This window comes from Adiantum capillus-veneris, chromosome 15 (genome assembly GCF_014529385.1).
Source record: "Adiantum capillus-veneris isolate H3 chromosome 15, ASM1452938v2, whole genome shotgun sequence".
NCBI lineage: Eukaryota > Viridiplantae > Streptophyta > Polypodiopsida > Polypodiales > Pteridaceae > Adiantum > Adiantum capillus-veneris.
The window spans coordinates 77,317,588-77,389,676 of NC_140945.1; the positions used below are offsets into that span (position 1 = coordinate 77,317,588).

Here is a 72,089-nt window from a genome sequence, read left to right on the forward strand (position 1 = left end):
GTGAGGAGTCCAAACCTATTTTCATTGCCCAAGACCTTATTGAGATTGAAGAGGCTGTACTTAAACAGTTTCTCAAATATTTCAAGGATATATTTGCTTAGACATATCATAATATGAAGGGCGTTCCACCTTTCGTGGTGCAACACACAAATCCCATGATTATCGTTGCTAAACCTGTCTAGCAACGACCCTACCCACGGAATCCTAAGTATGCAAATGTGGATTCATATACCCTATTGAGGACTCCGAATGGGTCTCCGATAGTCATTGTGCCAAAAAAGAATGGGAAACTTAGAGTGTGTGTGGACCTCAAGAAGGTTAATGCGGCCACTAGGAGAGATCATATCCCTTGCCATATTCAAAACATGTGCTTGAAAGAGTTGCAGGAAAGGAAGCTTATAGCTTTTTAGATGGATACTCTCGTTATAATCAAATCAAAATTGCACTAGAGGACCAAGCTCAAATTGCTTTTACAACCAAATTTGGAGTGTTTGCATTTCGTGTTATGGCCTTTGGCTTAATAAATGTCCCTGCTACATTCCATAAACACTACGTTCAAAGGATATTTAAGGGAGCTTTGTGAAGATTTCCTAGACGACCTTTGTGTTTATTCCTCTTGGGAGAAGCATCTATTATGTTTACAAAAAGTGTTTGAAAGGTGTAGATTATATCACATCCATTGAACCCTTTTAAATGCCAATTTTGGGTTAAGCATGGAGTCATTTCAGGGCATATAGTGTCCAAGAATGGGTTTTTCACAAACAAAAGCAAAATTAAAGCCATTCCCAATTTGCCACCATTTACAAACTATAAGGGAGTTCAAAGATGCATGATTCATGTTGGTTATTATCGGCGGTTTACTTTAAACTTCGTCGAGATAGCTCATCCATTATAGTAGCTTCTTATCGAGTTTCACTAGACCGAGGAATGTGATGAATCGCCTCTACAATACCCAATCAATATGAATAGCTCCTATGGGAAAATACTATATAATGCATTATTGGAATTATGAGCTCAACATAATTTGTTATCCTATGGAGTGTGGTGTCAGCTAGTAAAACCACACTTATCCACAAGTACCATCCAAGTCAAAGGTTTCAATAAGAAGAAGACCACTATTTTTGGAATCCTACACACTCCTGTTATATATGACAACGAGACTATGGTTCCAAGCTTTTTGGTCATGCCTATTGACAGTATGGAGGGTAACATAAACCTAGGGCGCATGTGTATGTCTACAATTAAAGATAATATTGATTGGGGAACCGAGAGTATCACAACACATAAACCAACTCTCATTCCTACCCCTCAAGCAGCAGTCCCCGAGTTATTGCCTCTCAAGGAATCACAAAACAAAACATTGTAGATCCAAGAGGTTAAAGCATCCATACATGTAGCACAAACCTCTAAACTTCAACTTCCATGTCTAAAATGGAGAATTTGGCACCCATGAATCAACGTGTTTTGACAAGGGGAACATACAAATGGGTCCCTAAATCTTCTTTAATGACCACTAGTTCCAATCTTCAATCTTTTTCAAAATAGTAGCCTCGCAACAGATGTTTCACTCGTCCCAAGAAATGCAAGGGTAATTTGTGTTGGATCCTAGAAGGCTACTATGACGGAAATGATAAAATATGGGTACCTAAACCTAGATTGTGTTCTTTCTTGTCACCTACAGATCCATGTGAGCCAAATTCGGTAACTCCAAAGTCGATTGTAGACCATGGGAAGGGAAAGATCACCAAATATTGCACACATGTTGCAGAGCTAGTTTGGGTACCGTAGCAAGAACAATTTGTTCCACCTAGCTCAGGAATAGGAAACTCAAATGAAGCTTCTAGCTCTTCATGTAGTTCATCCATCAAAACACAAGCTTCTACACAACCTCCACCTACCACTGTAAATATTCACAAAAACAAAAAAGAATCAATGCCTCCCATTGTAAATTCATCACCTAAAGCAACATTTTAAGTGAAATCGTGGGAGAGTACCTTACCATCCTTTCAACTTGATCAAGCACCTCGGGTGGTGAAAAACTACTGACCAAAGTCCTTACCCATTACAACTTGGAACAATTGGTTTCAAAGGGTGACAACATCTTTTCAAAAAGTATGATCTACCCACGGAAGGGGAGAGTGCTTACTAACATCCATCATTCGCTTTCTTCCCTCTTAACCTTCCTCCTTGACCTCTTAACTTCCGAATCTTAGGGAATGTGTATATATATATATATATATATATATATATATATAGCCTTATACTACAAACCAAAGCAAAAAAAAGGGGTGAAAAAATTAAAAGAGAAAGAGCCACCAAACAGCAAGATTGAAACCTACAAAATATGGTCCATAAACCAAAACTCACAATGACACATCATGCATAGTGACACAACCCTTACATTATTTGCAAACTAACCAAAATCTATCTATTGGCTAGTTCACTAGAGTCATCCATCCCTACTTTGGATGAAAGGTATCCTCTTTACCTTTCTCAAGTGTTTCACATGATCTACCTTGTACTTACCTCCGAATGGGGCCTGGTAACTAGTCTAGCATGTGAGAAAAATTTTGAGGAGTTAGAATGGCTGATACGTTTATTGACCATGATCCCTATGCGATAGAAGATATTGTCTCCTTGGCACATGCTTACCCCTTTGCACAAAATGACTATCCACAGATGGTAGAATTCTTGATTAGCTTACATGCATGAGAATATAAAGAAGAACCAATAGATGACACCGCGGAAGGCTATGGTCTCACCGGGGATGACTATATCTATCTTTATCATGAGGATAGAGGCCTAGCCTTAGGATTACCAACCAACCTATACAATATCCTATTTCCTTGACCCTATAGGGTGGTGAAAATAGATAGGTTAGGGTTCTTTATTGTGTTTTGGTTCTGATCAATAAGCGTTGGTGCCTCTTCCCACTGATGCGCCTCCTAGAGGTATTTCCTATTGTTTGTTAGTGTGTACATGAACGTATTGCAGTAGCTCAGCTTTCAAATATCATACAATCCTTGTCAGGTCCACTCATCAAATCGAGCATGATGGCTAGCACAAACAGGTGTTTCTTGTCCATTCTCATTGCCGATTGTCTTTTCTAACATTCATGTTTGTCCGCCTTAATCATGATTGATAGCAAAGTATTTCACACAATTGCTTAGTATTAGACATTGGATTCAATATAAATTTACTTCATAGTCCCTTGTCTAGGTTTATTAATCAAGAATTCTAGCTAAGTTAGTTGGACCAAGGTAGAGCATTAGAGAACTTATATTAATACCATAGGAGATGCCTTCGTAATTCTCAGTGGTTACTTTAGGCTTTTAATCCAATATTATGAAGCATTGTGTATAGTGTGTCAGTGCTTTTTAGTGAGCTTAACCCCTCTTGATCTTTAGCTTAAGTATTATAAAGGAAGTTTGACTATTGTGACGAGCCTAGGGAGGGTGACAGTGTCAAAATGACCCCCCAAAGGTACACAATTGAAAAACGCCAAGGCTTGAAGGTCTTGATGGTTCTTGCTGAGAAGGTGACTCGGAAGATTGTGATCAATGTGACTCAGAGACTAAATCGGTGCCAGAAATTCATTCTGAGCTTGAAAGGGGATCTGACTTGCATATTAGCTCAAGTCAAAAAAAAAAAACCCTTGAGGCCAAGTACCACATCATATGACAATGTATCCTGGGGTGAAGAGGACACAAATGAGGACATATCCAATGATTCCACGCCAGTAGCAACCCAAAATCAAAAATTAGACAAGAGGAGTAAGAGATATAAGAGGCGACGATATGGAGCAAATGTACATACTAGGATTAAAAAAAGAAATCCACCGCAGAATGGCTTAGTTATGTGGGGGCATGTGATGCTCATTAAAATTTGGTAGATAATTGGGGCAAATACCTTCAGAGTGTCATGTGGTGATAGTCCACAACACTTTGACGTTACAGAGAAGCCAAAGTTAAGCCATACTATAAGGAGACACCAAAACCGGGAGTTAACTCAACAACAAAGGGAAGAAGAAGTGAAATCACAGTCCATGGCACAACCAGATCCCATGGACTTACACCTTGCACCCGAGCATTTCAAATGCTACACCACGGAGGAATGTAAGGTTGTGTATACAAAGTCCCAAAGAACGCCTACCAATGGAAGTAATGGAGTTATGATGGTCCAACGATAGTTAAGGAAATAGAATTAGCGGACCGAAGTGAGGAGTCCAAACCTATTTTCATTGCCCAAGACCTTATTGAGATTGAAGAGGCTGTACTTAAACAGTTTCTCAAATATTTCAAGGATATATTTGCTTAGACATATCATAATATGAAGGGCGTTCCACCTTTCGTGGTGCAACACACAAATCCCATGATTATCGTTGCTAAACCTGTCTAGCAACGACCCTACCCACGGAATCCTAAGTATGCAAATGTGGATTCATATACCCTATTGAGGACTCCGAATGGGTCTCCGATAGTCATTGTGCCAAAAAAGAATGGGAAACTTAGAGTGTGTGTGGACCTCAAGAAGGTTAATGCGGCCACTAGGAGAGATCATATCCCTTGCCATATTCAAAACATGTGCTTGAAAGAGTTGCAGGAAAGGAAGCTTATAGCTTTTTAGATGGATACTCTCGTTATAATCAAATCAAAATTGCACTAGAGGACCAAGCTCAAATTGCTTTTACAACCAAATTTGGAGTGTTTGCATTTCGTGTTATGGCCTTTGGCTTAATAAATGTCCCTGCTACATTCCATAAACACTACGTTCAAAGGATATTTAAGGGAGCTTTGTGAAGATTTCCTAGACGACCTTTGTGTTTATTCCTCTTGGGAGAAGCATCTATTATGTTTACAAAAAGTGTTTGAAAGGTGTAGATTATATCACATCCATTGAACCCTTTTAAATGCCAATTTTGGGTTAAGCATGGAGTCATTTCAGGGCATATAGTGTCCAAGAATGGGTTTTTCACAAACAAAAGCAAAATTAAAGCCATTCCCAATTTGCCACCATTTACAAACTATAAGGGAGTTCAAAGATGCATGATTCATGTTGGTTATTATCGGCGGTTTACTTTAAACTTCGTCGAGATAGCTCATCCATTATAGTAGCTTCTTATCGAGTTTCACTAGACCGAGGAATGTGATGAATCGCCTCTACAATACCCAATCAATATGAATAGCTCCTATGGGAAAATACTATATAATGCATTATTGGAATTATGAGCTCAACATAATTTGTTATCCTATGGAGTGTGGTGTCAGCTAGTAAAACCACACTTATCCACAAGTACCATCCAAGTCAAAGGTTTCAATAAGAAGAAGACCACTATTTTTGGAATCCTACACACTCCTGTTATATATGACAACGAGACTATGGTTCCAAGCTTTTTGGTCATGCCTATTGACAGTATGGAGGGTAACATAAACCTAGGGCGCATGTGTATGTCTACAATTAAAGATAATATTGATTGGGGAACCGAGAGTATCACAACACATAAACCAACTCTCAGTCCTACCCCTCAAGCAGCAGTCCCCGAGTTATTGCCTCTCAAGGAATCACAAAACAAAACATTGTAGATCCAAGAGGTTAAAGCATCCATACATGTAGCACAAACCTCTAAACTTCAACTTCCATGTCTAAAATGGAGAATTTGGCACCCATGAATCAACGTGTTTTGACAAGGGGAACATACAAATGGGTCCCTAAATCTTCTTTAATGACCACTAGTTCCAATCTTCAATCTTTTTCAAAATAGTAGCCTCGCAACAGATGTTTCACTCATCCCAAGAAATGCAAGGGTAATTTGTGTTGGATCCTAGAAGGCTACTATGACGGAAATGATAAAATATGGGTACCTAAACCTAGATTGTGTTCTTTCTTGTCACCTACAGATCCATGTGAGCCAAATTCGGTAACTCCAAAGTCGATTGTAGACCATGGGAAGGGAAAGATCACCAAATATTGCACACATGTTGCAGAGCTAGTTTGGGTACCGTAGCAAGAACAATTTGTTCCACCTAGCTCAGGAATAGGAAACTCAAATGAAGCTTCTAGCTCTTCATGTAGTTCATCCATCAAAACACAAGCTTCTACACAACCTCCACCTACCACTGTAAATATTCACAAAAACAAAAAAGAATCAATGCCTCCCATTGTAAATTCATCACCTAAAGCAACATTTTAAGTGAAATCGTGGGAGAGTACCTTACCATCCTTTCAACTTGATCAAGCACCTCGGGTGGTGAAAAACTACTGACCAAAGTCCTTACCCATTACAACTTGGAACAATTGGTTTCAAAGGGTGACAACATCTTTTCAAAAAGTATGATCTACCCACGGAAGGGGAGAGTGCTTACTAACATCCATCATTCGCTTTCTTCCCTCTTAACCTTCCTCCTTGACCTCTTAACTTCCGAATCTTAGGGAATGTGTATATATATATATATATATATATATATATATATATATATATATATATATATATATATATATATATAGCCTTATACTACAAACCAAAGCAAAAAAAAGGGGTGAAAAAATTAAAAGAGAAAGAGCCACCAAACAACAAGATTGAAACCTACAAAATATGGTCCATAAACCAAAACTCACAATGACACATCATGCATAGTGACACAACCCTTACATTATTTGCAAACTAACCAAAATCTATCTATTGGCTAGTTCACTAGAGTCATCCATCCCTACTTTGGATGAAAGGTATCCTCTTTACCTTTCTCAAGTGTTTCACATGATCTACCTTGTACTTACCTCCGAATGGGGCCTGGTAACTAGTCTAGCATGTGAGAAAAATTTTGAGGAGTTAGAATGGCTGATACGTCTATTGACCATGATCCCTATGCGATAGAAGATATTGTCTCCTTGGCACATGCTTACCCCTTTGCACAAAATGACTATCCACAGATGGTAGAATTCTTGATTAGCTTACATGCATGAGAATATAAAGAAGAACCAATAGATGACACCGCGGAAGGCTATGGTCTCACCGGGGATGACTATATCTATCTTTATCATGAGGATAGAGGCCTAGCCTTAGGATTACTGTATGGCGTCGAGGGAGATCACCAATAGCATCCGGAATCCTGGAAGGGACTCTTTGCTGGCCCACTCCGATGTGTGGGTCGTGCGGTACTTGAAATTCATAAAGGTCTGCAACGCTTGCTTCTTTGGGCCGTGCTAAAAGCGACACAAAGTCTTCTGTGGCTCCTTCGATGCTTCAACTTCGTTGAGAGTCATGCTTCCTTCTTCTTCAAGAATCTCCATGGCTGAAAATTCCTGAAACCATTTCCAACACAAAACCATGAACATACCCATTCCATGTAAAGTGAATGGAAAAAATATTGTCTTCCTAAAAGACTGTGCATGCAATGTAGATGAACAAATAGACGGAGTGCCAAACCGTTCACCACACACACGCAAACAATGAGATCGAATCTTTCTCTTCTCATCTAGAGCAATCAATTGTGGCAATTCACAACGGAAATGCCCATGCTTGGTGCTCATACTTTCATGTACTCGTTCGAAAACTGTGTCATGCCAAGGAAGAGACATGGAATGTGACCTCCTTGAATGCATACTTTTCAGCTTTTCATGAGAAATCCGCATACATTCGTGCTCATCCATGAGAGAAACGTGCTCAACATACAATATGTCATGCCTAGGAAAAGGGATCACATAAAGACGCTGACTAAAATACAAGAAACGATCACGAACGAAACACTCGAACAATGCGTGCGTATCAATCATGCGAACACATAATACTTCCTGTGAGGATTCTTTGGACCGAGGCTCGAGAGCCAAGATCGGTTCTTCTTGAATGATCGAATCGTCCTGTGGGGGTTCTTTGGACCTCGACTCGAAAGCCAAGATCGGTTCTTCGTGATTGATCGAATCCATAACGAGGTTAGCTTTGCTATAAAAAGCATCCACTAACTCATCCTTCTTGTGAACAACCACATCTTCTTCATGCAACTCATCATGCTTATGAGAAATCACATCTTGATCATGCAAATCATCATGCTTGTGAGAAATCACATCTTGATCATGCAAATCATCATGCTTATCATGAACATCCAAATCATCATGCTTATCAGTGTCATGCAAATCATTGTCATTCAAATCATCATGCTGCTCACAATCATGCAAATCCTGTGTATCATGCTTTGGAGAAGTAGAGACTGAGAGAGTCTCCTTTTTCTGAATCTCTTGCATCTGTGCCTGCACTTGAGAAAAGAGTCGCAAGAACTCTTTCATTTGTTGGTCGCTCTTTTCTTTGATGGCTTTGTTCGCGCGATCAAATTCTGCTTGTCTTGCTTTGTTCTCGCGATCAAATTTGGCTTGACTTTCTTTTTCTTCCAAGTCGTGCTTACGCTGTATGGTTGCCGTTCCTTCTTCGTATTCATGATCTATGGCTGCCCTTCGTTCTTCGTAGGCCTTTCTTTCTGCTTCTCTTTCTTCGCGTTCTAACTGTCTTTCCTTAAACAACTGCTTCAACTCCTCCATATGAGTTAGTGCAATCCTTGACGTAGATGGGGAAGGGGGATGCTCATCACCTCCAAGCGAAGTATCCATTCCGCTTCGAGTGATGACCATCCACTGAAGTCGTGGGTTCTTGGGGTCTTGTGTTCTTAAGTTCACGAGGAACTTGGGTTCTTGAGGGTCTTGGATTCGTAAGTTCACGAGGAACTTGGGTTGAGGTTCTTGAGGGTCTTGAGGTTTTCTTTCGCTTGCAAACCGTGTTCGAGAAGGATCTTCTCTTCACCCGAGTTCTACTCCTTTCCGCGAACGCACCCCTTGGCGGCCTTGCGCTCACACCAAGGTTGCTTTTTCCCACCTCACGTCGATTGGCCGGCCGCTAAGTGCATGGTTTGCTCTCAATGAGTGAAAATAGGCACAAGGGGAGGTTGGACAAGCTCTTCTTTCTTGAGATTCCTGTCACTGTTCAAAAAACACGATTAGGAATCGACACGCCCAAGCGAACTTGGGTTCGTGCGACCTCAACAAGCAAAAAAAATTCTTGTGATTCTTGTGGTTCTTTCCTTGAGTGATACAGAACACTGCCAAAGCTCTGATACCAATGTTAGGTGCAACGGAATGAATGTTTGCGCTTTGCTCAAGATGAGTGCTCCGAACTGTGCTCAAGGTTCCTTTTGTTCTTATGGAAGAGAGAGCCTTCCATTCTCAATGAGAGAATGCTATGATCACAAACAAAGTGAATGGACACTGTGTGTGTAAGTGAATGAGACTGAGAGATAGAGAGAGAAGAGAGATACGACACCAGAGACGTTGTAAAACCCTCCTCCGAAGGCCCCACTCTCGTCGGCGAGAGTGGTCTATTATTGATTGCACAATCTGGTACAAATGGTATGCATGAGACTGATGCAAGTCTAGGCTATGTCGACGATGACGACGAGATCGACCTAAGGGCTGAATTCTGCAATCTTCCTACTGCTATCCAAAAAAACGCTATGGCTGAAAATCTAGGACTGATTCGGGATTGCTGAAAACGCTGTTTTGACTACGTTTTTGAGGGCTGAAAATGGGGTTCTTCTGCAAGTGTTTAGGGCTGAATTGGCTGTTGTTCCTAAGGCTGAAAACGCTGCCTTGTCTACTTCACTGAAGGCTGAAAATCCAAAAACGCTGGCAGCCTTGTAGCGTTAGTGAAAACACTGGGAATCTGGGGGATGTTGGCGATGATAGCAAGGCTGAAAACGCCAGGGCTAGGGGGTGGTGTGGGTGATGACAAAAAACGCTAGGCTTAGGGGATGGAAAACGCCAAGGCTTGAAGGTCTTGATGGTTCTTGCTGAGAAGGTGCCTGTTGAGCGGGGAGCTCCTGCTGCCTCTTCTGCCATTGAGTGCTAACTTGGGTTTGCTTATATATTAACTTACCCAATTTGCCCTACCTACTTTTGTTGGAAAGTCACTTAAATTAATAAGTGAAAAATGTCAAAAATAGGGAAAATAGGCTAAAATCACTGGAAAAATCCTCTAACTGATTCTAATGGATTCTGATGGGATTATTGATGATCATGCTGTGTGCAACCAGAGGATATGCATCTACACTAAGTGACTGGGCATGCACGGTCTACGAATAGACTCACAAAAGTGCCAGATCACTTCTAATCTAGACTGACTGAACCGTGATCATGCTGTAGCTTGTCCACGGACACACAGGGTTAAATGTGTGACGAGAGAGAGAGAGAGAGAGAGAGAGAGAGAGAGAGAGAGAGAGAGAGAGAGAGAGAGAGAGAGAGAGAGAGAGAGAGAGAGAGAGAGAGAGAGAGAGAGCGCGTAGGCGATCGAGCATCAGGAGTACAATGACAGCAAGGAGGATGACAGGAGTGGTGGCTTCTTCCTCTCGATGTGCGCATGATTCCCTCAGCAGCAGCAGCAACGCACGAGGTGACTAACACACCATCTGTAGTCATAGAGCTTGTATGTGTGTACAAGTTGTGTGCCTGTAGCCCCTGTGCCTTTCACACGGTGTTGGGCAGACTCCTCGCAATTGACACCAGATTTGGTGCATATCCCCTTCTCGTTGCAATGAGCACACACCTTGGTAGACATGGTGCTTGTAAGGTGATTTTCTTCCTTAAAGGATTGTAGCACATACAACATGATATGTTTTGCGAGTTGCTTTTCTTTGATAGTTGTAGGATGTGTTAATCTTGGCATATATAACATGTGATGCCAATATTGAGAGGGTCTTAGCTCGTGGTCAATGCATGGCCAGTGTCTACTCTCTTCACATCTTTGGCAATCGGGTACATATTTGATTGTGCTTTGCTCGATCATGACTTTATGACATCCATAGGATGTAGCATACATTGCATGTAATCGCACAAAGTACCATCACTAGCGTGTGTGAGTTTGCAACATAACATTGTATTGTTAAGGATGTGGGAATAATGTTACTTTGTTGCTAAGTGCCACCGGAAGTGAGGCCTAAGATCCTAAAGAACAGCAATAAGCCAAGGGGTGTTAAGGCCGAAGAAGATGAGCTTACATAGGAGCATGGTCTTTTTAAAAGAAAATCCAAAATAAAAGGAAAAGTCAATAACCCAAAAGCGGGATGCACACAAGGCAGTTGATTGGGCAGTGTTTAGTTGGTTGTAGCCGAGTAGCGCAAGCACTTGGGCCTGCAAAACGGGCAGGTGTAGGATCCAGCAAAAAGGCGACGACAAGCAAAACCGTAGCTCCATCAATGCCCACTTGGAAGATGACGGTGCTTACAAGGCATGCGACACAGGGCAACAGACAAGTATTAAGAGCACGAGCCAACCGATCTATCACTTCTCGGTAGACCAAGAAGTGAGCTCAACCGCACATGCCTTCTATTCAATGGTATTGTGGGTGTGTGGAGGACATGGACCTGGCTGTGCGAGCCACTCTCAAAGGCTGGGAGTTCGTGTACCTGAATGATCTTGGGGCAGTATCGATGATGAGGCTTGCTGGGCTAGCGGGGTGGTAGCGATGACAAGTAGATTGTGGTGATGTGCAAGCTCATGTGTTTTTAGAAAAAGCTTCCAGAAGCTTTGAAAAATAGACACTTTAAAACCTTTTGTTTGAAGTGGTGCATGCTTGGCTTTTAAGGAGTGTTCACAACATCCACACCCTCTAGAAATGGCCCTCATGGGTATCTACACCCCTTAGGTGTTTTTTCCACATGTTGCCACATGATTCCATGCCAGATAGGCATCCGAATAGACAAGAGGTGTTACACAAAAGTATAGGATAAAGCCCATAAACCTAACATATAACAATCTACTAACATAATATGGCGGAAGGGGAGCCCTTTACACGTGTCGCAATCTGCGACCTGAAGGCTAAAGTCCAAAACTAAAAAAAGCTCGTTTGCAAACGATAAAGAGGGAGAGAGGGAGGGAGAGAGAGAGGCTGTCGAAGGCGGTCGGCCGTACTAGTTTTTCTTAATGTGACCCTCTTTTTTCTAGTGAAAGCGTTCAATGTCCTTCTTATCCCGAGACTTACCACCATTTCATGATATTTATTGCGCTCAAGTGACTTCCCCCTGAAATATCAATGAGGGCGAAGTGAACGTAACATCAATCCATACCATTCCTTTTCTAGTTAAAATCAATGAGAAACATGAAGAAAATCTCACGCGTGATGGTTTTTAACTCTTGAATCCAATGAGGTCTTGCAATCAATTTTCCATTGTATGAGTCAAAAATTTGTGGCATGCATCCACAATTTATAGACCATGCAATTGGCATGTCAATTATGCTAGTCCCACAAACACCACTACAATAGCTCCCACCATTATGTTGATCCAGTAGTTTTGCACATGCTTGGAGGGGTTTTATGATTTAACTTTCCCTTCGTAGCATCGTCAGACGTTTTTGAATTCGTAATTTGTTCCACGTGTGATGGGGAAGTTGAACTCCATACCCATAACATATACACATAGCGATTGAAATGTGTTCTTTATCCTTGACCAATTGAACCTTGTAGTCTTTGAGGCTATGCTTTGTTGCAAGGGCTTGAACGGTGTACTCTTGTGATTTGAACTCGCGTTTTATACTTTAAGTGCACTTGATTGCTTTGAAGAAAAAGCATTCGAAGGGTCTGTGACGGTTTTTGAATCAGCAGGCTATGGAAGGTGCGCAGGATTTAGATTAACAATCTTCTTCGACGACAATGCTACTCATCGAGTGGCTTATCGCGATTGTTTCCGAGGGTCGATGTATAGCATAGTCCACAGATGGCTGCAGATCATATGAGAAGCATGGATACAACCAGCTCACCTGCGCCCTCGACGGGGCTTCTACATCCTACTATATGGGCGCCTGTATCTAGAGTAAACCAGCTGGATGCTGCCAAACTTGATGTGGAGATGACGGCCATGCTCAAAGAGCAGCTCACCAAGGTCTTCTCGCTCATGCAGGTTCTGCCCTTTTTCCTTCTCTTTCTTCGGTCATTGTAGTTCTTGACGTAGTAGGCACATAGGCTGTCTTCACTTTGCTATCATCCAAAGGCATCTAGCAGCGTTCAAAGAAGTGCAGCAACAAAGAGCCAACTTTAATGCATCAATCACTGTCATATAATGTGCAAAGTGAAGTGTACCGGATTTTTAAAGGGCCCATGCATTGATTGACATCTGTCTTTGTGTGCTTGCATATTTGCTTCCGTATTTATTATGATCCTGCTCGAGCATTGTATGCGGTCACGGTAAAGTAGTTGATTTGGGTGTACGGCCTTGACACCTTTCTTGTTTAGGAACTTTTGAACTGCCTGCGAGGTGCTTGTTTTGGGGCACATCGAATTTAAACTCAGTAAAATTGTCATTTGTAGCCAAGACTTGTGTCACGTTATGAGCCTGAGCTGGATGCCTTTCTTGAATTTCTGGTCTGGAGGTTTTCTATATGGTTGGACAAGCCTACGCCTGGAAATGCATTAATGAATCTGCGGTACAGAGATGAGAGGGCGTTTCTTCCCCTAGCAGCCCTTGGAAAAGGTTGGTTCAAGAGTGCTTTCCATTCTTACAATACATACTTGTATCTTTTTGTCCCAATCTAACATTCTCCGTCCTTCACTTTCAGTTCGTACAGGTTTGGAGGGTCCAGGCTTGACAAAATTTCAGAAGATTGGATACTGTCTGGCTTTGGTTGGTGGACGTTATGGTTGGGCTCGATTGCAAATGTTCTCAGCTTTCCGCAGATGGGGTGACAGTGGACAGGTGTTATTGCTACACATCATATTCTCTCTCTTCTTGTTCTATACATCTGTGCGTGTGTGAAATTGAGTAGAGTTTGTTGCGACTAGCCTTTGTGGTCGCATTGCTTTCATCTTATCATTGCTATTGGCTTAGAGAGAGTGTCAAGCTCGTGATGTCTTGTATGATATGCAAGATTGGCTAAGGATAGTGTAACGAGAGCTTGTGACCGAGTTACCGCTTATGCTATTAAAAAAAAAGAGGTCTCCAAGGACTCTAGATGTGGGACAACGGGTCTATTTGAAGATACCGAAAGATCCAAGACTACGGGAACTGGGAAGCATTATAGCTTTCATCTAGATTTTGTGGTCCATTCTTGGTCACAAAGAGAATAGACCCCGTTGCTATAAATTGGCTCTTCCCTCTACATCCAATATTTCGTGTCAGTTGTGTTAGGTGCAATGGAAGTGATTGATGGTGTATGCTCATGATGAGTGCTTAGTGCATACTCAAGGTTCCTTTTACTGAATGAGAGAGTTCCTTTTACTTCATGAGAGTTGTGCAATAGACTAGTGAGAAAAGAGTGATACTGTGAGTGAAGGTTGAGAGAGAGAGAGAGAGAGAGAGAGAGAGAGAGAGAGAGAGAGAGAGAGAGAGAGAGAGAGAGAGAGAGAAGACTGACATCAAATGGGTTCCCAAACCTTCCTCCAAGGGCCCCCCTCTCTATCGCTAGAGAGGTATTTGCCTAGATTGCACAAATGCTGATACAATGGTCGTGGATGTTGAGATGTTGGTGGCAACTTGATGTTTATGCTTGGTTCTACGAGACTAAGGGCTGAAATGCAAAAACGCTAATGGGACTGATGGGATCTGCGAACGAGGACGCGGCTATGGGCGGATTTGGCTGACCTGCTGTCTTGGGCTGAATTCTCGAAATGCTGGCTGATTTGATGTGGGAATCTGAAAACACTGGCTGATCTGGTACGATGGGCTGAATTCTAAAAACACTGGTTTGATTTGGTGCAAAAACGCCAGAATTGCTACTGAGGTACCGTGGGTACTTGGTACTTGTACTGCGGGTGCTAACTTTCTGTGGAGAAGTAAGTGACCGTTAGGGTCACTTATATATGGGATAAAAGCTGGGTAGGGCAATGCTTCCTAAAAATCCCACGATTTCTAAAATGGTGCAAAAATGTCACTTATTAATAAGTTGATGAACTACTTATAAGAGGTGATTCACATACAATAAAAACCTAGGGTGGGTACTAATGCAACTATATGGGAACACTCCCCAATGCGTGCATGTAGAAGACACTAGCTATCCTCATGTGCAATCAGAGGGTATGCAACTAATCTCAAGTGTCTGGACATGCACGTTCTGCGTACAGGCTCATAAGGGTGCCATAACACTTCCTAGGCTAACCTAAACCCTAGAAATAGGAGTTAGCTTGTCCACAGGCACATAGGGTTAGATGTGCACGTGACATCCTCCTTTTCAAGGTGACATATTGGTACCGAGCTGCATGGCTTCCATGTAGTCCACCAACAACTCCAGGGAATTTGCGAAGAAATCTTCGTCGGCCCACTATGCTGCGTGGGTGCCACGATACTTGAACTTCAAAAAGGACTACAATGCTTGCTTCTTTGGACTGCGCCGAACGCGATGCTGAATAATCTGCTTCGGCTCCATGTCTTCAACTTCGTCTACGATCTCGGGTTCATCGTCTTCAAGAATCTCCCTAAAACAATTTCAACCACAATTTCATAGATACATCTGTTACTTTGAAAGTGACTGGAAAGGGACTATGCTTCGTACATGACTGTGGATGGAATGCAAATGAAAAATGTGACGGAGTGCCAAATCTATCCACAAATACATGCCAAAGTTGTGATCTAAACTAGACTTTTCTACCTACAACTTTTGACTGTGGTATACCACAAAGGGAATACCTGTCACGTGCACATCTAACCCTATGTGTACGTGGACAAGCTACTTTATGACATGGGTTCAGTTCAGTTCAGTTAGCCTAGCTTAGGAAGTGTCAAGTGATCTGGCACTTTTGTGAGTCTGTTCGCAGACCGTGCATGTCAAGACACTTAAGAGTAGATGCATATCCTCTGGTTGCACACAACATGACCATCAGATTTCCATCAGAACCTATCAGGAGCATTTTTACAGTGCATAGACCTATTTTCCCTATTTTTGACATTTTTACTTATTATTTTTAAGTGACTTTTGTTGGGAATTGGGTAGGGCAAATTCAGTAAGAATATATATAAGAAAACTCAGCGAGCATTCTACAGCAGAAGAGGCAGCAGGAACTTCGGTTCAACAGGCACCTTCTCAGCAGGACCCAGTAGGCCTAGCGTTTTTGCATATGCAAGAAGGCCTAGTGTTTTGCACCCAGATCAGCCAGCGTTTTTGCATTTGCAGCAGCCTGGTGATAGCAGAGGACAGATCAGCCCTAGCGCTAGTAGTTTGCACCGACAGATTCACAGCGTTTCCGCAGCAGAGCCCAAATCAGCCCTAGCATTGTTGTATCAGTCTGGCACCTCAACGTTTTTGCAGATTTTCGCGACATGATCAACCAATAGACCAGCATTTTTAGTTTCGAGCATCAAGACCCGCATCGCAAGTTCTGAACCTCGCAGATCTCACCTTCCCGCAACAGATCCTCATCATCGTCGACATCGTCATCGACATAGAGTCAGAATTCAGCAGAGAAAGATTTGCAGATTTCAGCCCTTGGCGTTTTTAGATTTCAGCCGTCTTGTCGTTGTCCTCATCGTCGTCGACATCGTCGGCAAGTCTAAGCATTGTAGAGATTTGTGCAATCAATAGTAGACCGCTCTCGCCATAGAGAGTGGGGCCTTCGGAGGAGGGTTTGACAACATTCCGGGTCGTATTCTTCTCTCTCTATCTCTCAGTCTCAACACCTTCATTCACAGTGTTCACCACTTTGTTTGTGTCCATTGCACTCTCTCACTAAAGGAACGGAAGGCTCTCCCTTCCGTAAGTAAAAGGAACCCTTGAGCACAGTTCGGAGCACTCATCTTGAGGAAAGTTCAACATTCACTTCCGGTGCACCTTACATTGGTATCGGAGCTTTGGCAGTGTTCTGTATCTCTCAAGGATAGAACCACATAATTTTTTTTGCTTGTTGTGGTCGAACGTAACCCAAGTCCTCTTGGGTGTGTCAATTCCTAATCGTGTTTTTGAAGAGTGACAAGAAACCCAAGGAAGAAGGGCTTGTCCAGCCTCCCCTTGTCTCTCTTTTCACTCATTGAGAGCGTACCGTGCACTTAGCAGCCGGCCAATCGACGTGAGGTGGGAAAAAGCAACCTTGGTGTGAGCGCAAGGATGGCTGCCAAGGAGTGCGCCCGTGGAAAAGAGAAGAACTCGGTGAAGAGAAGATTCTTCTCTAACACAGATTACAAGCTAAAGAAGAAACTCAAGAACCTCAAGAACCCAAGAACCAAGAACCACACGAACCCAAGTTCCTCGTGAACTTAAGAACCAAAGTATGGTCATCACCCGAAGCGGAAGCACGAAGGTGATAAGCATGAAGAAGGTGAAGAAAAATTTTCCTCACCACGAGGTTTTTCCGACCCTCCCCCTTTTCCATCTACGCGAAGGATTGCACTAACTCCTATGGAGGCTTTCGACAACATGATGATGGACCAAGGTTGCATCTGTACGTACGTACGGTACAGCGGTACGGTACGGTTCTGTACGTACGGATAGGTAGTGTACGTTTTTTTTTGTGGGTTTTTTTTTGCTCTTTTGTTTTTTTAGGGACATCTTGCCATTAGTATCTAGATTTTAGACATATTCAATCGAATACATATTACAGAATGGGGAGGTAGTAGCGGGATATTCCATTCGGGATGGCTACTTGATGAAGAAAACGTTGTTGTGCGTTACACAGCCGTTGAGATTGTTTTTAGGAACCAGATTGAAGCAATATCTAATGGATGTTTGAAGTAGTATCTATGTCTAGACTCTATGTAGTTCCTAGTATGTATAGGCTGAAAAAGGCTAAAGTCACTATTCTTTTTGTTGTTACAAATGTTACGTACTGGTCACGTACCTTAAAGGCCGATTCGTACAGAAGTACGTACCTGACGTACTGATTACGTACCGTACACTCCGTACCTTTCCACCTTGTGATCGACAGGCAGTTAGAACGCGAAGCAAGAAAAGTAGAAAGAAAGGCAGAACACAAAGAAAGAATGGCAGCCATACAGCGTGAACACACAGAAAGAAGAGCCGAATTGGAAGCGCCGAACAGAGAGCCCAACACATGCAAGAGTTGTTTCGACTTTTTGCTAATGTGTAGGCACAGATTGCAAAGGATCAGGAGAAGAAGACTCTCTTAGTCTTTTCTTCTCCAAAGCACGACACACATGATAAGCATGATGAATTGCATGCTAATGATAAGCATGATGATTTGCATGATCGAGATGTGATTACTCACAAGCATGATGATTTACAAGATAATGATGTGATTGTTCTCAAGGATGATGGTTTAGTTGATACTTTGTCTAGTGAAGCTAACCTCATTGTAGATTCGATCGATCACGAAGAACCGATCTTAGCTCTCGAGTCGAGGTCCAAAGAACCCCCACAGGAAGTGTTATGTGTTCGAATGAGTAGTCAGCACGCATTGTTCGAGTGTTTCATTCGTGATGCTTTACTGTATTTTAGTCACCGTCCTTATGTGATCCCTTTTCACAGGCATGACATATTGTACGATGAGTACGATTCACTCATGAATGAGCATGGATGTATACGGATTACTCATGAAAAGATGAAATGTTTGCATCCAAGGAATTCACATTCCATGTCTCTTCCTTGGCATGACACAGTCTTAGACAGAGCACAAGAAGGATTGAGCATTAAGCATTGGCATTTCCAATGTGATTTGCCACAGTTGATTGATTTAGATCAGAAAGATAAGTTTCGATTCCATTGTTTGCTTGTGTTTGATGAACGGGTTGGCACTCCGTCTCTATGTTCATCTACATTGCATGCACAGTTTTTTCGAAGGAATAGAATTTTTCCAGTCACCTTACATGGAATGGGTATGTTCATGTTTTTGTGTTGGAAGTGGTTTCATGAATTTTCATCCTCGGAGATTCTTGAAGAAGGCAAACGCATGGCTATAGACGAAGTTGAAGCATTGAAGGAGCCACAACTGACTTTCGGCGCGGCCCAGAGAAGCAAGCGTTGCAGACCTTTATGAAGTTCCAAGTATTGCATGCCCCACGCATTAGAGTGGGCCGGCGAAGAGTCCTTCCCACGATTCATCCAGACGCTGTTGACGATATCCCTCGACGCCATATAGTTCGGTATCGGTACCTCACTTTGAAAAGGAGGGGATGTCACGTGCACATCTAACCCTATGTGTACGTGGACAAGCTACCTTATGACATGGGTTGGGTTCAGTTCAGTTAGCCTAGCTTAGGAAGTGATCTGGCACTTGTTTGCAGACCGTGCATGTCCAGACACTTAAGAGTAGATGCATATCCTATGGTTGCACACAACATGACCATCAGATTTCCATCGGAACCTATCAGGCGCATTTTTACAGTGCATAGACCTATTTTCCCTATTTTTGACATTTTTCACTTATTATTTTTAAGTGACTTTTATTGGGAACTGGATAGGGCAAATTCAGTAAGAATATATATAAGAAAACCGAGCGCTAGCATTCTACAGCAGAAGAGGCAACAGGAACTTCAGTTCAACAGGCACCTTCTTAGCAGGCCCCCCAGCAGGCCTAGCGTTTTTGCATATTCAAGAAGGCCTAGCGTTTTGCACCTAGATCAGCCAGCGTTTTTGCATTTGCAGTAGCGTGGCGACAGCAGAGGACAGATCAGCCCTAGCGTTAGTAGTTTGCATCAGTAGATTCACAGCGTTTCCGCAGCAGAGCCCAAATCAGCCCTAGCGTTGTTGCATTAGCCTGGCACCTCAGCGTCTTTGCAGATCTTCGCGACATGATCAACCAGTAGACCAGCGTTTTCAGTTTCGAGCATCAAGACTCCGCACCGCAAGTCCTGAACCTCGCAGATCTCACCTTCTCGCAACAGATCCTCATCGTCGTCGACATCGTCATCAACATAGAGTCAGAATTCAGGAGAGAAAGATTTGCAGATTCCAGCCCTTAGCGTTTTCAGATTTCAGCCGTCTTGTCGTCGTCCTCATCGTCGTCGACATTGTCGGCAAGTCCAAGCATTGTAGAGATTTGTGCAATCAATAGTGTAGACTGCTCTCACCATAGAGAGTGGGGCCTTCGGAGGAGGGTTTGACAACATTTCGGTGTTGTATTCTTCTCTCTCTATCTCTCAGTCTCAGCACTTTCGTTCACAGCATTCACCACTTTGTTTGTCTCCATTGCACTCTCTCACTAAAGGAACGGAAGGCTCTCCCTTCCGTAAGTAAAAGGAATCCTTGAGCACAGTTCGGAGCACTCATCTTGAGCAAAGTTCAACATTCACTTCCGCTGCACCTTACAATACCAATGCTTGATGGGCAATTGTGCTAATGCTTTTGCTGCGACTTTGTTTTGCCACGGAATGAGCATGCCTACAATGGTGCAACATTGTGTATTCCTCGAGTAAGGTGCGTTTCATGCTATTGTGCTCATCCGTGAGTGAATCATGTGCATTGTGTAATATGGCTTTCCTATGAGAAGGTAACACACAAAGAGGATGACGAAAATACAAGAGACCATGACGAATGAGAGAGACAAAAAATGCATAGTGACTCTTTATGTGAACGAAAGATACTTTCTAAATCGGTACTGTGGACCTTGACTCGAGAGCCAAGATCGATCCTACCCTTCTTGACTAATCGTATCTGCAATTGGGTTAGCTTTACTAGTCAATCAAACCACCAAATTGCTCAAAAGACTGGAACCATCCAGCTTTACGGTCACTCCAAGGTGTACTCGGTACAGATTGGAGCCACTTGAAGGCTTGATGATCCTTACTAACAATTAAATCTCTATCATGCGGAAAATGCTTCTTAGACTGTAGAGAATGAATGACTGAGAGAGGTTCCTTATCATGCAATGACCAATTTTTTTTTGGACTGAGGGACTGTGTACTTAGAGAGACTACGGGACTATGTGCTTTATCCTCTTTCAAAACACGAGTGAGATGTGTGAGAGTGCGCGTGTGCGGAAGCGTGAGAGGAGAGAGAGAGAGAGACAGAGACACAAACGCTTGTATGGGGAAGAGGGTGCAATCAGTCTCCCATGACTACCAGAACAAGAGACCCTCAATACATCGGTTATGATGGAAGTGGGTACCCCCCTGGCCCTATAAATAGGTGCCTAAGTGGAGGTAGGGCAAAGTGGGCAGCCGGCCCCAAACTTGGGTGGCCGGACTAGGAGCAACCTAGACTATGGGTGGCCAGCCCGGAGACATACTAGCCGTACAAGCATGCCCTAGACCTATGAAGCAGCAGAGTGGTGTAAATCTAACAAGATGTTAATGACAAAGACGGAATATTTTTCTCACAGCGAATAATCACGAGAGAGGCACCTTTGACACACAGAGAGAGAGAGAGAGAGAGAGAGAGAGAGAGAGAGAGAGAGAGAGAGAGAGAGAGAGAGAGAGAGAGAGAGTTCTCTTTCTACGTGGATCAAAACTTCTAAACCATTGTATGCCAAAAATCATATCACATCCAGACAGAGGATAGACGACAATTATGTTTTGTACTGAGATTGTCACATTAGGAGATTCATGCGTAAGTGAGGATTGCATGCCAATAACAAATCAAGAGACCACAATGGGATCCATTGGAATAGCTTCTAAACGTGTGCTCTTTACAAGAGAATCACTAATCACATCATGCATACTGCAAGCATCAAACAAGATCACAATATGTTGGCCATGTGTGGCCATTCACATGACCATAACACTTCATGAGAGACTCATCTAGATGATCACTAGAAACTTGGTGCACATTAGTTTTTGTATTTATAACACTAACAAAAGATGTGGGTTTTGTGGGTTCTTTGGGTGCTTTCTTAGAACAATCTCTTTTCATGTGACTTTAGTGTGACATTGAAAACATCTTCCTTCTTTTCCATACTCGGTTCGTTCTTCAAGACTTAACCAACCTCCTACTATTCCTTGAACAGATTTTTCTTCCGATGTTAATTTAGGGATTTCCTGAGCTTTAGCCTTTCCTTTATTATCATTGTTAGGTGAAGAGTGCTGTGCTGTAGGTGTAAAGGAAGATTGAGAAGAGGAAGAATTACCATCATTCTTACCATGGCGCTTACCATTCTGTTGGTTATGAGGGGCACTTGACTTGATTTCCTTCGGCTTACCTTTGTTGTGCTTCATTTCTTGCTCGAGAGTGATCTTGACGGCGTCATTGAAGTCGGTGGGTCGGAAGACTTTCACGTCGTACTTGATGTACTCGTCTAAACCAAAGAGGAAAGCCTCTTTACAATCCTCATCCAACTTGCACAATTGAACACCTATCTGTAAATTACGGTTAGATAAAGACATAACGGGAGTTACGACCCATTGATATTGTGCTAATCCTCTGTATCTTTCGTGGTGCGTATACCCTATCAACTACCTCATTTTTGTGCGAATTTTTTCGATTTAATGATTCTTTTAGTTCTAGACTTCATTATGGCTAAGTCTGCCCTTGATCTCTGGAGTCACGATAGAAACTCAGTACGCTGATCTATGTGTTGATGTATGCTCATGTGTGTGTGTGCGGTGTGTGTTGTGTTTGGGAGCATATGTTAGTACCTAGTTCTATACCCACTATTGGGCACTGACGACGTTAGTGGGGATGTCGTGGTATTTAGTCAATACCATGTATGATGGAGCCGATGGTTATATTATGACTACCATGGGTCTATACCTTGCACTTTCCTTTAACGATGAATTTGGGCTCATCTTTGATTCATCTAGGTATATATAACAGGAGTTCCATTTTGCTTGAGACCTCGCCGATCTTCTTTTAACCAATCAAGGTACTGTGGTGGCATAAAACGACCCTTGAGCTTGTCTTGGAAGTCGACCCAACTAAAAGACAATGGTATGCCATCCGCGGCACGATCAAGGTGCTAGGCCATCTGTGCCTCTTGCCAGGCCTGATACCAATAGTTTTCTTGTTAGTCGCAAAGTGAGCATCAAATTGATGCAACCAAGAATGAATCACAGAAGCATCCATCTTACCATTATATTTATTAAAAGTCAACTTCTCCAGTGACTGGATTGTTAGAGTGGTCGTCTCTACCTGTGCTACGTGATTACTCACTGGCTTGCTTGAGTGGCTCTCTCTTCGGGGAGAGTATCTATAGGACCAACTCTTTCATGCGTTGGTCCCGCTGCGCCTCTCACTCTAGCTCCATAGTTGCCCGCTTTTCTTCGGCCGCTATGCGTTGAGCTTTGCGTGCTCACGCCCTAGCTCCATAGTTGCCCTCTTCTCTTTAGCCGCTATGCCTCGAGCTTCGCGTGCTTGCTCAATGCTCATGCTCGAGCTCCATAGCCGCCCTTCGTTCTTCACGTTCTCTGTCCATAGCGGCATGCTGAGCCTCTTGTTGTAGCATCATCTCCATCATGGACTTCGTCAAAGTCTCCATAGAATTTGTGCAATCCGTGGCATAGATGGGGATGCAGGAGGATCAGGAAATCTTCCTCCTGGTATAGGGACTTCTTCTTCTCCAATTCCACTCTCATCACCTTCACGCAAAGTATCCATTCCACTTCTGGTGATGACCATGCACTGAGTACTTGGGTATTGAGGTTCTTGGGTTCTTGGGGTACTTGTGTACTTGGTGCTCTTGGGGTACTTGGGTTCTTGGGATACTTGGGTACTTGGGTATTGCTTGCAATCTGCGTCGCTCAACTCCTTCCTGCGGGTGCACCCCTCATTGCACGTGGATCAAAGAAAATAAGCTTTCTTTGATGCCTAACTTTATTCCATGCTCTGCATAGCTCACTTGCATGAGAATTTGGCCTATCGCCCATCGTATCTGGCACTAAACCGGCTGTGGGTTTGTGCCTCTTTTCTTTTTTGTCGTCTTTGTCCCTCTGAGTCAGTTGGCCTCTTCCTCTGTGGACAATCTGGCAATTTGCAGCAAAATGACCAAGCTGTTCGCAATTTTTTTATATTCTTAGCCATTTAAGCCTTCTACTCTTCGAAAGACTTTCGCACAAAAGGCTTTTTCTTTTTCTTTGCTTGTTCTCTCCAGACGCTTGGGTTGAGTCCTTAGCTTTCTCTGACTTTCCTGACTCGTGGGAAGCCTCATGAGTCACTTTTGCCAAGGGCTTCTTTGCAGAGTTATCGGGGAACACCCCTATCAGGGCTTGGAACATCGGAACGGTGTTCCGGCCGGTTGCAAGTGCCGGGAATGGCAGGGCGTTCTGAGAGACCTGGCATCACCGGAACGACAGGGGGGGGACGAGGCCGGAACGTCCCGGAACGGCAGCAATGGTAAGAAAGCTTAAAGGGGTAGATTTTGGGTGTGTGTTTTTCCTTATAAATTGCTCCCCCTTCACCCCTTTCCTTCACAAATGCAACAAGCCTCAAGGCTCTCTCTCTCTCTCTCTCTCTCTCTCTCAAGCTCTACCCTCGCGCTTCGGCCTCAAGCTCTCAAGCTCTATCCTCAAGCTCTCAAGCTCTCTCTCTTGAGCCTGCCCTCAACTTTCAAGGCTTCAAGCTCTCTCTCCCTTGGTCTCAAGAAGTGAAGCCTCTCTCAAGCTCTCTATCTCAAGCATGCACTGTGTCTGTTGTGAATGTACTATGACCGCGTATCACCACACGATGCAATCAAGCCATAATAAGGTGGAATGGTCTTCAAATCATGTTTTTTGTGAGTATTAAAGTCAAAGGACTCTAAAGACTAATACTACTTGTATTCAAACACATAACGCTAAAAATTGCATTATTTGGGTGCTTTTTATGCCTCCCGTTCTGCGCCGTTCCTGTTTCGGACCCCTTGCCGTTCTCCTGTTCCGCGGGGAGGCTCGTCGCCGTTCACATTCCGTGTTCCCGGTAACTATGCTTCTCTGTTGAATTTTTCTTTGACTGACCCGCTTTCACGTTGCCCTAGAATCCACTGTCTTCTCCTTTCAACAAGGCATGACGAGTGTTGACAACCTTCATAAGCTGAGTAAGGGTGGCCACTTTGTTCTTTGTACAGTAGTTCCTGAGCCCTTTAGGCAACCCACAACAATACTTCTCTATCTGCTTTGTCAATGGCACAGATCTGTATGAAGCTACTGAAAGGAGCAACGGAACTTCAAATGTACTCCTTTAAGCTTTTGCGAGTAGTCGCATTGAGTTGGTGCCAACCTGTTGTAACATCAGCTTCAAACTCATTTGACAGCCATGCAGATACAAACATCTGTTTAAAGTAAACCCATGTGGCGGGTGCCTATACTTGCATCAACAATGTCGTCCACCATGAACGCGCATTTCCTTTCAAGAAAGTGGCAACTTTCTAGACCTTCGAGGCCTCTGTAAAATTCCCCCCCTGCATAAGCATTATCAAACTGGTGGAGGAAGGTAGGAGTCCGCTGAAAGTATCAAACTTCACAATTGTATCACTGTCACGTGACACATCCAACCCTACGTGTCCGTGGACAAGCTACAGCACGACAAGGGTTCAGTCAGTCCGGTCAATCTAGATTTAGAAGTGATCTCGCACTTTTGTGAGTCTGTTCGTAGACCGTGCATGTCGAGTCACTTAGTGTAGATGCATATCCTCTGGTTGCACACAGCATGATCATAAGCATTCCCATCAGAATCCATCAGAATCCTTCAGGGGAATTCTCCAGTGCATTTAGCCTATTTTACCTATTTTTGATATTTTTCACTTATTATTTTTAAGTGACTTTTGTTGGAAAGTAGGTAGGGCAAATTGAGTAAGTTTGTATATAAGCAAACCTAGACTAGCACTAAATGGCAGAAGAGGCAACAGGAGCCAAGCTCAACAGGCAACTTCTCAAGCAAGAACCTTGGTGGTTTCCCCTCCAAGCAAGATCCCATCCCTATCGTTTTGCATCAGGAGGTCATCGCCCTCATCAGCATTAGCCTAGCGTTTTCAGCAGGAGGTCATCACCCTCATCAGCTTCAGCCTAGCGTTTTCAGCAGGACATCATCGCCTAGCAGACTCCAGACTTGGCGTTTTTTCAGCAGATCTTCACCGCAAGAACCCCTCAGCCCTAGCGTTAGTAAAAAGCCCACATCGCCCACTTCTGGCCTGGCGTTTTTCAGCAATGAAACAACAGTACATTCAGCCCAAAGAACATCAGTTTTCAGCCCTAAGACCTGCAGATTTTCAGCGACAAAGATCAGCAAAAAGCAGCCCCAAAACCAGCGTTTTGGATTTGCCGCAGATTTCAGCCCATAGCGTGTTTGGACAGCAGATAAAAGATTGCAGATTTCAGCCCTTAGGTCTGTTTCGCCATCCCCGTCGTCATCGCCGACATAGCCTAGACTTGCATCAGTCACATGCATTCAGTTTGTACCAGTTTGTGCAATCATAAGTAGACCACTCTCGCCGACGAGAGTGGGGCCTTCAGAGGAGGGTTTTACAACGTCTCTGGTGTCGTATCTCTCTTCTCTATCTATCTCTTAGTCTCATACACTTGCACGCATAGTGTCCATTCACTTTGTTTGTAATCATTACACTCTCTCATTGAGAACGGAAGGCTCTCCCTTCCATAAGAACAAAAAGAACCTGGAGCACAATTTGGAGCACTCATCTTGAGCAAAGTTCAAACCTTCATTCCGCTGCACCTTACAATCACCTTCTTGTATGGTTTTGGCTTCTCCAACAATGCCAAATTATAATTGGGAAGTGTTTGTAATATGGGTACAGTGGTAGGGATCATTTGTGGCTGTTGCGAAATTAGCTTTATCTGACAGAAAAATAATTCTAAATGAATTATTGGATTTATAAGTGAGAGGGTTTTCTCGCTTGGAACACCAAGGAAAAATAATTCTAAATGAATTATTGGAATTTTAAGTGAGAGGGTTTTTCTCACTGGAGACATCCGAGTACAGAATATTCCTAGTGCGTCATACAGAGTAATGACGGGAGCACTGTGAAAGGGAATATCTGTAAGGCCACCAGGAACGAGTACTTCTGATGCGTCACATCGGATGGGTGACAGGGAGCATCGGGAAGAAGTATCCGACCATCCGGGAACGGACATCTCTGATGCGTCATAGGATGGGTGACATAGAGCATCGTGAAGGAGATTGTACCGTAAGTTCGGTAGGAAAGGACTAGGTGATGGGTATTCTTGCTGCGTCACAAGGTGGGTGATGGGTGCATCTGAAAGGGAATATCCATAGTCGGGAGGAAATTCCGAACTGTGTTGGAATTGTGCACAAGGAAAAGCAAGCACTTGAATGAAGATGGGTTCAGAGGAAACTTTGAGGAAAAACCAGATGCTTTTTGAGAAAGCGGGATTGCTTTTCGGGAAAGCAGATGCTTTCCCGCGAGGAAGTCTATGTCTGCATTGCAATTGTGCATGTGATTGCATCCAGGGACGCCTGGGAAGTGCTGTGAAAGCATTGTTTTTAACTTATAAGGTTTTATTGAGTTTTTGGGCTGGTTCATACTATTTTAAAATACGCCGGCCGCCCACTTAATAAGTGGGTAGTCATCTGATAAATAAGGCAATAGATCAGCTAGCGTTTTCTCTCTCTTTTTTTGGTAGAACATCGAAAAAAAAAATGAAAATAAAAATTTGGAAAAAAAAAAAAAAACGGTCGCGATCTTTACGCGAGCAGCTATCCGTGTCCGTGGCTAGGAGCTATAAAAGCATCACATGCCCTCACTCAGAGGGGAAGACCAATCTTTGCAAGGAGGAGATGCTGTTGTAGATTTCAGCCATAAAGAAGACGTTGCCGGTGATGCCCATGGCCGCCCCAAGTGTACCATATGTTGCCAAGACCCAGTGCGCGAGTTCCCTCGCGAAGAAGTGCCTACGGAGCGTGTTTCCATCGCGAGAAGTTGCTATTTTTCTCTGTTTTCAGCCCATAAACGTCGTAGACGGGGCTGATTTACGAGAAGGAACCCGAGAACACACCTCTTCTGTGTGTAAGATTGGAAGAGAGGATTTTCTATGTAGAGATCTCTTCCGGGAAATTGCTTTTCGAGAACCGAGTTGCGTTTCGAGTGTCGAGACTTTGAAGGTAACGATTTTCATGTTATGATCTCTGAGTATTTGATTGTAGGTGTACTTCCTCTTCGTGAGGGAGTAGGAGCAAAGGAAGGCATGAGCCTGTGCACGAGAAAAGCGCTCTGAGGAACTAGAGCCAGATCAGCCCAAGGGTTTCGTACCCAAGTTTGGGAAGCAAATCCACGGATCGAAGAGAGGTAGACTCTGGAGATGTGATGCGGAAGTTGAAATTCCCGAGGGAAGGACTTCGTGTCCAGGAAAGCGGAGTTAATCTGCAGGAAGAGGACTGTGGAAACAGAGTTAGAAAAGAGTTGCAGGGATGTCATGCCCTGAGTCTGGAAAGTGAGATCAAGAGGCGAGAACCTTGGTTCTCAGGGATTTTGAATAAGGAATGGAAGTTCCTTGGAATAGGGTTTTGCCCTAGGAATCGGAAGCTAAGGCTTCTAGGAACCATCAAGTCTTATTCTAGAACGAACGTGGTAATACGTTCGGTTCAAGTGCTTGTATAGACTTCTCCTCAGTAATAAAGATACTATTACGGGGGGGGAGCAGCCCATCTTCTGGTCCCCAGTACTGTGTCGATCTTCTCACTCTATCTCTCTCTCTCTCTCTATCTATTTCTCTCTATATCCTCTAGCTTCAATATTAAGTGATAAATTTTATTTATGCAAGTATATTTTATATTGCTATGCCCGTTTGTGATAGTGCCCCTTGGCCATTAGGATCTTGGATTCTTGGTGCTATATTTGCTTGCCGGTTCTTAAAACTAGCCATACCAAAATTGCCTTGTGGCACCCCAAACTGGCCTTGATAACACTGAAACCCTGGCTGTAAGTCGTTATTGCCATACATGGGGCTTGGTATCATGCCTTGCATACCCCCAAAGACTGTTCCTGTTATGTACTGTTGATTTTTAGGCGCATAACCATTCATGCATTGAAACACAGACCCACCGCCGAAATACCGAGAATGCTGCCTAATCATTAACCCTTGAATTTGTGTACGCTCTGTTGCTAAATGGACTATTTTCTTATTTTCTTATTTTCTCGAGTAATTTATTTTTATTGAAATTAGGATATTTAAAGATGTCCACTTGAACCGTAAGGTTAGGAACTGTAGATCTATTGGAATTATTAAAAGCCATCATTAATGGAAAACTTTGATGCGTCATATGATGGGTGACATCAAGCATCGCGAAGGGGTTTTACCGTTAGTTCAGTAGGAGAGATCGGGAAACAAATATTCTTGATACGCCACGTGATGGGATGGCGAGAGCATCGGAAAGGGAATATCTCGTTGGTCTGGCAGGAAATCCAAACTGGAAAGAGGAATACGCGTAAAGACGCAAGCACAAGAATAAAGATGGGTTCTGAGAAGCTTTTCTTAAAAAGCGGAATATTTTAACAAGTTTTTCGGGAAGAGCAGACGCTTTTCCGCGAGGAATCTATGTTTGCATTGCATTTGTGCATGTGGTTGCATCCAGGGATGCCTGGGAAGTGTTGTGAAAAGCATTGTTTTAAACTTATAAGGTTTTATTGAGTTTTTGGGCAGGTTCAGACTAATTTTAAAATATGCTGGCCGCCCACTTAATAAGTGGGCAGTCACTTAGAAAATAAAGCAACAAAACCAGCCATCAAATTCTCTATCCCTATTTCTGGTAGAATAGAAAAAAAAAAACCGCCGCGATCTCTACACGGCCAGCCTCTGCTTAGCTATTCCTGCTGTGGCCAGGAAGCTATAAAAGCACCACATGCCCTCACTCAAAGGAGGAGTTGTCAACGCCAGCAAGAGAAGACTCTGTCGCCAGAAGACGCAAGAGATCGCGAGAGTGCGAAGCACAGAAGTCGCCTTTCCCGCGCAAGAGCGACAGGTATCTATTGTGGATTCGCCATACGAATTGGTGTCCCGTGTTTGTGTGTGTGTGTTTGCAGGTACTTCATCTCGAAGGAGAAGCGTGAAGGCTTCGGCCTACGCTTGGGAATTCTAGGAACGGAATTCGGAAATTGTCTTCGGAGTCTCGACTCCGAGTATAGATGAAAATAGGATTGAGAGCTCGTCTCTCGGATTTCCCTTACGAGAAGGAATGACCATCGAGTCAGAGAATTAGAACAGAGGGGTTTTCTCCGGTTCTTGTGCTTGTAAAAAGATTGTCCCTAATAAAGGATTCTCTGTAAGGGGGGGACCAGCCCATCTTCTGGTCCCAAATACTATGTCGAACTTCTCCCTCAACTCTGTTTAGTTGAAAGATTATTTATGTTCATCTTGTTGATTATTCGTGTGCGCTCCCGTTTGTGACACGCTCACATCAACAAAAGGTATAGAAAGTGGTGGCCATGAACTCTCGCCAACTTTAAAACACTGGAGGAATAGCCTGTTTGTCCTCTCTGGTGTCATTTGTCTTGTTAACCATAGTGGAATTTTAAGTTCTTGTGCTTTGTGTCTTCGCCCAAAGCAGATCAACTCTCACTTCTTGAGGAAAAAGTGGTATTGTCTCGACAACGGAACCATGAAACCGGCATGTAGCCGGTAAACTTTGGCTTTCACCCAATCTATACGTCAATTAGCTTTCCCTATACTATATGACACAAAGTAACTTTGCAAATAAACCTAACGTGAATTCACCACTTCAAGACAATCCATGACTTCAAAGATTGACACCCCTTTGGTATTTCTTTATTCTTATTGCAAATAAACGACGCGAACACTTACGCCTAACTCTCACCAAGCTGTTCAAACCTGTCAAGGGTTGTAATTGCAGGTTCTTGACCCAGCGCCAAAATCCCTGTGGGTGAAAAGTACACGTCTCGGATGGATTCCCTTACATTTTAGAAGCTTTCTGGTGAGCTGCAGGTCAATTTCAGCATGCTGTAATTTCTTGTTTTGGTCACTGTCAGGTGCCCAAAGCCTTGTACAAGCACCTCAAGGCTTTCCGAGGCTCCCTTGGTGTTACCTTGCACTTTAGGTGCAAAACCCTAAACCTATAAAGAAACAAAGCAGGCTGCAATTTTCTGTTTTGGATCGTTTTGAGTGGAGCGAACACGTTTACACACGTCCCGGGAGCTCCTGTACACAATGGGACAATTCGCCTTTGAGTTAGACGAGTTTTCACGCGAGAAAACTCTTCGTTTCGCAATCCTTTGCAATGGAACTGTGCGTACCTGTGGGGGATTAGCAATTAGCTAATGCGGTTCCTGTTCAGAAGGCTCTTGCCTTGGCAAACACGCATAAAACCCCCAGAACTATACATGGTCATCTGAGAAGCATAACTAGTGGGGCATTACCATATGTGCAACGGGGAGAGAGAGATGCACGAGAGCAAATCATCGCTCTACATGAGACAAGGGAGAAGGCAAGCTTTCCATTAAACCTGTGATCACCTGCACCCACTACTCCACACACATTGTAGGTCACAATCAATTAATTTTTCAGCCCCTCAATTTTGGGCGCTTCCTCTTGGGATGAGTTTTTTGGAGGTGTGTGTTGGCTTGCAGGTTGCTCTCCTATTGCCATGTGTCCACTTGGTTCCCTTTGGTTTAGTTCCTAGTACCCGCCAACTTATAAAGTCTTGGTGGGGGGGCCTACATGACTTTAACTAGCCACTTCCTTACTAGTCAGATTCCAGTGCCGATCGGCCCAACCATCTCGTGGCGACCTTGCCTTCACTGCTTCGGGTGAAACTCTCGGCCATCGGCTGTCACACTGTCTGTAAGGTGCAGCGGAAGTGAATGTTGAACTTTGCTCAAGATGAGTGCTCCGAACTGTGCTCAAGGGTTCCTTTTACTTACGGAAGGGAGAGCCTTCCGTTCCTTTAGTGAGAGAGTGCAATGGACACAAACAAAGTGGTGAACACTGTGAATGAAGGTGCTGAGACTGAGGGATAGAGAGAGAAGAATACGACACCAGAATGTTGTCAAACCCTTCTCCGAAGGCCCCACTCTCTATGGCAAGAATGGTCTACTTATGATTGCACAAATCTCTACAATGCTTGGACTTGCCGACGATGTTGACAACGATGAGGACGACGACGAGACGGGCTGAAATTTGAAAATGCTAAGAGATTGAAATCTGCAAATCTTTATCTGCTGAATTTTGACTCTATGTCGATGACGATGTCGATGACGACGGTACGACGACGACGCGCTGAAAACGCAGATGCTCAAATCTGCGTTTTCCGGGCTGAAATTGCAAACTTCGTGGGATCTGACCGTGCGGGGAGGATCTGCTGCGGGAAGGTGAGATCTGCGAGGTTTGGGGGTTCTACTGCGATGTCTGATTGCTGAAATATGAAAATGCTGATGCTTCTTGGTGTTCTGTTGCGGTGAATCTGCAAAACGCTAGGGCTGACCTGCAAACCAAAAACGCTAGGGCTGAAAACTGTCTTCTGCTCTGCTGCCGGTTGCCTTGCAATGCAAAACGCTAGGCTGATCTGCTGTAGTCTTGTCACCAAGCTGATGCAGAAGCAAAACGCTGGATGATCTGTTGTGGTCTTGTCCAAAAACGCTAGCCAAGCTGCTGTGGAGCAAAAACGCTAGAAGTCCTTGGGGTCCTGCTGAGAAGTTGCCTGTGAGCAATGCTCCTGCTGTCTCTTTTGCCAGAAAGTGCTAGCGCTAGGTTTCTATTTATACAAACTTAGCAAAATCTCCCTACCTACTTTCCAACAAAAGTCACTTAAAAATAATAAGTGAAAAATGTCAAAAATAGGGAAAATAGGTCTATGCATTGTAAAAATGCTACTGATGGGATCTGATGGGAATCTGATGGTCAGGCTGTGTGCAACCAGAGGATATGCATCTAATCTAAGTGTCTGGACATGCACGGTCTGCGAACAGACTCACAAAAGTGCCATATCACTTTCTATTCTAGACTGACTTGACGGAACTGAAGCCTGGTCACGCTATAGCTTGTCCATGGACACAGGGCTGGATGTGTCACGTGACACTGTCCATACAATGTATATGTATGGCCCTTTGTGACTTCAAGAGGGTCCCAAAAATTAAATAAAAATTACGGGAAGAAACCAACAAACAAAGTTAGTGATTGTCATAGTCTCGTGTGTAATGTGTGGCGGAAGTGATTGATGGTCTATGCTCAGGATGAGTGCTTAATGCATACCCAAAATTTCTTTTATTGAATGAGAGTTCCTTTTACTTCATGGGAGATGTGCAAAGACTAGAGAGAGGAGAGAATGATGCTGTGCATGAAGGTTTTGTGAGTGATATAGAGAGAGAGAGAAAAGATTGACACCAGATGGGGTCCCAAAACCCCTCTCCCAAGAGCCCCCCTCTCTATCGCTAGAGAGGTATTTGCTTTAGATTGCACAAATGCTGTTACAATGGTCCTAAATGTTGAGATACTAATGGGTGCTTGCTGTAGATGCTTGGTACTGCGAGGCTAAGGGCTAGATGCTGAAAACGCTGATGCTGCTCTATTGGAATTTGCAACTTGATGGCTGTTACTGGCTGAAAACGCTGATCATGCAAGCTGAGAAACGCTGGAACTAATGGGGCTTGAATCGCTAATGGCTGGTTCTGAACACGTCGGTCAGACGGGTTGAGAAAGGCTGGTACTGATGGGAACTCTACTGCTGAGGATGGCAAGGTTGGCGATGAGGCTGTTGAAAAACGCTGATGGTAATGGTTGAAAATGCTGGCGGAGGGCTGCAGGTACTGCTGGTACTTGAAGGTACTTTTTTGCTTCTTTTGCTTGCCTTAGGAGGTGACCCTCAAGGTCACTTATATAGGATAATCATGCTGGGTAGAGCAGATTTATTAGAGCCTCCACGATCTTGGAAAAAAGATGCTAAATGTCACTTATTAATAAGTTGGTGACTCACTAATAAGAGGTGCTTCGTATGTTGTTCTTGCCTAGGCTTGGTCCTAATGGTGCTTTATGGAATGTGCAATGAGAGGATATGTAGCTACTCTAAGGTGCCTGGACATGCACGTCCTGCGTAGAGGCTCACAAGGGTGTTATAACACTTCCTAGGCTAACCTAAACCGTAGAAATAGGAGTTATAGCTTGTCCGCATGTACATAGGGTTAGATGTGCACTTGACATCGTGACAACCTCCTCTTAATCAAGAGGGGATGTCACGGCACATGGCTCTGTGTGCCACGTGGACATGCTTCATTGACCTCCAGAGCCAGTTTTCCACCTATCCCTAGACAGGAGTGCCTAGAATCCTAGGAGGATTAGTACCGGCAATTTTGTGAGCCTGTTCGCAAGACTTGCATGTCCGAAGGAGTCCATTAGATTAGGTTTTATCCTCTTGCATAAATGGATTGTACAAGCGTTTTGACAGACGTTGTTACGTGCATGTAGTTTTAGGTTAGAGGAATCCAAAAACTTAGCTGAAGTCAACTTTATTAATATATCATTTTAGTGATTTATTTTATAAATTTTTCTTCCAAAGTTGCCCTTCATAAGTCCTAAAAAGTTTATAACCAATATCCTGCCATGTAAAGGGAGCTAGCGTTTTACAACAGATGAGCCAGTGTCAGAGAAAGCCCTAGCATTTTTGCATCTCCCTGCTCCAGTGTTTTGGCTGCTCATTCTAGCGCTTCTTGCAACAGCAACTTCAGCCCAGCATTTTCAGTTTTCAGCCCTTCCCCTCGCCGGTTGCGGGCCGGATTTGCTAATGCTAGCCTCTCCGTTGCAGTCCAGTACTTTGGTAGCCCATTGAGCCTCTTCTCGGCCATTCCTTCACCGCATCGAGCCCATTGCTGCCCATCATTCGCATCATCAAGATCTGCGTTTTCAGCCCTGCTTTGTGCGATAGATATGTGGCATCTTGCTCGCCAGGTCTGCATTTTTGCAGCCAGCTTTCAGCCCTTCATTCCTCTCACATCGGGAGCACAATTTAGCCCCAGATCTACCCCTTGGTGACCATTAGCAATCCCACATCGAGACGGATTCAAAGGTGCATCAAATCAACCCCTGAGGTGCTGCATCTTGAAGAGTTACCGCGGCGACCTTTCCCATTCGGGTCAGTAGGGTCTACACATAAGGTATTGCATGTATGTACATTCCATTTACACAATCAAATGCAAATACCACATCGGCAACCGTGTGGAGGGCCGTTGAGACCATCGAGTGTCATTCTCCTCTCCTCTTCTCTCTCTCTCTCTCTCTCTTTAGGGGAATAAAAAGAACTAACATTCTTGCTAAGGGCAATCATTAACGCAAGGAAAGATGTAAAGATTTGTGGAAGTGTAAAACCTAGATCTTCACCATTTCAATTCCGCTACACCTGAGAGTTTCACTAATTTGGAAGCTAAATCTAAGACCAAAGATGCAGAAGGTGGACCGGATGCAAACTAAAATATGCCATGCATTTGGGAGCACATACAAGTATGCATATACGCTAAGTGAAGCAGCAAAGTGGTTGTAACTCTTAACAACACTCACTAGGGAATATTCCAAACTTAAAGAATATGCTTTCCATGAAAAGATTTGTTCCCAATCTCTTTCCCGTTTGTATTGGCAGATATTTGTGACCTCGGTTCATATAGAATACGCATGCACTATTATGCCTATCAATCAGATGTTCGAGGTTTGTTTTTTAGAATGTTTCCTTTCCCTTTTATTTGAACTTGTAGTTCTCATTTGAAGTAGTTGTCCGTGCCCCAAAGCGTTCCTGTTCTCTTGTGACTATGTCTTGTACTCATGATTAAAAAAACGCAGGTCCAGACTTTACATGCAAGTCTCCTGTCTACCACAGTCTACGTCAGGTTTATATAGCATATGTATAATGTGTGCAGGCTTATTAATCAATAAATCTTGCACAAGAGTTCTTGCTTCCATATATAGCAACGACACCCATCCAAATTTCTTTCCAAAGAAAAAGCTAACCAACAATTTTTAAGTTAATTGCAACGTGTTGCAATTGTGGTCGCATGTTGATTCTTTGATTGCTAAGGTTTTCTTTGTGCTGATTTGTAGCGCTTTGTCTTCATCCCTTTTGTGTTGGCAGAAATTGGTTACAATTTTTCCTATTCTATGCATGTTCTCTATGAAAAACTTTGGTTACTTTACAGATTTGGCATATTAACTTGTATAACCTTTGATGGTCCTTGCAGAGCACTTGGAGGCACACAGCTTGGCTGTGGCTGCAAAAAGCAGAAAATGTATACAAGGCAGCAAGCTTTATCAACCTTCTGTTATTTCTTCGAACCGGACGGTAAAGCACAAGCTCAATCTGGAAGCTGCTGTATAATTGCTCAAACGTTTTATATGACTTCACGGTCTTTTGCAGCTATCGAAGCCTGATTGAACGACTTTTGAGTACAAGGCTTGTGTATCAAAGGCCAAACATGAGCCGGACAGTCAGCTTTGAATACATGAATCGACAGCTTGTTTGGCATGAATTCTCGGTAATTTTCTCAGGTGCATTTGCTCCAGTCACTTCTCAAGATGTGTTTACTTTGTATGTGTATGCGACCTTGAACTATCTGGTTTTATCCTGTGGCTTTGATTATTGTTCCTACGAGTTTCAAAAAGGAGTGCGGAACTTGTTAGAGTTTTGGCATCTCAAGTGAACTGCCCAATGTGATCCCATTATTTAGTTTGGCTTTTAGGTATTTATTTTACTTATTTGTCAAAGTTTGGGTAGGGCAATTTCTTGAGGTTGCTATATAAGCAACCCCTTCCTCCGTTGTATGCCAAGGTTGATTGGTTTAGGAGACTCTCTCTCTCTCTCTCTCTCTCTCTCTCTCTCTCTCTCTCTCTCTCTCTCTCTCGTGAGCACTCTCCTTGGTCTCTACGCTTCCACATCGTTGACTTTGACATGGTATCAGAGCACTTGGTGTAGCTCGGTGATTGAAGCACCTTGGCATGGTGGAGCAGCCCCTTGAGAAGAAGAAGAGGCCCTCGTCGCCGGCATCTTCCCCTTGGCGACGGAGATCCCTTTGGTGGCGCAATAGAAAGCGCTCCTTGCCCAGCGTTTCGCTGTCCTCTGCGTGCGTTTTGAAATGCAACCGTCGGCGGCCTTTGTTTCCAGCATTTCGACACGTTGTCTCAAGCCCCTTTTCATTGCAGCGTTTTGACACGCTATCTGCCAGCCCATTTGGTACCCACCCTTTGCTTCATCTCTTGAGTGCCAACTTGGCACTCCACTAGTGGTCAGCCACAAGAGAGAGGAGTTTGAAGAGGCGACCAATTTGGAGCTTTGATTTGTTCAAGGGCTTTCACACGAGAACGATGAGGCGGTTTTGTGGAGCGGAATTGTGCGGTGAGCATTGTACATCGGAGTGGCTTCGTGTCAATCTTGCGGCTTGGAAGAGGCGACCAGTTTGGAGTTTTGGACTCTAGAGAGGGATATCGGATATTGCAGAACAGCTTGAAAGTAGCAGAGGAGTTGAACAACTTGGACATTTTTTCCGGCTTGGTTCATGCAGCCACCCTTGGAGTGGGAGAAGGTTTCCAGGAATTCTAGTTCTTGCAACTTCATCATGGCCCCCCTTGCTCGAGCATCATTGACAAATTGAACGGCAATAGCTTCGCTCATTGGAATTTGATTATGCGATTGTGGTTCTCATGGAAAGGCTTATGGGATGTTGTTGACGGCTCGAAGCCCTGTTGTCACTGATTTCCGTGATTTACGCTGACAGCTTTTGGGCATCGCTTTTGGACCAGATGCTTTTGAGTTTGAAGGCTTTTCACTGTAAACTGCTTTTGGGGCCTAGGGCCTTTAAATATGAGGCTAGGGCTCATTCTCTGGCATGCTTCTTGGAGAAGGTGCAGAGTCTGGAGTACCGGCTTGTAGTGTGTTGATGCAATATAAAGAAATACCTAAAGGGGCGCCAAGGTTTGAGGCCAATACTCTCTGGGGTGGAATTTCGCCACTCCGTGTCGCGTGTCGTCTCTCTCTCTCTCTCTCTCTCTCTCTCTCTCAGTTTAGTTGTTATTGAAGTGCGAAAAGTCCGTTCAGTCTGTTCTTTTCTATTGGCACGTGGTGCCCGTCTTGTGACAGTGGTATCAGAGCATCATGCGTGTGCTTTTTTGAAAGCCTACCGGTCCCACCAAAGAGCAGATAGAGCAAGATCGCACTTACAAAGTTCATTGGAAATTTTAGGTCCGTGCTCCGACCCCGGACTTATTAGCCACTGCAACCCTTACTTCATTGCGCATCGGGCGCGCTCCTGTCTACACCACTCATGTCTTACAGGGCATAAGCCATAAAGATCACTTGCAAGAGAAGGATCCAAGATTTGTTTCGAGCTGTTGTTTTTCTCAGAGGCAGTGCCATGCAAATGTTGATGTCTATAGCTACCAAGCCGTACACTTCCAAGGACTTGGCAAGCTTTCAAGAAAACTTTTTACCGGAAGTTATATGGTTTCTGACATCTTCCTTTGGAGTGCCACTTCTGGCAGAGTGGAGTATCCTGAAATGCGTGCCATGGAAACCCTAGCAGATTATAACTTGAAATTTCTTTACATCTCTCAGCAGGTGCCTCTTGTTGATAACCTCGGAGGTCTGGTGTGACTGCTATGACTTGGGACTACCATCACCACCACAGGAACACTGTCTGTCCAAGAGCTGATGGACCATGCTGTGGTCGGCTACGACCTTATGGAAGGAATCTAACCCTAATTTTTGGTGTAGTTTTCAGGATGGAAAGTCAGTGGACTTTTCGAGCTCGATCGATGTCGAGATTGCTTTTTAAGTTTGAAATCTGTTTGAGAACTTGTTTAGTGATCGGGTTTGGAATTTGTTTGAAATAGATGGTATCTGTTTTGAACCTCTTGATGCCGATTTGAATTGTTTGACTCTGGTTTTAATATTGGTTTCAATGATTGGTGATTTTACTCTCGGGTGGAGTAGTGAGAAATGATGTTTGAGAATGCTTCTTCATACTCATGGCCCGGGCCCTTGTGGTTATTTGCGGGGAGTATTGAATGATTGAAACATGCTGTTTTTACTCATGGCCCGGACCCTTGTGGTTATTTACGAGGGGAGTATTGTTGTTGTTACTCATGGCCTGGACCTGCATGGTTATTTACGGGAAGAGTATTAAGAAGTATGAGCAGTGGTTACTCTCAGCACCTCCAAACGATGCAAGCTGCGGTCTGGGGGGCGTTTGGTTGTAAAAAGCCTTTATATCTCATGTCCCGGACCTTTTTAGGTTATTTGCGGGAGGAGTGATGAGCGAGTCGTTGAACAGCTCATGGCCCGTACCAGGATGGTTATTTGCGGGGGGAGTGTTCATTGGCGTCTTTATGTTTCTATGTCTTGTAACATGCATATGTGAGCATTTGTGTTGCATTGTGATGTGCCAACCACTAAATGTTGAGAGAGAGAGAGAGAGAGAGAGAGAGAGAGAGAGAGAGAGATCACAGCAATAGAACCCCAAAGTGTGTAGAATACACACATGAGATGATGTATATATAGAGGGGACCTGGGTGCCATATATAGAGAAGCCATATATTGAGTAGCTTCACATATAAGCTCAACACCCCCGCTCAGATAAGGGTCCCTAACTATGGATGAAAAAACCCTTGGGGGATCAAGGGAAAAACCCACAGCTCTATATACACCCACCGTTATATTATAAAAATCATTGAATATACATATGTTCATGAGGAGCTACATCACTCCTTTTACAATGAATATTTTATGAGGAGCTACATCACTCCTTTTACAATGAATGTTTTATGAGGAGTTACATTATTCCTATCCTATCAAATACAATAATGAATACAACGGTTCAATAAAGAGGTGTAAAGGCTATCAATTAGCTCGTAATCATAAGTGTCTCCGTGAATCTGTTGTGTAGCTTGTCATCACTATCGCATCACCAAACATATCTTCATGTTGTCATCAATATGGCATCACCAAACATGTCTTCATAAATCTTTTATTGTCACCAAGTTTGTTTTTATGAAATCAATTCTTTGATCAATCCTACATAGATCATAGACTCAAAAAACATAGTCATGAAAATTATTAGCATCGTTAGTGAAATAACTACGTTCACAATGCCATAAGAGATGGTTCGCGACGCCACTCTTTTGACGACATATATACGCACGACAACATATGTGGATATAAAGCATGAAGATAAAAAGTACAAGATGCATGATACGTAATGCAAATGACATGTGTATATAAAACGACATATATATACTACATAAAACGACATTTATCAACGTAGTGATATCAATGAGTATCATCAAAGTATTAACAATATATCATCATTATATCAATAAAAATGAATAAATCATCATGGTATCAACGAAAAGCATCATAGAATAATCATTGTATCAACGAAACAACATCATGGTATCACCGAGAATAACCATGGTATCAACGAAACAACATCATGATATCATCGAGAATAACCCTAGTATCAACCTTAAAAAAAAAAAACATCTTGGTATCAGCGAGAATAGCCATGGTATCAACGAAACAACATCATGATATCACCAAGAATAATCATTGTATCAACGAAACAACATCATGGCATCACCGAGAATAACCATGGTATCAACGAAACAACATCATGGTATCACCGAGAATAACCATGGTATCAACGAAACATCATCATGGTATCAACGAAAATCACCATGGAATCAACGAAATATCATCATGGCATCATCGAGAATAACCATGGTATCAACGAAATATCATCATGGCATCACTGAGAATAACCTTGGTATCAATGAAATATCATCATGGCATCACCGAGAATAACCATGGTATCAACGAAATATCATCATGGCATCACCGAGAATAACCTTGGTATCAATGAAATATCATCATGGTATCAACGAAAAGCACCATGATCAAAGTACTAACAAAACATCATCATGGTACCATCAAAATCACTATGGTATCAATGAGAAATTATCAATAAAACGACGTAAACTATATCTCTAGAAGAATAATTATACGAGAATCAATGAACGAATATATCATATAACAAAAGGTCATGTACCAACAGTAGCTCGATAAAATTTGGACGATCATCAACGGCTCGACTGAATCGGAACGATATGTAACTGGCTTCTGCAGCAAAGTTACGTCAGTAACAAATATACGATTGATGAAGAAAAAATAGAATTGAGAAGTTTTCAATTATGAGGAAAATCAAAAGCAAAAAGTAAAATTTTGCTTTTCAAACATATTCGTAGTCCTAGATGATAACCCAAAATCGGTGCAGAATTAGAGAAACTCTCTTTTGCAAAGTTATAGACCACATCGATTCCGATGGCTCATGCGAATAGTTTCTCATCGATTCCGGTGCCTCACACAGGAAGTTTCTGTAAAATCGTTTTCAATTAAGAGAAAAGTCAAAAACATAAAACGAAAGTGGCTTTTCAGGTATGTACGCAGTCCGCGAACGATAACTCAAAATCGGTGTAGAATTTGAAAAAACTTTTTTCTGCAAAGTTGTAGACCACATCCATTCCGATGTCTATCGCAGGTAGTTTCTGCAAAATCGTTTTCAATTAGCAGAAAAATCAAAAACAAAAAGCGAAAGTTGCTTTTCAGGTATGTACGCAGTCCGCGAACGATAACTCAAAATCGGTGCAGAATTTGAGAAAACTTTCTTCTGCAAAGATGTAGACCACATCGATTCCATTGCCTCTTGCGAGTAGTTTCTGCAAAATCGTTTTCAATTAGCAGAAAAATAAAAAACAAAAAGAGAAAGTTGTTTTTCAGCTATGTACGCAATCTGCGAACGATAACTCAAAATCGGTGCAGAATTTGAAAAAACTTTCTTCTGGAAAGTTGTAGACCACATCGATTCCAGCGCATCTTGCGGGTAGTTTCTGCAAAATCGTTTTCAATTAGCAGAAAAATAAAAAACAAAAAGCGAAAGTTTCTTTTCAGGTATGTATGCAGTCTGCGAATGATAACTCAAAATCGGTGCAGAATTTGAAAAAACTTTCTTCTGCAAAGTTGTAAACCACATCGATTCCAGTGCCTCACACGGATAGTTTCTGCAAAGTCGTTTTCAATTAGGAGAAAAATCGAAAACAAAAACGTACTGCTCTGATACCATGTTGAGAGAGAAAGAGAGAGATCACAGCAATAGAACCCCAAAGTGTGTATAGAATACACACATGAGATGATGTATATATAGAGGGGACCTGGGTGCCATATATAGAGAAGCCATATATTGAGTAGCTTCACATATAAGCTCAACACTAAATATTCCTAATTGGATAAGATTGCCTGGGTATGTAATTTTAGTGCATCAAGATACCCGTGGAAGATCACTATGGTCTGGGTGTGATGGCTAATTTTACTACGCCGGAATATCAAGAGTTTCGATTTGGACGAAAGGAGAAGCTAACTGCTTGATTAAAACAGTCAAAAAGGAGAAGCTACTCCTTAACAAAAAGAGCAAATTGATTGTCCCTCAAAATGTCCCTCGAAATGACCCTCGGAAATTTTTGAGCTAACTTGAGTTGTTTTGCAGATATGCTGTAATCGCAGACGATTACTCTCTTTCAAGAAGGTGAGATGTCACAAACTGCTGATGTGTCAAAGTCCTAAAGAAGGGAGCCAACTTGCAGATGTCGGCCGAGGGGCCTAAACCCTAAGAGAACAAATAACAGAAGAAAGTCCTACCAACTTATGGGGATCCCGTCCGATGGGGCCCAAGAGTCATAAAGGAATTAGAATAAAGCAGGCTTGCGCAACCAGTTGATGACGTGGCAGAATTGTACTGATCTCTGCAATTTGCGCTAACATGACGATGTCGCAAGCTGTATGGATTTCCGCGTTTTGCGCTGATTGTTGACGTGGCAGTTGTACAGATTTTCGTGATTTATGCTGACAGCTTTTGGGCATCGCTTTTGGACCTGATGCTTTTGAGTTTGAAGGCTTTTCACTGTAAACTGCTTTTGGGGCCTAGGGCCTTTAAATATGAGGCTAGGGCTCATTCTTTGGCATGCTTCCAACGGCTTGTACTGTGTTGATGCAATATAAAGAAATACCTAAAGGGGCGCCAAGGTTTGGGGCCAATACTCTCTGGTGTGGAATTCCACCACTCCGTATCGCGCCGCGTCTCTCTCTTTCTCTCTCTCTCTCTCTCTCTCTCTCTCTCTCTCTCTCTCTCTCTCTTTCTCTTAGCTCAATTGTTATTGAAGTGCTAAAAGTCTGTTCAGTTTGTTCTTTTCTATTGGCAAGTGGTGCCCGTCTTGTGACACCTGCTGAAAATTGCAGCACCTTCTAAACGATCGAGAATATCATCAATTCTAGGAATAGGAAACCTATTCTTGATGGTATTCTTATTCAACGCACGGTAATCAATACACATGACCCTACGATATAACACACCGTACGAATGTAAACCATACAATATTAAATGTAATACACTGTAGCTTTTGATACAACACCGTACCTTACTTTGGTTTATGACCGTATGATGTTAACCTTATTCCTGGCTCCTTTGACTGCCTCTCTACCAGAGTTGATTTTTGATGGGCACCCTTGGCCTCCAAACTTCTATTTTGAGGCATTAGGTGTATTTTTTGAAGGGTATCTCACATTTTCACCCGTATAAAACCAGCAAAATAACGTAAAACATGTAAAATGACCGGCAAAAAGTAATATGACGAGTCTCTGCAGTTTTGCTACCTAAAGTTCGTTACACGGCTTGGATTTATTCTAAACATAATCTTTTCATTTCCAGTATTTCATGGCAGAGATTCTATGATGAGCAGTTACTAATTTGAATTCTATGTGTAATGGCAGGAGCTTCTTTTGCTGATCTTACCTTTACTCAACATCACATCAATAAAGAAAGCACTGACTTTCCCTTTCTCAAGTGAGCAAATGTCAAGGACAAAGCTGAAGGAGAATGCTTGCCCCATTTGTGAGCAGTGCCCAATCACTATTACGTATGTGGCCCATCCATGCCAACATCAGTATTGCTATTATTGTTTGAGAACCAGATGCATAGCAAATCCATCATTCCGATGCGTAAAGTGCAATGAGCAAGTGCTAGCTATGCAGCGGTTGCATGCGCAGGAGAAGGTAAAATGAGAAAACAAGAGCATTATTTTGCCTGCATCTCCATAAAACAGAGCCATATCTTCGAGAGCGAGTTTGTCTCATATGTGCTCCTGTTCTATTTTTTAGATTTGAATGTATATAACAGGAAACATTGTAGATTTTCCACACCATGTGCGAAGGCTAACCGTTCACAGTGGATAATGCGTTTTACATGTCTCCTCATTTTATATTTACTTACTGTTGTTTTATATGTAGATGATTATATTAGGCATGAAAAATCTCAGTGCAACGCTAACAGGACAAATTAGATTATGAGAACTATGAATCCTTTCTTTTTTCAAAGTTTCACAATGAGGGGACACAATGTACTTGGGTCTCTCTCTCTCTCTCTCTCATTGTGTTGCCGAGTTAGAAAAGGCCTTTAGTGTTTGTTCTGAGTTAGGTTTAGCCATCTTTCCGAGCAAATCAGAATGTCACCTAATTCACAACAGCCATCAAATGCTCGTTCATTGCTGCGTGCACAAATAGTTTTTATATATACATACATATATAGAGAATCTTGATGACAGTTCTTGTAATATTGTCATAGGATCTGACATTGCTACATGAAATTGTGTAAAGAATATCACTTTCTTGATGGAAGTACTTGCAATATGGTCATAGGATCTTTGACATGTCAACATGAAATTGTGTAAGAAATAAATCACACTTTTTCTTGCAAAATGTTTAGTTAATGAGAGAGTTCTGTAAATAGAGATAGGATGCATTGCATGCGTCAACCTTAGAATAGCTCGAGCTTCTATTTTAAGATTGGTGACCCTTACCTTGCAATCTTTTGTTTTTAAGCAATGGGAAGAGAACAATTAATGGATGGTATGTATTCTATTCAACCATACATCTATTGTCAGTTATTGTGTGGAATTTTCCAGTTCAACCATCAGATTTTTGACGAGTCAACATGTGGAATAATTTCAGAAGCCTGTGTTTGCTATGTTAATGATCACTTGCCATCTCAGATCTTGGAATATGTTTCCCTGCTATCGCTTTCGCATGTCATTTTCCCAACCCGTCAGAAGCCATCTTTGACCCCTCTCCCAACGACCATTAACGGAGGGGAATGGACGCTTAGTGTCCTTTCTCCCACAATACACACTCCCCCATGGCTCCCGGCTCCCTATCGGTCGCCAATGGGGTCACGTATATTGTTGGGAAACGGACACTAAGTGTCGATTCCCTACATCATGAAGCTTCAAACTCTTAATACAGTCAAGGGTTTTTGTCCAGCTACGAGGTAATTTTTTGTGAAAACGGATGATCTTTGACCCCAAACATTACAAAATATATTCATTTGTGTGTGTTTTGAAGGTTAGGGGATTGTGTTAGTGACCATTCCCTGTGATCACCGCATGTTGATTGGAAGGGGGTTGGGAGTTGGGAGCCATTGCGGTCGCAATGATTATGGAGGAATGATCAATGACGGACCATTGCCCACTATCAAGAGTCAAGGGGAGGGGGACCAATCATTGTGAAGGTAGCTAGCCCATCATTGTTCATTCACCAATCATTGTAGACGTCAACCAGGTACAGTGCAAAGGTTGGAAAGATGTGTGAGGTGTGCTCGCTAGATGCTAGCATTGTGCAAAGGTTGTAGAGATGTGTAGGGTGTGCTCTGTAGAGATGTGTAGGGTGTGTTATGGCTGTTGCATGGCGATATTCCAAAAGCTTAGTTGGTGGCACCAGAGGCCTTCTCAACTACTAAGTTGGTGCAAATTGGTTGGAGAACGGGGCATAGACGAAGTAGAGAATATGTATTGATGTATATAATGATTACAGGAAGAGCATAGCTTGTATTAGACCACCCCCGAGCTGTCTCACGCACAATCACGTTTCACTCTCAATCACAATCGCAATCTCACGTTCAATCGCAATCACAATCACAATCACAATCACGACCACACTATCAATCACAACCACAATCGCAATCGCGTAGCCACTGCTGATTATAGAGGCTATCTCCCAGAATAGGTAGTTGAAAGGTTGCTATTTTTGTAGCCACCTCCCGTCTTTAGAAAAGTAGGTCCAAACTAGGGTCGAAGAGAGGCGTCTTGTACACAAACACAAAACGGCACTAAAAAAATATCCCATACGTGCAAATTTAGAAAAAATTATATTTATGAAAAATAAAAGTCCTAAAATTTTGCTATTTTCAACGGCTTGTAGCTCCCAAATGGCTCTGAATTTGTCCGCAAACGTCTCACATAAAATTGTTTTTCTCATTGCATTCCTTGACAGTTTTGTGATGTAAAAAAGTCACATTTTACTTGAATTTAGCTTGCAAGTTGTCAAATTCTACAAAAATGGTGTAAAACAACATTTCTCACTTTTTCCTTAATCTACCGGCAAAACGATGGAATCAGAAAATACTCATAGAACCAATAATTTTCCTTGAGTTTATGACTACATTTTCTACATATAAAACTTTTCTAAAATCTTACCTTAACACCCTAAAAAATGGTTCCCAAAGTGTGCCTTGGGTCAAAATTTGAAATTGAAGGAAAACAATAAAAATAAACTCTTAGACTGTGGAAAAACTTAAAAACGGCCACATTTTGCTACAAACAAAAGTAATTACTAAAACTTCGAAATTTGAGAAATAAGTCCTATTACATGAGGTGTAAGCGGCACAGGCTATTATGCTGCCATCACATGTTTGGATGAGTGTACCTTCCATTTCGGGTGCTGACGTGGTGGCCATCCATCGTGTGTAGGTAGGTTGGTATTCTTGCTCAGGACTGACAAGAGATGGACGGCCTACAATCATTGTCCCCAGGCCCTGACCTTGACGGAGCTTTAATTCATATGAATAGTTAGTGTGAATGCCTTTTCAGTAAGTCCACTACTCATAACCTCCTAATTTGTAGATAATTTATTTCCATTTGTGCATCTATATTTCAATCTTTGAAGATAACCATTTTTCCTAAGCACAAAAGCTGTATACGATGGATAAAGATGTAATACCTTCTTGAAGAAACAAATTGAGAAGAGATTTGTAATTGGTTCAAGCGTTGGGCTATAGCTCAAATGGTAAGGTACTATTGGCTTCAAAATTGTGTGCGCAGGGAAACTTGATGTGAGGTAGGACAAAACACCCTTGGAAAACTCCAAGGACAAAACACTAAGGAAACTCTAAGGCTTACTAACCCCAATACTAAAATTAGGAGAACAGAATATCCAAATGACTTGCGCATCCTCCTCTTTATAGAGGCTGCAAAACCTTTTGACCTTCCAATGTCATAAGACTTTTCCTTTTCCTCACCATGGGCTTTCATTTTTCTTTTAGTTTTGACTCTTTTGAAACTTGTAATTTTTTGGAACGCGTTTTAAAAATTTCCGAAATATGTAGGACCTAATTAAAAGGTATTCTTACTGGCTTCAAAAAAAATAAAAGATTTTTTTAAAAAAACCTTATGTTTAGTGTAATCTTCCACCTACAAATGTGGGATTACACTAAACTTACATAGCGGAGTCCTATCAACATGATTTCATCGACCTTACATACGTAAGAATTCTCTACCTCCATAGTGCAAGGAGATTCTAAAGAGAAAGAAATGCTTAAAAGAAGCTAATGACCAAAAAATGCACTCGACCACTTCTTTTATACGAAAATGAAATGTCTTTTGACTTTTTATTTTAATGGACTTTTCATTTTCGTGGGGTTTTTCGTTTCTTATACTCTTTCGCTTATGCAATTGAAATGTTTTGAAATAAATTTTATTTTTCTGAGATTGGGGGACCCTAATTGTTTCTCCTTGTTTTAAAATATATTATATTAATACAAAAAATTCCCTTCACTTCACTTGTCATAAAATACACTGCATTAATACAAAAGATTCCCTTTGCTTGTCATCTCCCTTGTTGGGAATCTCATCATGAAGTCTCTCACTAGTGCCAATGTTTTGCATAAGCGCTTTTATGGTACAACACATATGAACTTAAAGGGTTGCTATGGTGGAGCGCCTTGGCTGATAGCCTCACCTCCGGTTGCCTTTGATTGCCCTACCAACTCCAACGTTGTCATAGCTCGCCTAATTAGCCGATTGTAGTTACTCGTCCATGTAGGGGTCTCGGCCTTTTGTCGTGGCACGTGGAGAGAGAGAGAGAGAGAGAGAGAGAGAGAGAGAGAGAGAGAGATGTTCGGTTAGAGAAGGGGAATCTCTTTAGATTCTTGTTAAAGCAACATTTGAAAGCCTCACCTACTTGTTGACTATCCTTTTGATGCAAGCTTGCGAGGAAGCGTGGTGTCTGATGCAAGCTTGGGAGGAAGAGCGTTGTGTGTGTGTGTGCTCTCTGCACTACCTTTTTAAAGAACACACATTAGAAAAAGATGCACATGTGTGTCTTATGTGTTAAACATATGCACCATGCACTACCCCAAGAAACGGTGGAAGAGATGGAGACAATAAATGTGGATGATTTACAATGTAAAAATTTTGAGTACACAACGAGTGAGATTCCCTCCGTCTCTGACGGCAAAAAAAAAAGAGAAGTTATTGAGAAGCAAGTACAATGAAAATCAATATTGGAATGGTTTTAATGAAATTTGATACGTGATTTTTCAACTCTTTCTTCACCACATCTCCCTTTGTATACACACACGAAGCTTTGATCATGGAGATTGGGGGGGGGGGGGGGGGGGGGGGAGTATTGAAAACTTGACAATACCCTCTTCGTTGCCTTTGCAACCTATTGGAACCCCTCAACTTGCCTCAATATTTTTCACCTTCTACTCTTGCTCAAAGAGCATAACCGCTCATGCCTGAGTACATTTTGATCAACGTAGATCTCTAGATGTGCATCAAGATGTAATTAGAAGCTGAGAAGGCTTATATGATTCTGATTCTAAAAGGTGACTCTGAGGAGGTTCTTGTTATGTTTTTACTAACTTCAAAAGAGAAAGAAGTTGACCAAATGTTTGCAATTTTGAGGCTACATGCTATCAACACCTTTCAAAACAATTGGCTAGACTGTGGATGGCAACTCTACAATGTTACGACGACTCGCATCCTAAATTAAGAAGGGATTTTTGGATCTGTTTAAAATGTTCCCGACTATTAATCAAGAGTGACAATAGAAGAAAATGGTAATGATGCTTGCCATAACATACTAGTATAGATAGTCATGTCTCCCATTCTCCCATGTCTTCTCTCTTCTTCTCTGAAGTTGTAGAGTGCACAATACCATGATGCATCCTCTTTCTCTTGGCTTGCAAGTTGTGCCCAAGCAATGATGCAGAATATCTCTGTCCTCTGTCCTCAAGTTGCGGGGATGCATTATTTCAAACATGCTAGGTCGGGTTGATTGATAATCTCCATCGTGATTGCATTTTCCTTATAGAAGACTTTTTTTTTCATGCACAACATAGATAGATGTTATGGCCGTTGCTTCCAAACATAACCGCTTCTTTCTTTGACCCACATACACTCACAATTTCTCCTCAATGTTTAATGTTTCATTGCTATACAAACTCCACACCCATTTCTGAATCTACACATCACCTTAGGGAAGCAAAGAATGCATTACATTGTGTACTTCTTGCTTCAAAAGGAAGTAGTGTGGCATGTTAGGCCTCACGCAAATTGGAAAATTGTTTGGAGAGATAGACCAATTAAGAGGGGTTTTTTGTTGTTTTTGGGGGGGGTGGGTGGGGGGGGAGAGAGAGAGAGAGAGAGAGAGAGAGAGAGAGAGAGAGAGATTAATTGAAACAAAGCATTTGTCAAAAATCTAAGCGTATTCGTTTAAACATTGCTTGCAACCCACATTAGTTGGATCTATTTTGATAAACATGCAAAGTTTAGATCTAATATACTTCTCATAAGACCAAATCATATCATTACTTTGACCCAAAAATATCATGCAATAAACTATTCAAAAGTTACCTAACTATGGAATTTCTGCAAGAAACAATTACTTCGTGGTTGAAGATTTTCATTGATTACTACATAAAATAAAAGTAATAAAAACTTTTGAAATCTATAAGGAAGTAATGTAACATATAAGGCATTCCATGGGTGGCCTCTTCTTCCAGCTATGCAATATTCTATTCCACTATCCTTGCTCATGCTCATGGGCTAAGTAGTCTTTGTTTGTTCCATCTACAACTATAGACCATTGTTAGAGAAAATACTCTCTCTCTCTCTCTCTTTTTGTTTGTTCCATCTACAACTATAGACCATTGTTAGAGAAAATACTCTCTCTCTCTCTCTCTCTCTCTCTCTCTCTCTCACGCACACGCACACGCACACACACACAGAGACACAGACACACACACACACACACACACACTCACACGTGCACTCACACTCACACTCACACAGTTTCTTTTGATTTTGATCCAAACACCCTACATTCAAAATTAGGCTCCTTGATGCCTTTCAAAGTTCAAGGTTTGGTTCTTATACATATAGGCTTTACACTTTGATTTTGAGCTTGATAATGTATGTGCTTTGGGACAAATCCAAGAAGGCTAAACAAAAGCTATAAGAGCCATGAGCAACAGAAACATGGCATACAAAGCTCAGTGTAAATTGGATGAAGATGGTGATGCGAGGAAGGCCATCTTGATCTTGGTTGTAGTTTGCACCCAGATGTCTCATGATTTGCTTGCAAAATGGGCCACTTCCATACTCCAAACTGAATCACCAATATCTGTAAGGTGGTCGTATCTTTTATTTTGAGAATAAACACCCTTCAACAACCAAGTTACACATTGAAATTATCAAGAGTTATAATATTAACTTTTGAGCTCAAAAGTGAGGGAAAGTGAACATATCACTATACAAAAAACAATGTAGCTATCATTTTTGTTTGTGTTAGTGCCTAATGTGTGTGTCAGAGTACTTACTTTTTGGACTTTAACTAAGGTCTTAGCTTTAAGCCTTAGAGGCATGTTTACACAAGTGCCTAATGCCTAGGTAGTTTTGAATATCCGAATGGTCATATGGCGTGTAGCAATTTTCGGATGTAATCAACATGCACTTTGTAGTTTGCAAGCTTCCTACACTCGTACTGCTGTTTTAGGCCTGTAATGGACGTTGATGATGAATATAGGGTAGAGCAGTACTTTCTCTTGCTTGACCATGGTCTCTTGTGTTCATACAGTCTGCAATTTTCATGGTGTAATGTGCAGTCTCCTGCCTTGTTTATCTCTACAGTGCATGACTCTTGTATTAATTACCTGTTAGGGCTGTGAGTCCCTAATACTTTGGCGATCCTGTTGTGCGTGTACTAATGGACATGGGAGCGAATTCCAGTAATCTCAAAGCGAATGGTGAGTCGGTTATGATGCAAAGTTTCTTTCTCATGCTCTAACCGCCACTTTCTCTATGAAGCGGTTCCTGCAACTAGTTCGAATTCAGTGTGAAGCATATGGCACTCAGGAATGCAACGGGTTCTTGACATGTTAGTCGACCTTGACCACTTGAGGAAAATTTTGAATTGGGTAATCCCACAGGAAGAGTATGAGGAGTATGCAACAAAGTTATTGGAGAATTTCTTCCCGAATCTGCCAGGGGAAATCAAAATTACAATTGCTAACAAGTTGCAGGTATTTACAGGTTCTTGACAGTTTTTGTGCAGATTGCAGTTTGCATTTTGCATTTTGCAGTTTGTAATTCAACTATTTACATGTTGCAGATTACAGTATTTCAATTTGCAGAATGTAGTTTCAGGAATTCCAGTTTGCAGAATGCAGTTCAGTTTTTCAATTTGTAGAATGCAGTTTCAGTCTCTCAGTTTACAGAATGCAGTTCAGGTATTTCAATTTGCAATGCAGTTTAAGCAGTTTCAGGGTTTAAAGAGGTACAAATGCTCTCTATTCTTTTGATGTGTGATTAATGGCAAAGAAGAAGAAGAAAAAGTGCGCTATTTGTAAAAAATATGGGCACTCTACAAAGCGATGCCTTACATGTGTAAGCCTTGTCAAAAAGAGGATGTTTGTGTCAAGTATTGTATGCCAAAGTTGTGCAGGGAGTTGTATCAAATTATGCAGAGTTTTCAGGATGCATCATGTCATCAAAACATGTGTGATGCTTAAGAGGATCTAGATTGGTTTTTTGGATTTCTTGATAATGCACACAACTGGCATAATAGTTGAGTTAGTAAGAAGAGGAAGTCAGGCTCTACGGCTCGGCGAATATCAAGGTTACATGAATCGTGTGAATGTATTTCAGAGAAGTATGAATATGAGTTTGAAAATTACATTAGTGATGATGATTTCGAATGGCGTTTGCAGCAACCTATTACTATTTCTAACCTAAAACAACCTCAAGTTATCAATTTTAAGTTACAATAGTTTTTTAGGCACCTACAGTTTCAAAACCTGAAGTTTCAAAGCTCGAATCTGATTTTTTAGCACCTGAAGTTTTTCAACCCGATTTTGATGTTTTTGAATAATGGGATTGAAGCTGTAGATACTCAGATTATTGAAGAGAAGAAGTTGATTCAAGAAGGAGATGTTGTTCAATGCAAGGGAGATGTAGTCCAAAAGATGTTGGTGGAAGAAGGAGGAAGCCAGGAGCAGCTCATGAGCCAAAGGAGCCAGGAGGACTGCCAACTATCCGAAAACCTCACATCAAAGAGACTTGTATCTTTGCAAGAAGAGAACAAGAGATACCCGAAAGAAGAGTTGGTGATTGAGAAGAAGGGAATCCAAGTGGGGGTGAACAAGAGAAGCCACGAATATCCCATACAAACCAATATACCAACCTTGGACATCAGTTCTGAAGAGGTTGGTATTCAGGGAAAGATCAGATTTTAGTGTAATGAAGTGGAAGAGGTGAAGATAAATAAAGATATAATGTGTTTTGATGATGAGGATGATGTGATGAATCAATTTTTGATGTATGTTGATAAGTAGTATCCGACGAGTGACATTCCAACATGTGTTTGCGTTGATGGAGAAGTGTTTTTTGGAGTTTTGTAGACGGAAATCCAATTTCTAGGAGTGGATATGAGTTATTCAAGTTGTAAAGACAAGGATCTTGAATTTCAGGTCCATGAATTGCAATTTTCAATGCCGAAAGTTATCGATTTACAAAATTCCACAGTGCAGATTTGAAGAATGAGAGTTATTCAAATCAGATGGTGACAAATCAAGCCATTTTTATGATCGATCGACTTCAAGAAGAGAAGCAATCATTAATCAAGAAGTGTTCACAAGATGAGTATCTTGTCAAAGATATTCAAGAAGCAGTTTTGACAAAGAAGAAGTAAACTACAGGTTCTCAAAGGTGAAGAATGGAGTTCAATCTTTGATTTCTATAATCAAAGGATGCAGGAGTCAAGTGGATGAAGCGACTTTTTGTCTAGAGAGGTCCAACATGGGGTGTTTGCAAACTTGTGCTCAATGTGTGGAAGCCTTTCTTGGAATTTGTTGATTATTTTCTTTTGGAAATGGATCAAGTGGAAAAAGGGTTTGGATGAAAGAAGCATGAAGGATGTTGTGGAAGAATATGAAGTTAAAAAATTTCAAATTCAGGTTCAGATGCAGGAGATTTTTGAAGTGCAGGAAGCTTCATCTTCACAGGATACTGAATACTTGCAAGAGGCAACTGAACAATTACAGGATACTATTTATGTGCAGAAGACTAAGTGTGTATTGAAGTATGAATATTTACAAGGGACTACACTGTACTTGCAGGAAAAGAGCACTACACTGTACTTACAGGAAACTGTATATATGCAAGAAACTAAATATTTGCACGAGATTGTATATATGAATCAAGAAGTGAACCTTTTGCTTGAATGTTTGCAGTGGATTGAATGCATAAAGTGGAAGCAAAGTAGGATAATTTTATTTAAATTGAAGCTATATGAAGACTTGAAGACTCAATTTGTGATGGTGAAGGGCCAAAATATTCAACTATTGCAGTTAAGATAGAATGAACATTATGCAAAGATGGATGTTTGGGAACAAGGAGATGAGAGGAACCTGAAGAAGAAGTATGATGACTTAAAAAAAGAATATGATCAACTAAATCAGCAGGTGCATCTTAGCTCAAATCAAGTACAAGTGCAGATGGATACTATTATGGAAGAGCAGATACAAGATGAACTTCAAAACAATCAAGTTCAAGATGTAGTGCATGATGCACTTGCAATGACATATCCTGAGGAAGCAGGAACACAACAATCAACTTCAACTCAGATTTTTATTATTGAAGATGATATACCACTTGCAGATAATGTCAAAAGTACAAATGAAGCTGTTCAAGTTTCAGAAGATGTGAAGGTTGCAGAGACAGTTGAAATTCCAAAAGAAGTTGAAGTTACAGGGGAAATAAGCGAGCAGATTGATACTGAGCTTGATGATACTCATTTTCAAAGAAGTTATGTACCTAAATTAAAGTCTTGTTATTTCTCAAGTTGAGACGATCCATAAAACTTCTTTGGAGTTGGAGAATGAGAGGTATTCAAATATGGTTGCGTCTAATGAAGTTTCTAAAATCAGTCAACTTCAAGAAGAGAAGGCATCATTGATGGAAGAGATTTCTCAGGTTCAAGCTAAATTTGACTTGTATATTTCTTACTGTTATGAAGTTCATAATGCTCTTAAGAAAGTTATTTTGGGCAAGGATAATCAAATTGAGGATTTGAATCTTCAACTTACTCAAATCAACAACGAGGAAACTTATTCAAACCTTGATATTATGGAAGGTGTCCTAAATGATGTTGTCGTCATCAATGATCTTTACGATTTGGTGCTTTTACAAATTCAATCAAGCAGATTGGAAGTCCATCTTTTTTCAATGAAGTTCAATTTACTTATGGTATTCTTGAAGATTTGTATTCTTTATGTGGTCATGTTCTTGATTTCAATGGTTTTGTTGATGTTGAGGAGATGGTTTTGATTGATGATTATGCAAGCCTTTTGACAGTGAAGTGGGTTTTCTTGAAGATGGTTCTAGATTTCTATGTGATGTTGCTGATGGAGGAGATGATGTTGATATTCTTATATCTCATTGGTTTTATGTCTTCATGCTTGATGACATAAGGGAAGTTTTTCAAGGAGCAGAAGTCAAAGTTTTTCGATTTCAGGGAGATATCTTTGATTGGAGATATTTACAGCTACAAAGTGGATTTCTTTATGTTTTTGAGAGGGGATGTGAGCAAGCCATCTTGGTGGTGTTTTTTATGTGTGAAGGAGAGTTCAACCTGTTATTTTTAAGCCTTGAATCAGATCAGTTTGATGAAGAAGCAGATCAGTTTTGGTGTTTCTTGAATCAAAATTTTCAGGATAATCAATTGTTTTGGCATATGGAGTCTAAATCAGGTCTCCCAATGTTTCATCTATTGGATGTGTTCAAGAGGAAGTGTCTAATAGTTTCAAAGTTTTCATCCTACCTTGAATCTTTCTTCAATCTTTTCCAAGAGAAACTTGAACCTGACCTTGAACTTGAACTTGAACATGAACCTGCTAATGCGTTCAATAAGCCATACCAGGCCTTTGCTAAAGAAGAGTCTAAGGAAGAAAATCCTTTATTGCAAAAGAAGTTTACTGAACTGAAAGATCATTTTATACAGTTAGTATAAGGGGGAACAACAGGTTCATCACCAACCTGAACCAATGGGTATTGAATGTGAAGTGATACTGAAGGATAATGCATATCAGGAAGTTCAAGATCAGTTAATTGAAGATACAATTCCAGTCATAGGACATGAGAATGAGGCAGAGGATCTGCATGTTGGGGAGGCACTATTGAACACTGTCGAGGAAGTGTTGTGTAAGAACATTGAAGAACATACAATGGATGAGGTTGCAGCTGAGATGGAAGTAAGTATTGGCGCCGAGGAAGAAGTAAAGGAGGAGAATTTGTTTATGAAAAAACATAATAATGAACTGAAGCAGAAGTATGATGAACTGAACAACAGTATGAGGAATTGCAGAAGCAATTGGAGCAGCAGAAACATCATCAACCTGAACAACTGCATACTCAGAAGGATATTGTAATGTTGAATAAAACTGAAATTGAAGTTCAGGAACAGTTAACTGAAGGTGCAATCACAGTTCCAATTGCAGTTGCAGATGAAGAAGCACGTGTTGCAGATGGACAACAATAGTTTAAAGATCCAGTATTGTCTATTGTGGATGAGATACTCAGTTGAAAAGATGCTGAGGTTGCAATGAAAGAACTGAAGCTGAAGTGGATGCTAAAGATGGTAAAGAAACAACAATAGAAGGGGAAAGTTCAAAGCAGCCTGAAGATAAAGATCATCTTGATGTTGAAGCTTTCAATCAAGGGATGGGTTCTCACAATGTTTTTCAAACATTGCCCACCGGGTGTGCCATATGTTAGTGCTTGATGTGTCATGGTACTTACTTTTTGGACTTTAACTAAGGTCTTAGCTTTAATCCTCAGAGGCATGTTTACACAAGTGCCTAATGCCTAGGTATACCCAAATGGTCATATGGCGTGTAGCAATTTTTGGATGTAACCAACAGGGAGTTTGCAGTTTACAGGCTTCCTGCACTCGTACTGTTGTTTTAGGCCTGTAATGGGCGTTGATGATGAATACAGGGTGGAGAAGTACTTTCTCTTGCTTAGTCATGGTCTCTTGTGTTCATATAGTCTGCAATTTTCATGGTGTAATGTACAATCTCCTGCCTTGTTTATCTCTACATTGCATGACTCTTGTGTTAATTACGTGTTAGGGCTATGAGCCCCTAACAATATTTATCAATAAATTTAACCAAATCATAGTAAGCAATTAACTCCAGTTGTATTTGTTTTTAACCATTAGATTTACACTACTCTCTCTCTCTCTCTCTCTCTCTATCTCTCTCTCTCTCTCTCTCTCTCTCATCTAATTAAGGCTAACCAATGCACAGAGAGAGAGAGAGAGAGAGAGAGAGAGAGAGAGAGAGAGAGAGAGAGAGAGAGAGAGAGAGAGAGAGAGAGAGAGAGAGAGAGGCAAGATTACCTCTAAAAAGCTCCAATTCTTGTTGGAATTACTTGCTATAGATCACAAATAGAGGGTGACGTGGCGATCGGCAAGCATCTCCACGTGCTCATCCGTTTGCACAGTGGCAATGGGTTGACATGGCAATGCATCAGTCTTTGCTCTAAAAGCATTGAAATATCCAGCAAAACATGGAAAGTTCGCAACATTCACTACCTCAGCGGTCTGCACACCAGTGCATTGAGATGCTTCTTGGAGATTATCTTTTTTTGCTAATTATGAGGCTCTGCCCTCCTATTGGGTCTGGGATGTTGGGCGCTTATTGATGGAATTTGGCGCATTTACTACTGCATTTGTCATATTCCATGATGGATTCCATGGTAAGTCCCATGTGTATGGATTCCAAACATGTAGAAACTTGTGGTAACTGCCTGCCGCAATGTTCAAGTCAATTTGCAGTAGCGTGCCACCTCGCCATAGCCTCCATGGCTGTTGCAAACGTTAGCTTATTTGGGGACTTGCTAGCCATGGCACTCATAGTTACAACATCAAAAGTTGGCTCAACTTGAGGGACACCAACAAAAGATATGACATTGTGGCCACTCAAAATGAAGGGCCATAACCAAGGCAAGTACATTGATGTCTCCAATGTAGACATGGGGTTGAGCATGCCCGTAGCCTGCTCCATTGGGGGCATTTTGGCCACCTTCAAGGTAGGGTTGGTGGACTTTTCCGCTACTTCCAAGAAAAAATTAGGCCCTAAATTTGCTGCTACTCATGAGCATCTAGTAGATTCATTCCGTTCAGTGCTATATTGCAGGGATTGCGAATCTTTTGTGCAAACATTCTATGATAATGAGTGATCAAGTAGCTGTTGGTCGATGTGTGATGCCATTTTTTATACACCTTCTTGCACATTTGCCTCCTTGGAAAAATTCAACCTGAGGGAAAGTGATGGCTGCTTTCTCAAATCAGTGAGAACCTGGCAAGCATACAAAATCTCTTGTCTATGGTAGTGCAACATTTGCTACATGATCATAGCTCACAGATACGGAAGGCCACGATGCAAAAGTAGGCATGACCTAGGGTTTTCTCTCAACCGGCATGCAAGGAAGGTAACTATTCCAACATTGGACACACATTAAACATAAGAGTACGAAGATGGATAAGGCGATCAATGCCATCCAGGCGTCTAAGGTGCTTAAGGCAGGACACCTGCACGACTCTGAGATTTTGTGGAAAAATACTAAACACACGGGCCTCAACTAAGCAGGCAGACACGTCTGTCATATTCCTCCATTGGCATATGTGATGCACACTCCACTATATTATTTGAAGAATGCAACTAAAGCCTTTTCAATCTTCTAAAATTACATAAGTCCTCCCAAGACATTATTCCTTGCATCACCAAATCCTCTAGATTTGTAAGGTTTGCAAGGTTGATAGGAGCAGTTTTGCATGCTGGCCAAATTGTAAGATACACCAAAGACCTTAGTTCCTCTAATCATGCACTTTTGTAATCCCAGGCTCTTTGTTGCTTCCATGCAGTTGCATATTGCCCAAGGTGAAGCTCCCTCAAGCGAGTCACACCACTGAGACATTTAGGCCCACTCTATTGCACCATGGAACAAAAAATCACTCTCAAATGCTCAGGAAACTTCAAATCCTCAACACCTCTCACAACGCATGGCTCTACGCAACCTTCAACCTCAAGTGAGCGTAGGTTGGGCACAGCCTGCAAGCCAAGCTTGACCTCCACAATGCTTTCACACCAAAAAAAGGGGAGATTGATAATAACTTGATTAATTATAGATTTATATTACCCAAATGTGCTTTGGAGTTATTGATCCCTCAAAGCTTTGTTGAAGCTTCACCAACGAGTAGCCACAACAACAGAGTCTCCCTATCTTCAATGTGTGTTCAAGTGTGTGTAAAACTGAGTGGGAATGCCCTTTATATAGAGTTTGGAGGTTCTTTGTTTCCCAAATTAGCCCCATACCTCCCCTACTCGCCCCCTCTTGCTAAATGCATGTGTAGATGTGTCACAAGCTCCCACTTAGTCATTAGAGGTGTCCCTCTTTACCCTTTTGGGTGATGCACCCCATGTACTTACCCATGCTTATAGTCAACCATACCATAAGAGATGGGCCCATGGATATGGGTCATTTATGGGCATCCATGGACATACATACACATGCACATGCATACATATACATACCTTAGACTTAGGAATTAATTTATTAATAGTAGGATGAAAATTAATTGTCTAGAGTGAGCTTAGCTTATAAGAATTTAATTCTAAAAGTTACTATTAAAAGAAAATCTTGAGGATGACAAGCTAAGGTGTTAGATACACACACTTGCTGTATTTAGCAGTTTTTGGAGCAAGTAGCTACTTTTATGGAAATTCAGGACGAGGTGGATTTAGACGAGGCGGTCGTGTCCAGGTGGGTGCAAGCACCTTAAAACTTACCTTGGACAAAGATGACAAAAAACTAAAAATTTCATTTTTTGAAAGCTTACATAGATATATTCATCATTAATACATCAAAGGTGGAAAAATTGCTAAAAATAAAAACTTAATGATTGTAGTAGCTGTTACACTTCTTTTGGGACACCTGTTCCTATAGTGTCCTAGCTCATTACACTCATAAGAACAACCATTAGGATGCTCAAGTTGAGTTGTTGTAGTTGTGGCTGCTACATGGCGAGGTTGATAAGTTTGATTAGCAGGTCTGGGGCTCCAACTGTTGGGTCTGCCCCTTTGATTTCTAAAGTATTCTCTCCCTTGATTCATGGTCATTTATTTAGCCAGAGGTGTTGCTTTTAAGAGAGCATCCTGAAGTGATGTGGGTCTCATTGCTTCAAGACGGGTATCCAAGGGATGATTCAATCCTTTACAAAACCGTGCTACTTGCTGCATTGTGGATATTTTTGGAGCATACCTTTGCAAGGTTACAATTTGGAGTAGTACTCTCCCACCAATAAGGATTGCTGCTTTAGAGCAAAGAACTCATTCATTTTGGTGTCTCGATGAGCGTGTGGAAGTATCGTGCTGTAACGGCTTCTTTAATATCCTCTCAAGACTGAGAAGATCTTGAAACACCCAAGTCCTTGTATGTTGTTTCCACCATATTTTTGCATCACCACTAAGACGAAACATTGCATACATAGTTTGGTTTATAGGTTGGGTCCCTACAACTTTGAAATAGTCTTCCATTGCCTCAATCTAAGCTTCAACATTGCACTTGATATGGGTTCCCTCACCTTTGAATGTGGGTGGTTGAGCTTGTTCAGGAGAAGTTTTTCTCCTGTACGACAATGTATAACGCATTTGATGGTACCTATGCAATAATACGTTTGTCGATGGTTTGATTTGAGACGTAACGCAATACCAAGTGCTTTAAACTTCCACAACCCAAGACAAAATTTGGAAAGCAACTAACTTTATTAAATCCAAGATGCCATAACTTTATTTATATCAAGATATGTACAAAGTTGAGATCTCATCGAGAAGCTAGATGAGTATCTTTTTACTCTATTTTGATATATACAAAGGTTAGTTCTATTAAAAAAACTATATGATTCTTGGAGCCGGATTCCCATGGACATAGTGGTACAATCGATAGGTATTTGTGGATAAGTTTTTACAATCCACTGTTTCGTCTGAGTAATAGATTTTATACACATCTTTGCGGGGTTCATAGAATATAAGACTCTTATTTCGCGGAAAGATGTCAGGGACAGAAATGGGTTTGATCCTATAAGTAGGGATCACTTTCACCACTTGATTGGAATCCCATTCATTTAAGGTCATGTCAAGGCCATCTTCAGAGGTAACAGTGTAGTCATCCCTAGTAGTACCAAGGAAGTAGTAAAGCTGGATAACTTGCAGCTCTTCCCCCCACCGAAGCTTCTTTAGATCAAAGGAGAGGCATTTGAGCTTCCTCACATTGATGTAGAAGATGCCACGTTCGTAGTCCCATGCAAGTTCCCATCCCCTTTGGATTATTGTTGATGAAGGAGAGAAAGCCTTCATCATGTTGCATAGAAAAGCAAAATTTGAAGAGCGACAAGCCTCAAAATACTTTATCTCAAAGGTTTTGATCTTGCAATACTCAGCGTCAGCATCTTCCTGAAACATCGATGTTGGTAAGTTTTCAAACTTAAGTCTCTAATTCATTTTTCTAAATTTTCAAACAATAACAATTTTTTTTTCCAGTTTCCTAACCTAGGCTCTGATACCATGTGTGAGGTCCCCACCCCATTACCATATCCATTTGGCAGGTCGCTATGGCCTAATCGCTTGAGAAAACATAGTCAAGAAGGAATTGATCTTCAATGGAGGGTCTCTTGTCACCAAGTAACTTGAGTCCAAACCATTGAAGAGGGTTCCTAGCCCTGTCTTGCAGGGAAAGCATGAACTAATACAAGAATTTTGTACGTCCCTAACTCTCACCTTCCAAAAGAGAGAAAATCCAAATACCTTTTTTCCCATAGCTTTCAGGGACACGTATATTTGGGACTGCTCGACTCTTGGCATAATGAGTCTCTAATTTTTCTTCTCTTAATAAGAGGGAGTGGACAATTTCTCAACTAATCGAGACTACCCATCCTTGACTGGCAACCTGAGCTAGAGTCCCCACTTTCCACCCCACACTCACACTTTCTTGCTTGTTTTCTAATTACTACCACATGATTCTTCATACACAAAACCCCTTTTTAAGATTTCCATCACAACTTTGTTAAAACAGTCCTTTAAACATGATCAAAGCGGCACCAAAACAATCTTTTCTAGAAGAAAAACAACATACAACCCTTCTTCATTAAAATATCCCAACCCCAAGAGTTCACTCCTCTTGGCGAGAGTTTATAGCTCTCGCTGTCTTTAGTTGCCCATATAACTAAATTGTCCTGCAATCTGGGCACAAACCCGTAGTGACTAACTTGCAATCTAGGCACAAACCCTCAAGTAATATTTTGCATTTTGGACACAAACATGCAAGATGTGTGCACCCATATACACCGCTTTAGCGTTCACTCCACTAAGCCCTCGTCCCTTGATATCAAAGGGAGTTTTGACTATATCGGTATAGGATTTTGAATTACGAAGGTTCGAGAGTTTTCTACTAGGCAAACATTCCTTTCCTAGTTCAGACAGTAAATCCTCAAACAATCCTTCCATATTATCACAACTTAAAGAAAATTAACAAGTTCAATTGATGTGGTTTCAAATTGGGACTGACGCAATGTTTAGATAGTTTTCTCCTTCCTAATTACTCATAATGCATTGAACAAAAAAGAACTTTCCTACCCGTTCTAGAGCAATAACATCACTTCGTGGGATAAGTGGCACATCCTCATTCATCCGGGCATTTCCTTTGCCTTTACCATCACTAGTTCCAGCTTTGTGATCGTGTGATCTATTACCATATACATGTGGTAGTGATGTGTGTGAACACACTAGGACCGCCGGGGCATTTTTCCCTCTTCAGGAGGTTTTCCCCCCCGTGCATTGTATATACGCCTATCACTCTAGGGCTATCTATCTTTCCATTGCACACTAAGTAACACACACTCTCTATTGTGTGCCTCGAGCTTCCTTTGTCTTCTCCAAGCTGTGTTTGTTTCTCTGCAACCCTAATTCCAACAATTGGTATCAGAGCAGGTTACGTCCTCCCGGGCTTAATCACCAGCTGCTCCAGCACACGCTTGCTCACTTTCTCCGATTACAGTGAGGTTTGGCGAGCATTCGCAGGTCGATAAATATTTGTGCAGACTGTTCTTGATGCCTTATCAGATTCCTTTTGCTAGTACTTGGAGACTTATGACACAAGGATATCCAGAAGTTGTCAAGTTTGATGCATTATGCACATTGCCGTTGCAAGAGTCACTTTCCAAAAAAAACAGTACTAGACAGTGTGCAGTTGAATGGGCTTTTATTGCTTCTCAAAGAAAGGGTGGTAACAGCCACTTCTTATGGTTCTGCTACGAGTGGCAAGACTTATGTTCCTAATGCTTTTGCTGGCAACACTTCGTTTGAAAATTCTGGTGATAAGGGCAAAAAGAAGATGCGTTGCCATTATTGTAAAGCTAATGATCACTTGAGCAAGCAGTGTCCTAAGTTGAAGGCCAAAGAGGCTAAGAAGAAAGAGGGTGGTTCCACTGCAAATGCTGGTTCCACTACAAATGCAGCCATTGTTGAGTCTTCTGTGAAAGGAGACTGTGTTGCTGATGTTGATGCAGAATGGGCTTTTAGTGTAGAGTGCACTTACAATCCTGCTGTCCATGATGCATGCTTGTTAGTTGCTGCAGATTCACATGTGTGGTATTTCGACAGTGGTGCTACAAAGCACATTACCTCACATCGTGAATTGTTCACCTCTCTTGAGTCTGTCCCTCATGGGAATTCAGTCACTTGTGCCAACAATGCCTCTTATCCGATTCAGGGAGTTGGAAAGAATGTGCTTACTGATGCTAATGTCAGTTCATTCACACTTGTTGATGCACTTTATGTACTTGGGATCAAGAAGAATCTTTTGTCTGTATCAGCACTTCCTAGACTTGGACTTGTAGTCAAATTTGTAGATGACAAATGTACTGTTCATGATCTCAGTTTTGGTGATGAAATCGTTGCATCTTGCTTTTGTGCTGTGGGCTGTATAAGGTCACTTTGTATGACAAGTGTGGAAAACATTTTGCAAATGCAGTTGCAGATTCAAGGGGTATTTCAAATGCAAAACTTTGGCATGCACGTTTTGGTCATCTGAATTTTGCCAGTTTGTTGCGTTTGCAGAAATCTGATATGGTTGCTTCTTTGCCGCCTCTTGAAGCACTTGTCAAACATGTTTGTGAAGGCTGTATTTTGGGTAAGATGCAGCATTCTAAGTTTCCAAAGGATGGTTCAATTCGGGCCACATGCAGGTTGTAGCTTGTGCATAGTGATGTTTGTGGGCCCATGCAAACTCCATCCTTGGGCAATTACCTTTACTTTGTGACTTTCATTGATGATTACTCCAGGCATGCATGGGTATTTCCGCTTAAAGCAAAGTCCGAAGTTTTTATGTGCTTCAAACAATTTCTGGCTATGGCTGAAAATGTCTCAAATTGTACTATGGGCACCCTCCGTTCCGATCGAGGGGGGGAGTATATGTCTCATGAATTCAATGCATTTTTGGTTAGTCGTGGGATAAAACACCAATGTGCAGTTCCTTATACACCTCAGCAAAATGGTGTTGCTGAGAGGAAAAACAGGTCACTTACAAAATTGGCACATTGTATGGTCAAAAGTCAAGCTTTGCCGCATTCTTTTTGGCTTGAGGCCATCATGTGTGCCATTTATGTACTAAATAGGTGTCATACAAAATCTTTGCAGTCTATTACTCCATATGAAGCATGGCATGATAGAAAGCCTTCTATTGAGCACATGCATGTTTTTGGCTGTTTGGCATATGCTTTGGTGCCACAAACACATCGCAGAAAATTGGATGATAAGGCTGTCAAATGTATTTTTGTTGGTTATAGTGCTGAAAGCAAAGGTTACAGGTTGTATCATCCGCAAACAAAATGTATTATGGTTTCACGGGATGTAGTGTTTGTGGAAGATTTTGTTCAGCCCTTGCTGTCATGTACTAGAGACAGTAATGTAAGCTCATAGGACATTTATGACACTTTGTTGCCTCTTTTCAGTGGTGGACATATGTATGTAAATTCCAATGAGGCAAATGTACAGCCTATGGGGGTTTCTGAAAATGTTAAAGATCAGCCTATTACTGATGCAGATGTACATGATGTACTTGATGAAGAAAGGCCTGAACATGAGCAGACTAGAGGTATGCCAAAATGGCTGGTGCACACTTTGCGTGACAGTAAATTGGATGCACCTTTGTCTAGTCATACTTGTTCAGGCTCTCGCCATGCATCTTATGCATTAGATTGTTATGCTTTGGCTGTGTCTAACTTACATGATGTTGAGGAACCTCTATCTTTTGATGAAGCAAATTCAGAAAATTGGATGGCTGCCATGCAATCAGAATATGATGCACTTATAGAAAATGGCACATGAAATTTATGTGATTTGCCTCCTGGCAAAAAGGCCATTGGTACGAAGTGGGTTTACAAGTTGAAACGCAAGCCGGATAGTGAGATCGATCGCCATAAGACTTGACTTGTTGCAAAGGGTTATGCACAACAAAAAGGCATAGATTATGAAGAGACCTTTGCTCCCACTTGTCGTATGACTACTGTGCATTTTCTATGTGCATTGGTAGCTCATTTTGGTTGGGATGTACATCAATCAGACATTGTTACTGCTTTCTTGAATGGTGACATATTTGAGGAAGTTTATGTAACACAACCTTGAAGTTTTGTCAAGAAAGGACAAGAGGACAAAGTGTGCAAATGTAACAAGGCTTTGTATGGGTTGAAGCAATCTCCTCGTGCTTGGTATGAGAAAGCTGACACTCATTTGATCAAACAAGGCTTTTGTAACAGTCCAACAGAAAGCACATTGTATGTAAAGCGTGAGGGTGATGTACTTGTCATTGTGGTTCTTTATGTAGATGATTTGCTGAATTTAAGGCTGATTTGAATCCTACTTTTAAGATGAAAGATTTGGGGTTGTTGGATCATTATTTGGGCATACAGTTTAAGCAATGTGATGGTGGTATTGCCTTGTGTCAGGAAAGTTACATAGAGACATTGCTATGTAAGTTTGGACTTGAGGATTTCAAACCTATTGCCACTCCCAAGAAGTTGAGTCTACATGATGTTGGCGATCCTGCTGATGTGTAACTGCTGTTGGCTGCCTCATTTATGTACACAGCACGAGGCCAGATATTTAGTTTGCAGTCTCACAGGTCAGTAGATTTATGCATAGCCAGGGTCTAAGCATTGGCAGGCTATCAAGAGAATTTTTTGCTACCTTAGTGGCACTTTATATCTTGGCTTGTTTTATCCCAAGGGGGGATCATTGCCGCCAGATTTACATGCTTTTTCCGACTCAGATTGGGCTGGTTGTTTTGACACGCGAGTGTCCAGAAGTGGTTTTTGTTTCATGCTTGGCAGTTCATGTATATCATGGTTGAGCAAGAAGCATCCTACTGTGGCCACTTCAAGTTGTGAGGCTGAGTACAAAGCAGTCTTCACAGCTACAATTGAGTGTGTATGGCTCAGACGCCTTATGGCTGATTTGGGTGTTGGAGAGGACACTACCAATACTATCTACACTGACAGTCAGAGCGCATTTGCAGTTGCGAGGAACCCAATTTTTCATGCTCGCACAAAGCACATTGAGGTGCATTACCACTATGTCTGGGAGAGGCTCTCAGCAGGAGAGATCAGCTTGGCTTATGTGCCAACATAGGACAACCTTGAAGATCTTTTCACAAAGGCATTGTCTCGAGAGAAGCTCGAAGCTTTCCGCAAAGCTTTGGGCTTAGTCCCCTTTGTGGACTGATCATGTCCTCAGAGCATGGCACTTCCCATGTGCCAGCCTCGTTCACCGCATCACTCCAGGGGGGATTTGTTACCATATACATGTGGTAGTGATGTGTGTGAACACACTAGGACCGCCGCAAGGGCATTTTTTCCCTCTTTAGGAGGTTTTTCCCCCCGTACATTGTATATATGCCCATCACTCTAGGGCTATCTATCTTTCCATTGCACACTAAGTAACACACTCTCTATTGTGTGCCTTGAGCTTCCTTCATCTTCTCCAACCTGTGTGCGTTTCTCTGCAACCCTACTTCCAACATGATCCACCATAGTGAGTTCTCTTGGGTGCCATTCCCACTATAGGTACTTTAACTTAACTTGAGAAGTTGTAAGCTAAAGTATAAGAATCCAATGGAAGTAGGCTAAATGATTATAAGTGTTTTAATTTCAAAACATATATGGTTATTCCACACATCAAACCAAAAACATATGCTTTCTTAATTCTGCCATAATCTTAAGATAAACATGCGTTATAACCCATATACTAATCAAAATATACTTGCAAGAACAATCCATCATTTTAGTCGAAAAAAATTCTTGAATATGATTAGCTGATTCATGCAAGTATCTAGGTTACATTGATGAAGAATTATGCATGCAGTCAACACAATTGATTATGTAATCGAGCAGTGAGACCTTCATTACTTTGTAATGTAGAGAAATTACTATAAAATAGGTATAAAGATTGTTGATTTCCAATTGAGGATACGTAAATAAGAGTATAGTATTTGATAATAGAGTTGCAATTGGAAAGGATTCCAATTGAGTAATAATATGGTAGTAATTGGAAAGGATTCCAATTGAATAATAATATGGTAGCAATTGGAAAGGATTCCAATTGAGAGAGGAGATTGATAATAACTTGATTAATTAATAGATTTACATTACCCAAATGTGCTTTGGAGTTATTGATCTCTCAAAGCCTTGTTGAGGCTTCACCAACGAGTAGCCACAACAGCAGAGTCTCCCTATCTCCAATGTGTGTTCAAGTGTGTGTAAAATTGAGTGGGAATGCCCTTTATATAGAGTTTGGAGGTTCCTTGTTTCTCAAATCAGCCCCATACCTCCCCTACTTGCCCCCTCTTGCTAAATGCATGTGTAGAAGTGTCACAAGCTCCCACTTAGTCATTAGAGGTGTCCCTTTTTATCATGTGGGGTGATACACCTCATGTACTTACCCATGCTTATAGTCAACCATACCGTAAGAGATCGGTCCATGGCTATGGGTCATTTATGAGCATCCATGGACATACATACACATGCACATGCATACACATACACATGCACATACATGCCCATGCACATACATGCACATGCATACACATACACATGCACATACATGTCCATGCACATGCATACATATACATACCCTAACTTAGGTATTAATTTATTAACATTAGGATGAAAATTAATTGTCTAGAGTGAGCTTAGCTTATCAAAATTTAATTCTTAAAGTTGCTATTAAAAGAAAATCTTGAGGATGACAAGAGAAGGTGTCAGATGCACACACCTGTTATATTTAGTAATTTTCAGAGCAGGAAGCTATTTTTGTGGAAATTCAGGACACGGTAGATTCAGACGAGATGGTCGTGTTTAGGTCAGTGCTAGCACCTTAAAACTTACTATATTTGGACAAAGATGACAAAAAAGTAAAAATTTTATTTTTGAATAGCTTACATCAATATATTCATCATTAATACATCAAAGGTGGAAAAATTGCCAAAAATAGAAACTTTCTATTTATGACCAAAATGGCATGATATTAATCCTTTACATGGGAATTCCCTCTGCAAGGGTGCAAGAGACCTTACATCCAAGGTATACGTATGCAACATGAAGCAATCTAGACGGTGCACAAAGCAACTTTTACACGTAATTGATGCATGAAATCTACTTATTGCAATGGTTTTAAAGATAGAAGTTATTTGCTATATATGGCATGCTTTCATGTGTGCATTGAAATCTATTTGCTAGCAAGTTAATTACTATAAATTTTGCTATGTTAGTAGTATCCACTTTTAGGTGTATCCTTACTTGGCTGAGCATTGATTTTCCTTCAAGATAAAAACACAAAGACTTGGGTAATCTTTAACGGTCAATGATACTCGTTCTTGCATATAGCTATAAATCTTGGTGAACTTCCTTTTTTAGTACACAATATGGAGGAGGTTGGAAGAGATTGTTTGGAGGAAGCACAAACAAGGTAGGAAAGCCATGTGGAGGGGGTGGGCCTGAGAATGAGGTAGTGGTGTGGGTATAATGGTGCAAAAGACACGAGTTATCTAGAAGATTTTGGATGCGGTGGGTCTTGGTAGAAGTCGCTCAATGAAAAATTCTCTACATCTAGATTATCACTACATTAGTGATAAAACGGACATTGAGTCAAGTGTTTTATCTCATGTACTTTAAGCATGCTTTTTCCGTCATAAGTGCCCAAGGATTGGTTTCAATGTTGTTGTCTATACCTCTCAAAGTGTACCATATTTTTACAAGTTCGAAATCTAGGTATGAGCTAGCTCTCTTTGCATCTCTAGCACATGCACAAGGACATCCTTTTCAAGATGTTGAAAACTTGATTTGTTGGTCTAATCCTTGGCAGCTCAAGCATGTCTATGTTTAAGTGGCCATCTTACAAGGACTTAGCACAAAAGGTAAGAGGCAAATTTTGTTCAAGCTTGCAAGTCACTCGTTATAGTATTTTTATCACATTAATTCATTATTGGGGAGATAGTGGTGCAAGGTAAAGATGTAGGGGGCCGTTTGCACTTATGCAAGTTGATTGGTGAAGATGATGAGATTAATAGTCTTGGCCTGTTGGACAATAACATCATTCCGGGGACAACTTTTTTGAAGGTGTGTGTAGAGTGACTGAATCTCTTAACATGTGGTTTTATATGCTTGCATCTTGAAGCCATGTGGCTTTATGGAAGACTTTGATCGGGGCAAGCATCGAGTCAATTCGGAGAAGTTTTTCAAAGATGGATTAGACTCGTTCAGCTATAGCAGCTAGATCAGACATAGGTCCTATCCATAGTAAGAGATGATATTGCTAGGAAAGTCCTCTTCAAAAACAACCTCCATTTGGGCAATGCTTTGATTGACATGTATGCCAAGTGTGATACGACTTCAAAAGCATAAGCTATTGACGAGCTTTTTGTCTGGGATTTCATCTCTTGCAATGCACTCATTGCAAGGTATGCCCACAACATGGCTAGGGCAAGGAAGAGCTCTCACGAGTGGGTTGCTTTCAATGAGCATAAAGTTGGGAATCCTCCCCAAGTGCACTCGCCTATGCGTTCATTATGAATGCATGTGACATAATGCAAGATTTGACATAAAAAATAAATATATATTTGATTAATATTTACCTAGTTGTGCCACATCGACATGAGTCCAATATCTATCTCAAGCTAAAAATAGCATCCTCTCCTTAGTACAGGTGTGGTCGACATGCCTATCAAGGGTGGTGTAGTTTTAAAATCACAAGTTCTGACATAAAACATTACAAAATGCTATCTCTTGGATTGCATTGGTTGTAGAATATGCTTTGGGCTGTTTTAGCTAATACAAAGCCATTGTTGCTCTTCAAATGCTTACATCTTGAAGGCAAGTGGGGTTATTCATAAGCTTTTCTTTTTGCAAAGTAGCTTGAACATGAACATAGCAAATGAATTATATGTTTGTCTCCTCAGATGCAGAGTGAGGGCCTCTCTCTCTCTCTCTCTCTCTCCAAATGTGATAACCTATGCTTGCATCTTGAAGGCATGGATTATGAAATTGAACTTGAAATTGTGCTCTGCAATGTTTTGGTCGACATGCACTACAAAGTAGTAGAGATATGAGCTCAAGAGGAAGAGGCAAATGTGAGTTGTTTTGTACAATTGCATCACAAATCCGTCCTTCCAAGTGAGCCATATGCATGCTTAAAAGCCCGTGCTTCAAGTGGAGTAATTGACAAGCTGGAAAAGCACCTAGGGTAAAGGGGCCAATAACGGACCGGGGTCCAAAACAAGGCCACCTTTAAAGTAAATAGAAAATATAACCAAAAAATATGAGAATTATGATTGGGATGGCATTGGGAATGGTAAGAGCATAATATGACCTATCTTTTCATATCAATTTTAGAAAAGTGTCAATCCTATTAAGTAGTTCATATCATTCAAGATTGAATGTCCCTCTATTGGCTCCCATGTTTTAAGTGGCCTTATATTGGCCCCTTTACCCTACATGGGACCCTTAAAGGAATCTCTTTTGAAGGGCTCCGTCACTCTATCTTATATGCAATTTCTATTGGCCCCCATGTTTTAAGTGGCCTTATATTGGCCCCTTTACCCTACATGGTCACCCTTAAAGGAATCTCTTTTGAAGGGCTCCGTCGCTCTATCCTACATGCAATTTAATAACACAGGGAAGTTATATAGTGTGCACAAGGAAGTCGTACTAAAAGAAATCTTTTGACAGTTACAATATGTCCTTGTCCCATGAAGGATCTACCCTTGAGACTATGTTTTGACTATGTATGGTCTGTATAAACGATTTTAGGATACTCAAACTAAATTATGCATTCAAACCTTGAAGGGCTCAAAGTGAGGCACATTTTTTGCATGTGAGGGGGGTTGTGTGTGTGTGTGTGTAAGAGAGAGAGAGAGAGAGAGAGATATTTGGAACATCTCACTATAATTCTTTCATTTTTTCTATATCAAATGTTGGTGAGAAGCGTCAATCTATGCCACCAATGTAGTAGGAGGTACCATTCTTTTTAATTCAAAAAGAGGTGAATCAAATGAAATGCGAGGTGCCCTCTGCTTAAGAGGGAAAAGAAGAAGGAGAAGGAGAAGGAGAAGACCATGGGGCGCCGAGCTGGAGTCTCTATGTGTGTGAAATCGACATCTCAAGATTCTCTCCCTTCTTTTGCATAATAATCTCTCTCTCTCTCTCTCTCTCTCTCTCTCTCCCCCGTTTCCTCCCTCCCTCCCTCCCTCCCTCCCTAACAATAACAACTTCCCATAGTAATCAAGAAAATGCCTTTGTGTAAGTTCTCTACGTATGTCTCACAATAGGGGTCTACAATGAAAGCTCGCCGTGGAAAGTTGAGGGCTTCCATCTTGCTCACGCTCTTGGTTGCTTCCTCAGAGGGGAAGGGGGGGCTTCATGACCTTGATATCACCTGGTGATGCTTACGGCATCAATGGTTGTGTGTCGAAAGAACATGTGTGTTAAGGGACCTCTGTGTTGTTGACACGAGATGCAAAGGAAGGCCTTACTCTAGAATCAATGACATCAATCATCTCCATTTGTAGTTTTCCATGTGTCCATTATTTTTCTCATACGCGTTATATAATGTGTAAGAGCCCACAAAAAGGGTTCTATAAAATATCTTACGCAAATGATGCTAGATTTTTTCCACAAAACCTAAAAAAAGGACACTTATCATTAGGTTGGTAACGTAAGTGGACATAAAAGGATTACGGTTTTGGAAAAACCTTCAATTTCACTAGTTCTTTTTGAAAAATCTATTCTGGATTTTGAAGTTCAGAGATACTTACTTTTAAAAAGATGAGTAACCTTCAAAATTCCTCACTATTTGGTTGTGACAAGCCTCCAAAAGTGATATACTGCCACATTTTCAAACAGCTATGTCTTGGGATCAATCGCCTACTAAGAATGATAGGGGAAAAATAAGAAACTAATTTTTGAGGAGCATGTCTTTAAGAACTCCCTCTTCAGGTTTTTAGTTAAGAAAGCAGGTGCTAGGAAAGAAACTGGTATTCTATGGAGAAGGAAGTAATGGTTTT

General features: G+C 41.6%; 1 protein-coding gene and 1 pseudogene across 1 annotated transcript; one reads left to right on the forward strand and one right to left on the reverse strand.

The window, feature by feature from the left end:
- Positions 1-12,585: 12,585 nt before the first annotated feature.
- Positions 12,586-44,060, forward strand: TED3 (Pex2/Pex12 N-terminal domain-containing protein / zinc finger (C3HC4-type RING finger) family protein). Its single transcript, XM_086482733.1, has 6 exons — positions 12,586-12,929; positions 13,337-13,499; positions 13,585-13,721; positions 35,954-36,054; positions 36,130-36,247; positions 43,582-44,060. The coding sequence occupies exons 1-6, from the start codon at positions 12,747-12,749 to the stop codon at positions 43,870-43,872; spliced, it is 993 nt and encodes a 330-aa protein (XP_086338859.1). The 5' UTR covers positions 12,586-12,746; the 3' UTR covers positions 43,873-44,060.
- Positions 44,061-57,894: 13,834 nt separating this feature from the next.
- Positions 57,895-60,943, reverse strand: LOC147440936 (uncharacterized; annotated as a pseudogene).
- Between the last annotated feature and the right edge of the window lie 11,146 nt (positions 60,944-72,089).

Excerpts from the sequence above, each read along its gene's own strand:
- TED3 (XM_086482733.1), top strand. The coding sequence starts at position 12,747 with ATGGCTGCAGATCATATGAGAAGCATGGATACAACCAGCTCACCTGCG. Across the intron at positions 13,500-13,584 it reads CCTAGCAGCCCTTGGAAAAG|TTCGTACAGGTTTGGAGGGT; the intron begins GTTGGTTCAAGA and ends CTTCACTTTCAG. Across the intron at positions 36,055-36,129 it reads TTATTTCTTCGAACCGGACG|CTATCGAAGCCTGATTGAAC; the intron begins GTAAAGCACAAG and ends GGTCTTTTGCAG.